Genomic DNA, 72,089 nt, shown 5'->3' with positions numbered 1-72,089 from the left:
AGGGCCCTGGCCTGGCGCCCATCACGGGCCCTCTGAACCCTGTCGTTGCAGCCCCCCGAGTCCTCAGTCCATCCCATGGCTCCTCGTCTATACCCCAGTGGGGCTGGTTTGCGCGGCTCCTTGGCTCCCTCCAGGTCCAGGCAGCAGCGCCTGTCCTCAGCGCCCAGCAAGGTCAAGTGGCGGCTGCAGGGTCCACTTGGCTGGCCTGGCTCTGGTTGCTGCTGCTCTAAGGCCAAGTGACTGCATGAGGTGCATCTGCAGAGGACAGCAAGGGCCACAGGTGGGCCCAGGAGACCCGGGGAAGGACGCAGGTGGAGACTCCTGCCATGGCTCTATATCACAGTGGCCCGTGAGGGCCCCTGGTGAAGGGGCTGCCATGTCTGTTTCAAGAGACGGCCTTGCTGGCTGCCCAGGCTCAAGCTTCTGGCCTCTAGTGTTCTCCCGCCTCAGCCTCTGAGTGCTGGGCCTACCTTGTGCCAGGCCTGGCCAAGTGACAGAGATGTTTTGTCACTGACCTTGCACAGGGCCCTTGTGGCTGTCCTCTCATGTCCCCGGGTATCTGAGGGGCAGCCCTGCCCAGTTGCTTCTGCTAGGTCCTGCCAGCGGGCTCCTGGGCTCAGGCCCTCCACCTGGCTTCTGATTCAGGAAGCTCTCATCTGCCTCATTCCTAGCAGGACGGTCTCTGTGGGCATCTCACGCTCAGCCTTGGTAGCAGGGCATGGCTGCCCCAGGCTCTTGGCCAGCGCCTCCCTTTCCACCCAGGTAGGAGAGTGTTTCCAGGCCGTCCCAAGCCTGTGGTGGCAGGGAGGGGTGGCTTTCTTATACTGCGCCCTCCACCTGCTCTAGTGTGGCTGTCCCCTCCTCCAGACTTCCCAGTGGGTGGGGACCTTCTCGGGGTCTTTGCAGGAGAGCAAACTGGGGGGTGGGAGTCTCGAGGGACCCGCAGGCTGTAGAGCAATCACCAGCTGTCAGTGGGCAGCCCTGTGGTCTCTGGGAGATTTGTGCCCTGTCTGTGCCTCCGTTTCCCACCCAGAGGGTGTGCCCAAGGTCCTTGCACATGTTTCAGGAGGCTGCTGGCCTTTGTGCCTCTCTCTGGGATTGCCCTGGACTAGAAGGGCGCACTGGCCCTGAGGACTCAGTAATTCCATTTAAAATGTTTTGTACCAGAGCTTGGCCTAGTAGCACCCAGCCTGGTTTTATGAGGGGGAATGTTCCAGGGCCCTTTATCAGTCGGGCAACCAGAGCAGGTGGGGAGGTCTGTGTTAACTCAAGGAGTTGGCTTAGGTGACAGTGGAGTCTGGCAGGGCAGGTCTGGCACCCCGGGGCAGGTCCTGGGCACAGGCTGGTCCTGGCATGATTGAGGCTGTGTCCACAGGCAGACTCCTCCTCCTTCAGGGAGACGCAACCCTGATCTCTCTCTCTCTTTTGTAAATCTTTATTATTTGTTTTAATTAGTTATACACAAAGTAGAATGCACTTTGACACATCATGTAGAATGGAGTATAACTTCTCATTCTTCTGGTGGCACATGATGTGGAATCCCACCAGTGGTATAGTTATACATGTACATAGGGTAATAATGTCTGAGTCATTCTAATATCCTTCCTATCCCCACACCCTCGCCCTTCCCTTCACTCCCCTCTATCTAATCCAAAGTAACTCTATTCATCCCTAACCCTAACCCTATTGTGAATTAATATCCACATATCAGAGAAAACATTCAGCTTTTGGTTTTTTTGGGATTGGCTTATTTTGCTTAGCATGATAGTCTCCAGCTCCATCCATTTATCAGCAAATGTCATAATTTCATTCTTCTTTAAGGCTGAGTAGTATTCCATTGTGTATATATACCACAGCTTCTTCATCTGTTGAAGAGCACTTAGGTTAATTCCATAGTTTAACTATTGTGAATTGAGCTGCTATAAACATTGATGTGGCTACATTACTGTAGTTTGCTGATTTCAAGTCCTTTGGATATAAACTGAGGAGTGGGATAGCTGGGTCAAATGGTGGTTCCTTTCCAAGTTTTCTGAGGAATCTCCATACTGCTTTCCAGAGTGGTTGCTCCAATTTGTAGTCCCACCAGCAATGTATGAGCGTGCCTTTTCCCCACATCCTTGCTAATATATATTGTTGCTTGTATTTTAGATAATTGCCATTCTGACTGGAGTAAGATGAAATCTTAGAGTAGTTTTATTTTGCATTTCTCTAATTGCTAGAGATGTTGAACATTTTTTCATATATTTGTTGATCAACTGTATTTCTTCTTCTGTGAAGTGTCTGTTTAGTTCTTTAGTCCATTTACCGACTGGCTTTTTTTTTTTTTTGTGTGTGTGTGTGTGTGTGTGTGTGTGTGTTAAGTTTTTTGAATTCTTTACATATCCTGGAGATTAGTGCTCTATCTGAGGTGTATGTGGTGAGGATTTTCTCCCATTCTGGTCAACCCTGATCTTAAGATCTTCACTTGATTGAGCCAGGCCCACCCTGATCACCCAGTCAGTCTCCTTTCCTTAAAGCTGACTGTGGACTTGAATCACAGCTACAAAATGCCTCCGTGGTGACATCTAAATTATTGTTTGGTTGACTAACTGGGACCGTAGCCTCAACAAGTTGACATTCAAACTGTCCTTCATAATCTTCCCTTGAAGATACACTCCTAGATCCTGGGAGACTGGAGATGGTGACAGAAAATGTAAATACGCTATATGTGTTTGTAGCTGTGTAGCTGGACACACATGTGAGTGATATGTGTGGGTACGTGTGTGATAAACATGTAAACATGCATGTGTTTCTGTGGGTGGTACACATGCGTATGAAATCCCCCGAGCGGGGTCTGTGTGTCAACTCTGAAATCAGCTCTACGCCGTGACTTAGAGATGATCTGTGTGCTTCCCTACGTGACAAGGGTTGCCCTGTAAGACTAGCAATAACAATAAATATAAATAAATTACGTGCGGCCAGTTATCCATGTTAAAGCTGCAGTTCATCTGGAGGGATCAGCCACCGAGCATGCGGCAGCCCTGTGGGGGTGGCTCCTGTCACCAGAGGTCCCATGGAACGATGGGACCATGTGAACTTGGACTCTGTCTCCTGTCTGAACAATGGGGTGGTGTCTGGGGCTGTGGGGAGCTGGGAACTGGGCTGGAGGAGAGAGGCTGCCCCGGTCCCGCCCCACCCCTGGGATGACCTCCTCCGGGGGGCAGCAGGGTGCACACTCGAGGAAGATGATGGTGTTGTCCAAGGTCCACCTGGGGCCTTGCTGGTGCAGAGGCTCTGCCACGCCTGCCTGTGGCCTCCCGACACATAACCCACAGGGTGGGCCCTGAGGTCAACGGGCCAGTGCTCCTGGCTCAAGGGCCCAGTAGGTAGGGTGCAGCTGGTCTGTCTGCAGCTGAAGTGCCAACCGCGGGGTCAGGGGCTGTCCTAGCCCAGAGAGCAGTGGGCATGTCACAGGGCCGTGGGAGGCTGAGCAGTGGCTTCAGAGATCCCAGATTCCAGTCCCTGAACCTGAACACGTGATCTTACTTGGGAAAAGGTCAAGTGCTTACGAGAAGGGTCTTGAGACAGTGGGTCTCCTATACCATCTGGATGGGTCCAACGCCATTGCAAGTGTCCTTCCACGAGGGAGGTAGAAGGACTTGAGACACAGGAGAGGGGAGGGTGGTGGGACTGGGGCAGACTGTGGATCCCTGAACGTGACAGACGTCCAGGGCCACCAGAAGCTGGAGAGCCTGAGAGGCAGTGAGGCTCTGCCTCCAGACTGTGGGAGAATTGGGTTCTGCTGCTTTAAGCCACCCAGCCTGTGGTGATTGTCACAGCAGCCACAGGGGACTAATGTGACCCTTACAAAAGTTGAGGCACCTGCTCCCCTGCCTGCCCGCCCCTTCCTTGCTGGAGCCAAATCAGGGGTCCTGGGGCTATGTAAGGACACTGGAGGTCACTGCGTCAGTGGCTGCTGTCATAGACTCAACGGCTCATCCTTCAGACAAGTTCTGCAGGTCAGCACTGTGACTCAGGTCCAGCTAGATCAAGGTTTCAGAAGGCTGAGTCCCACATGGAGGCTCTCAGGAAGAGTCCCTTTCCCTACCTTCTCTATATGCCAGAGGCCCGGAAGAGAGGAGGTGGAACTTCCTGGGAGCAGGAAACTGGGGGGTTCAAAGTTCGAGAGCTCCAGGGGAGCCTCTATGTGTCTTGCATACAAAATATCAGGGGATGCCAAAACCAAAACAAACACACCTGTAATTAAGATAAATGACATTTAACTGCAATTGAAAAAAAAAATTAAAATCAATGCAAAAAAATTCATGATAGCCCGGCATGGTGGTGCACACCTGCAATCCCAGTGGCTCAGGAGGCTCAGGCAGGAGGATGGCAAATTCAAAGGCAGCCTCAGTCTCAGCGAGGCCCTAAGCCACTTACTGAGACTCTGTCTCAAGATAGAACATAAAAAGGGTTGAGGATGTTGCTCAATGGTTAAGCGCTCCTGGCTTCAATCCCTGGCACAAAAAACAAACAAACAAACAAACAAACACACAAAACCCAAACCAAACCAAAATAAAAAACTCCATGATAACAAATATTAAAGTTTTAAATAAAGACAGATAAGCCACGGTGCTGTGCTGAGCCAGGTGAGGGAAATCGGTAATACTGATCCTGTCTCCATTTAAAGGTTCAATATTTAGTGCATCGTGGATAAGTCTTGCAGTGATTTCGTATTTTGAAAATACTATTTCTCTGAATACGGATAGTCTTCCGCACCTCCTTGAATTTCCCACCCACTTGGGCGGCCTGGGGCGGCTGCCGGAGGCTGCGGGCAGGATGGCTGGGCCGGAGCCAGGGCGCCCCGCGCTCTCCCTGCACGCCGCGCGTGCCCGGCAGGGGGCGGCGTGGGACCGTGCGTGCGTCCGCAGTGGGCCGCGTCCTCCCTGCCGCTCCCTCCTGGCTCACGGCCGGCCGAGAAGCAGGGTCTCTGGCTGAGGTCTTGGGACAATGGGCCCAGTCACCTGCTGTGACTCTGGATGCCTGTGGCTGGGCCCATAGATGTGGAGCTGAGATCACCACCTCTCCTGGGGGCATGGTGGACAGAGCCTGCACCTGTCCACCTGTCCTCCCCACTGGCCTCCCCAGCCACCTCCCCAGGCAACCACTCGCCCTCCTGGGCATGCCTCAGGACAGCTTCTGTTCAGTAAGGAACCCTAGCTGCACCGCATTTATTGAGCACTTCTTGTATGCCAGGCACGGTGCAAAGGCATTGTGAGTTACCTCCCTGGAACCTCACAATGGCCCCAACTGACTGAGAAGCAAACAGGAAGCAAGGTCACAGGGCTGTGGGGATCCCAGCCAGGTCTGAGGTCCCTGTCCAGGATGGTGAAGCTGTTACAGGAGGACAGGAGGACACCTGAGACTGAAAGGCTGGGTGGAGAGTCCAGGGAGGGGGAGTGCATAAACACCAGGCCAGGGTTCCTCTCAGGCAGTCACTTAGAATGGCCAAGTGGGGTCACTGATGGTGAGTGTACCCTGGGCGCCCAGCCATACAGAGGGAAAGGGAGGCCCTGCTGGAGTGGGCCAGCTCTGGCCAGGGATCTTGGTTTTCTCTTTGTGTGTTTTCTACTTTGCTCACTTTCTACTGTAGGCAGAGGGCATTAGTTTGCATAATTTAAAAAGAAAAGCATAAAATGGAGGCCTTTTGGAAAAAAGGACTTTTAAAGAAATTAACTGAGAAAACACAGCTAAGATAAACTCTCAGCAAGAAGCCAGTTGAAGGGAGTTTCTGGGATGAGGGATGGGTGTGGGCCTGATTCCCTGCTGGAAGGGCAGGGAGAGTGCCCCTCTGGAGGGGTCCACCCACAGACAAACAGTAACTCCTAACACTGATGTGGGGATGGCCATGTGCCGGGACCCTGCACACTTTTAATCTCCACAGTAACTCTGTTAGGTAGGTCTTTCTATTTTAATTATCGTTCCTATTTGTCAGATAGGAAAATTGAGACCCCAGCCAGGTAAAGTAAATGGCCTAAGGTCACACAGCACAAAAGAATTCTAGTCTCTGAATTTAACCCAGAGCCCTCCCTGGCACCCTGACACCTGGTCCTCCTCCCCACCCTGGGATGCCAGCTTGGTCTGTATAAAAAGCAGATGTTTCCAAATAGTGAAGATGCACTTTTAAAAAATAAAATTAAATTTGTTCTTAATTGTTATACATGACAATAGACTGCATTTATATACTTTGATATATCTTACATAGATGGGGTATAATTTCTTATTTTTCTGAGGATACCTATTGTAGACACATTGGTCATGCACTCACATGTATACATAAATCAATAATGTCTGTTTCATTCTGCTATCTTTCCTATCCCCACATCCCCTCCCCTCCCTTCACTTCCCTCTACCTAATCTAAGGTAACGATATTCTTCCCTAGTGCCCCCCTTCCCCTGCTGCCTTATTGTGAATTACCATCCGCATATCAGGGAAACCATTTGGCCTTAGGAGAAGTGCAAATCAAAACCACACATCGCACTCCAGTCAGAATGACAGTTATCAAGAATACAGGTGAGGATGTGGGGGAAAAGGCACACTTGTACACTGCTGGTGGGACTGCAAATTGGTGCAACTGCTCTGGAAAGCAGTATGGAGATTCCTCAGAAAACTTTTGAATGGAACCACCATTTGACCCAGCTATCCCACTCCTCAGTCTATGCCTAAAGGACTTAAAATCATCACACTACAGTGACACAGCCACATAAATGTTCCTAGCAGCTCAATTCACAATAGCTAGACTATGGAACCAACCTAGATGCCCTTCAACAGATGAATGGACGAAGAAACTGTGGTATATATACCCAATGGAATGTCACTCAACTTTAAAGAAGAGTGAAATTATGCCATTTGCCAGTAAATGGATGGAGCTGGAGACTATCATGGTAAGAGAAATAAGCCATTCCCCCCAAATCAGATTCACTCTTGACAGATCAGAACTTTTGAGGGCCACAGAGGGTGTGTTGTCCTTCAAAGGATGGTTCAGGGTCACAGACCCTCCTTCAGCTGTGATCTCTGATGGGGAGAGGCTGAGAGCTGCTAGCACAGGGGTCCTGAGTCAGCCCTGAGGGGGTCCGTCCCACAGTTCTTGGGGTGAGGTGCTGGCAGGGCCGTCCATCTGCTCACCTCTCAGCTCCCTGCTGCTGCACTGTCTCCCCCTCCCTCTGCCCCAGTCCCTCTCTCCTGGCCAAGTTCTCATCTTAGCTGTGTCCCTCTCAAGGGTGATTCCTGAGCAGGGTCTCTTCACACCTCTCCCAGCCAAGTACGCCTCTGAGCACGCAGTGCGCGCTGGTGCAGAGGACCAGGGTGTGGAAGATCCACTGTCTTGGGGAAGGGACAAGGGCCTGTGGTTTCTGCTGCAAACGGGGAAGCAGGAGGGGGTGATTCAGGCAGGAGAGGTGGTCAGGCTTCTGGTGCTTTCTCTAGGGTTCCTGTCTGTCCCCAAGGCATGGCCAAACTCGGCTTTGGGGCTTTGGTTGCAGGTGGAGAGAGAGCCTGTAGCCCTCTGCTGTGAGAAGCCTGTGCGTGACCTCAGGCAGCAGCGCACCTGGGGCCAGGAACCTTGAGGTCCTCCCTGTGGGCCAGGAGGTCAGAGGCATGAGAATAGGGCCCTTGATGAGGGGGGAAGGGGAGGATGCTGGGGGATGGGGGATGGAGGCCGATAGGCCCTCGCCTGGCGCCCTCCTCCTTGTGCGGGGCTCTGCGAGGCAGACAGAATGGGGAGGAGGCGCGGGTGGAGAAGGATGGATGGCAGGGGCCTGCGGGTGGGCGACAGTGATGGCTGGGTTTTTTGTGGGTGTCTGGCTGGTGACCTTTTGGAGGATGGATTCAGAAGTGACTGCTATTTGTTGAGGCCCAGTTCAGAGACGTTGGAGGGGGTTGCCTCCTCCACGTTAAATGTCAGGCCCCTACTGTCTCTGGAAGAGGGAAGTCCATCCCGGCAGGATGCAGGCAGATGATGCTCAACAGGCTCCTGACCAAATGTGTCCTTAGAAAATGCACCTGTCACCTGGCCTGTCGGGGTGGTGAAGGGACGTGTGTGCCCACATGCTTGCTCTTGCCTTCCCCGAAGTCGCAAGTTCCTCCTTCAGGGCTTTGTGGTGCGGAGTGGAAACTCAAATTTGCTTGCCACCCCCCCCTTTGTATTTTTGAAAGGGGGGTACTTTGGCGGGGGTCTGGCTGAGACAGTGGCAGAGACACTAAGAGGGAGGGCTTCCCAGAATTGCTGGCTCACAGCCCAGCCCTTGCAGCCTCTGGATGGACAGCAAGGCCTATGGTGCTGAGATCCCAACTTCTCCAAGGTCCACTTTGCTGATCTCCTGGCCTCTGCCCTTGGGACCCTTAGGGTTGGTGCAAATCAAGGCCCAGGGGCCAGAGCCACAGCACCAGAGTCTGAAGCAGGCTCACCCACCTTGCTGGTGGCCTGGGGCAGCCCCTTGAGCCTTTGCATCCTCCCCAGTGGGTTGGGACAGGGAAAATGCTTGCTTGAAGTCCAGGAAGGGTCAGGCAAAGCATATTGAGCCATGGCTGGTATGCAGAAAGTGCTTAATCAGTGCTCGCCCTTGCTCTTCTCTCTGTAGTGACTGAGCAGTGCCAACTGACTCTGGGCCTCCCTGGAAGGTGCGCTTGACAACAGGAACCCCTGGGCTGGGAGGGGATTCTCCTCAGCCAGTGGGGTGGGGCGGGTCCCTCTGGGGGTGGAGAAGGTGAGGAGTGAGCATCCAAGAGCTGCAGGGAGATCTGGACTTTCTGCCTGTCTTGCAGGAGGCTGGCTGGACTAGGATTGTGGTCTCAGGGTTGATGTGGGGACATCTGGCACCAGCTAAGAAAACCCACCCTGTCACCTCAGTGGGTCAGTCCAGCATCTTTTGAAGGGATCTATGGCACCTATTTTATGGGTCAGCAAACAGACTCAGAACTGTCCAAGATTCATGGCTGGTGACTGGGGACAGGGTCTAGAATCAGGTCTAACTGCCCCAGGCTTCTTACAAATTAGACTCAGCTGCCCTTCTGGGGACAATGACGTCCCAGGAGGCACCTGGCTTGATTTCAGTGACAGAATTAGCTCTGCACTGCCCCCACCCCCATCCCCATCCCAGCCTGGTCTTCTAAGGCCAGTCCAGTTCAAGTAAGTGGCCAAGCCAGCCTGCATGGACCACCTCCACCACCCTCCTCTATCCTGTTGCCTGGAACAGAGTAAGTGACCACACAGAATGCTTGTGTCTGGGACAAATGCAGAACTGGACAGTGGTGTCACCTGGGCCTGTCCTGGGCAGATGGTTGGCCCCTTCTTGATAGGCAGTGCTGGTATGAGGAGCGGGGATGGGGGTAGCTCTCCCTTGGCCTGCCAGGGTAGGATAGGGAGTGGCTCATCCCTCCTTGCCCTCAAGGAGGATGCAGAAGGACCTGTTGCCCAGAGGTAGCTCACCACCAGGGGGGCAGGGTGGTGCCGCCCAGGCTGGCTGGGACTGAACCTTGTGCTCTGTGGGACGGCTGCTCCCAGGCAGGCCCAGGCTCCCCTCTCTGGGGCTCACCCAGGAGGTCCACCGGGACCCCGCCCTGCCTCTCTCCCACTGTTGTGTATTTCTTTTCTTCTTCTCTTTCTCCCTCCCTCCTTCCTTCTCATTCCCCTCCCTCTCTCCTCCCCCACCTGGGGTGGGGATGGAGGTGCTTGTGCCCTCTGTGGGGCCTGACCTTTTCCATTCTGGAGGAAGGAACAGGGATGAGGAGCTTACCTAGACCCAGCAGCCTGCTGTTGGCTGAGCGGACGCTGCAGAACACATTCACAGGGTGGGCGTGTGGCCTGGCGGCTGGAGAAGAGGAGAGCTTGACGGGCCACCAGGGCTTGGTACTTTGTCAACCTTCCCTGGGGTCCCTCCAAGGCATCTGGGAGCCTGTGGAGGGGAGGAGGGTGGGAGGGTTAGGGACAGCAACTTCCCTAAGGAGTCAGTAACACAACAGTGACCCAGATTCCTTCCCAAACACTAGAGAAATATTTGTTTTCTGCAAGTTGTTTTTTTTCCTTTTCCCCCCCTGATTCTAACCCTGAGAACAGGGCTGGGGATGAAGTGCAGTGTTAGAGCCTCACTTGGCATGAGTGAGGGTGTGTTCCATCCCCAGCCCAGGGCGGGGAGTGGGTTATCCAACCCTGGAAATACTTTTGGTCTGGGTCAGTAGCTCTCCTGTCCTTGTGGCCTCCATATCCTCAGGTGGTTTGCACCCTCTGCCCCCTGTGCTGGGTGAGGTCAGCTGCTTCATGCCCTTTTGGGACCCAGGAGCTTGGTCCCAGATGCCATTTCCGTTTGCACAGAAAAGCAGTGTATGAAGGCTTTGAGATCCACTTCTGATTAATTCCCCATGGCATGGAGATGGGGGTCTGGATGACACCTCGCGGCATGAGGTCTGGCATGGAGATGCAGGTACTGGACAGACAGATTCACCTTCTGGGCATCTGAAAGCCAAGCTGTGGGTCATTTAAGGGTTTGCAGGAAATTAAACATATCCAGTGGATTTGTGCATTTGCTATTTACTAAAACTGAAGTAACACAGGGAAGTGCACATATACACACACAGCCAAACGTGTGTCCACAGGCAGAACACACCTGTGCCACGACACTCAGACTATCTAAGAGCAGAAGGTGATGAGCAGCCCCCACAGGCCCCTCCCAGCACCACCCACATGACTCCCATCCTGACCCCTGTCACCACCATTAATGTGTCTCTTTGCACTTCACATAAACAGAATCCCTCAGTGTGTTCTCTTTCCTGTTAGTGTTTGGCCCAACGATCTGCGGATTGATTTCTGTCTTCGATTCCACCACAGCAGGTTTCCTGAGTCTCAGAGCGATTATCATGAGCAGGTCCTTTGGGTGCTGCTGGCTGACGGCAGGAATGACCAGGTGCCCAGTTGGCCACAAGTGAGAGTGAGAGCCAGTGTGGCTGACTGGGGTGTGAGAGCCTATCTCGGCCCTCCATGGTGTTCCACTTGACTTGTGCAGTGGGTAACATATATTCTCTTATACGTGTAAGAAGTGGGGAAGACTATGTATGAGAAATAGAAAGTCCTGTGTCCCATTTTCAGAACATAGTATTTAGCATTTAAATGTAAAATGACTTGGGATGTAAGACAGGCAGCTGGAGGGAAGAGCAGGGTGGAAAGTTACAGGCAGTTAATACCCGAGTGTAAAGATTCACAGCCCCTCGACAGACAGGAGGTGAGAAGGAAGCCCCCACCCCACCCCCACCTGACCAACAGAGCTAAACTCTGCCAAAAGGCACTAAATCCAAGGGGACTTTCTTGCCACAGGAAAACAAAGGGAGGTGGGGACAGCTAAAGATCTATTTTTTAAAAAATAACCTAATAGGGGACAGTAAAACCCAGGTGACATTTGGGAAGACTGTGCACCCCAGAGTGCTCACCCAACAGGGAACTGGGGGAGGGAACTTGCACTCTAGGAAGAAAACACTGGTTGTGGCCAATCTGTGTGTCCCTGACCAACAGGCATCTGATCTTGCAAGACTGCCACTAAAGCCTTGCTTTCCCTGTGCCTCTGTCCCAGTCCATTCTTTAGATCTGGACACAGTTGCGTGTGTTTCTCACAAGCCGGGGGCTCGGCTGGGATCTCTGTGTCTGTGTGGGGTGGAACTTTGGGTGGACTGCGCTAAACTAAAACCTTGCTTTTAGTTCAGACACATTTAAACAAAGAGAACCTAAAGCTGTTTTTCCAACTTGCTTGAATGTCGTGTCCCCTTAGAGGCCATGGAAAGACCTGAGACTGCCCAAAGGGGGGCAGTTGAGGACACAGGGAGCTCTGGGTGTGCAGGAACTTCTCAGGAAGGGGGACTGGGCACATGGAGGGCTTGGGGTGTGTGAGAGACCTCCAGTAAGGGGGGTGGAGTACCTGGGGAAACTCAGTTACAGAATCTACCAAAACGGAGGTAGGCCCACGGACAGGAAAGGAAGATGGAAAGATCCCCATGGGCACAAGGCTTCTTTTCCTGAAGACCCTTTTCCTGAGAAACCTGTGGTTTCCCACATTCTTTAAATATCTGGACTGACTCTAGTCTGATGCCAAAGTCCACTCTGATGGGATACAGATGTTCCATCAGCTCCTTTACTAGACTCCTTATGGAGGGGACTTTTTTTTTTTTAAGCTTTTGTCTTTTCCTCAGCTCAACGTTATTCTGGTGAACTCATCTTTGGTCCCACACACCTAAAGTGAGATAGTTTGTTCTGATTAGTCCTGTTTTTGTCCCAACTGGAGTTTCTAGTCCTTTGTTCTTCTTTAGGCTGTTTTTATTCAGAGGCCTGTTATTCAAGGGTTAACTCTGAATACACTAGGAAAGAAACTCCTTTGTAGAGGCCTAGGCAGCAACAGTCAAGAGTGTGATGGTGGGAGTGAGTCTGTCCCCACGGAGGAGGAGAGGCCCCTGAGCCTGTGAGTCCAGTGACCACCGAGATTGACGACTCTATTCCTAACGTTCCCAACTGCACGGTGCTTTTCATGTCCGGGTCGTACTGTTAAAAAAAGCCGATATTTTGGCCCTTGCCCTCCAAGGTCTATTTTAGTTTCTAAAGCATCATTTTACATGGGTAAGAATAATGTCTTTGAAATGAATAACCTACATGTTTTCCTAGGTGGTCAGCCAAATACTAGTTTCTATAAAATATTTGAAGTGAAATGTCCATTGGCTTTGAAGGATTTTTCTTTGTCAAGAATAAGTGAGTTAAAATGTTAACTATAGATTTATCTGATACCTTAGTTTTCATGGGTAACCTAAGTTAAAAATGGGTACATTAGATTTAAACACTTATGAATGTGTTTGTTAGAGGAGACATCTAATTAATTTGCAAAATTAAAATACTGAAACATCAACTGCTAAATTTAAATTTAAGTACCCTTGGCTTCTTAAATTTTATAAGGTAATATATGCTTGGGTCTATTAAGCGTTTTTTTTAATATTTATTTTTTAGTTGTAGTTGGACACAATAACTTTATTTTATTTACTTATTTTTATGTGGTGCTGAGGATCGAACCCAGGGCCTCACACATGCTAGGTGAGCACTGTACCGCTGAGCCACAACCCCAGCCCCTTAAGTGTTTCTTTTTAAAAAAATTTTAATTATTTATTTATTCTAATTTGTTATACATGATGGTAGAATGCAATTCATTTCATATTACACATATAGAGCACAATTTTTCAAGTGGCTGATTGTCCACTGCCTCAGCCTGGCTGGGCACCGAATCACGAGCCACTCAAGCAGGAACAAAACTTTATTTTGAAAATGCTGCCAATCCCGGTAGGTCAGACAAGCCAGCTGATCCACCCACGTGGTGGCGTCTAACGGAACCGGCCCCCCCCATCTCCCCCGGAATTCCCTCCTACCGTCCTTCCCCAACCAATGGGAACTCTCCAGGAGTCCCGTAACATGAGTCCCATAGCAGGCCAAGGTGAACAGCAGGAGTCCAATTTCCATATGAATGTAAATCTTAACATAATCATATCATCTCAATGGCTAGCTGGCCACCTTACAACCGAAAGTGCCATGCATCATATTATTTGCTTGTGGCTCCTAGCACTCCACCCCTTTATTCCTCTAAACAGTTTCTCTTCCTGGTACTCATGCTGTTGCTGTTAACCATTTATTGCCTAACATAACAGTACTCATCCAGCACCTCCCAGAGACTGGCAGAGACATAAACCAGCACTCCAGCCAAGCGGGAGTCACGCCCCCCTCCCCCATATTCCCTGCTGGGCTCAGATGCAGGGAGGAGGGCATGAGTCAAAGAAGTTTGGGGTGAAAGAACTAGGAGTCTCTGAGATAAAGGTGTGTATATGTGGGAGAGAGGGACAAGGGGTTCTGCCAGGATGAACAGTCATTTTCTTCACCCCACAGGCTTCATTATGTTGAAAGGCTGGTGATTCTTACCCTTGAGCCACATATTTGGGCACTTAATTACACTCCAGTCTGTATTGCTCTTTAATTGATAGTAGTATTTAAGTAAGGGTTGCCCCAGTCATCAAAATAAAATTAGGTCCCTGAGAGCAAGGTACTGTTATGTTAGGCAATAAATGGTTAACAGCAACAGCATGAGTACCAGGAAGAGAAACTGTTTAGAGGAATAAAGGGGTGGAGTGCTAGGGAAGCCTGGTAGGGGAAAGGGAGCTTGCAGGAGCAGGGGGTCAGAGGTAGGGAGCTTCCCCCTTCTGCACCCTCATCGCAGGGCCGCCAACTTCCAGCCGCAGCGGTGACTTTCAGTTTCATTTCCACGGACCCTCCTGCCTGGGCAGCAGCCGCCACTGCCATGCCCAATATGTTCAGCTGCCGGCAGCTCCGGGAGACGGGCCAGTGCTTCCTAGTCGTTCGGGGACTGGACATGGAGACAGATCGCGAGCAGCTGCGAACCGTTTATAACCCCGACTTCAAGATCAGGTAAGGGCCTACGCACCCCCGGCCCGAAAGGTGGGCCCTGCCTACCTCTGCTGCCTCCTGCCACTCCCCTCGCACTTCTCACTTTAGTGCAACCAAACTTTATGTGATACTAATGATCACTCACTATTACTGAGGTCCCCTATGTGCCAAGTGCTGGGCTAAGTGGCTTGCTGCAATGCTACTATCTTGGGTGAGGATCACAGCAACCTTTAAAAGAGGCAAGCCTTGCCATTCCCATTTCTTTTTTTTTTTTTAAGAGAGAGTGAGAGATGTGTGTGTGTGTGTGGGAGAGAGAGAGAGAGAGAGAGAGAGAGAGAGAGAGGGAGATAATTTTTTAATATTTATTTTTTAGTTTTCGGGGGATACAACATCTTTGTATGTGGTGCTGAGGATGGAACCCGGACTGCACGCATGCCAGGCGAGCGCGCTACCGCTTGAGCCACATCCCCAGCCCTGCCATTCCCATTTCATAACGGAGGGAAGCGAGGCTCCCAGAGGTGCAGTAACGGCCCAGGTAGCGAGGTCACACCCCTCACCTTGACTCACTGTGCCCTCCCTCTTTTGCCTGGCACAACTTAAAAATAACCTTAAAATAAGCATATTTTTATCTCACAGAAAAGACAACAGTCATTTGTTAATTCAATGGTTCATTAACCTGTCTCTGTCCCACATTTCTGTTATTTCTTCTCCATGTATACACTTAACACAGAAGACTGGGCCCGTGGAATCAAGATGGTATTAACATGACTGCAGGCCCTTCCAGGAATCACATGCAGGTAGCAAAAGAGGAAAGCAACAATTTTTGTTATGTATCTTCATTCTAAAACTAAAAACTTTTCTAGAATCCCCTCACATGGCCCTTCCCTCTCATTGGCCAAAATTTCTTTATATCCCTGCCTCAAATATTTATTGCAAAAGAAATGATCAGATGCATTCCCTGCAGCTGGAGATAGACCCAGCCTACTGTGAAGGACAAGATTACTCACAGGAGGGCACAGAAATTAGAGATCTGTTGGAGAGTAAGAAGATGGGCACTAGATTTTTCTTGGGTAAGAGCCACTTTCCAGCCATGATGCACTGCCTGGGTGATGTCATTGTAGGAATCTTCATTGTTTATGGCAATATTAACTTGTCTCATTAACCTGTCTCTATATATTTCACATACATGAAAAAGAATAGGATTGTGAACACATGAGTACTGAATCACTCAGCTTTAAGTATTAACCTTGGCTTGGATATCATTAATATATTTGTGATTGCTGGGTGTGGTGGCACATGCCTGGAATCCCAGCTGCTAGGGAGGCTGAGGCAGAAGGATCACAAGTCCCAAGCTAGCGTAAGCAATTTAGCAAGGCCCTGAGCAACTTAATGAAACCCTGTTTCAAAATAAAAAATAAAACTGGCTGGGGATATGCCTCAGTGGTTAAGCACCCTTGGGTTTAATCCTTGGTACAAAAACAAGAAACAAATAACAAAAACCTCTGTATTCAGCTATCCAGAATTCATATGATTCCTACTTTTTACCCAGGTATGACTATTAACTGAATTTCTTATTCATCTTTCTCATGCTTAATTATATATTTATGTGTTATAAAGACACTTTCAAAATTCATTTGTGATTTCCCAATCATGGGTAAGGAAAACATAATAAATATTCAGGATGCAAGAATAACATTATATTCCTAGGAACTGCCAACTACAAAAAAATTTAATTCTTTATGGTCTTGATTTTGGGTTTCACCCAGTTCATTCAATCAAATGAATCAATAAAAATTGGGATCACATACCACAAGAAATTATTTTTATTTTTTTCATTTATTTATTTTTATTGGTGCATTATAATTATATATGATATGGGTTTTACCGTAATATATTTGTATATATTGTATAATTTGGTCAATTGGAAAGGTCAAGTAAATAAGCCAGTGATAAGCAATCCTTTATTTCTGATGTGGAAAAAAAAATGAAGAAATTTATGAATGGACTGCAGCTTACCTTATCAATGGACAACACCTACTATCTTCCTACGTTCCTGTATTCTTCCTGAATTCTGGACACTGTCCAGAACAGGCTCATGGTTTTGTGTCCAAGATGTGTACCACCTCCAAGCTCTGTGACATGGCCATGTACTGGATAGCTGAAGGGATTTCCGAGCATCTCAGAAAACTCAGATATCAGTGTGACCAGGAAAGTCTCAGCGGAGAAACTTTGCTTAGGGCCTTTTTCTTACCTATTGTTCTGTTGCCCTGAATGTCAGGAAGGTCTTTGCCTCAGGCCACCCCTTTGTGAAGCCTGAAGAAAACAGTTTCCAAATGGAAATGAAGGGGCATCACCTGTGGCTCTTTGGTTAACTGCTTTGTAAAGGGATGTGTCTGAATCAGCCTCTTGGCCCTGTGTGAGGCTGTGGCTTAGATTCTCAGCACCTGATGAAACTAAATAAAGATCCCATGTGTGCATCCAAAACAAAAATGGCCAAAAGAGCAGTCATTGTGGATGAAGTCTCTCGCATTCCTCTGTAAGGTTCCTGACCTCCATGAAGTGAAAATAGGGATCCTTTGTGTCAAATTAGTTCTTCAAAGCCCTGCAGAGGCTAGCCCATAGGTTTTTGGGTTTTCTCATGACTGCAATTCACATAAAGAATCAAACCCGACAGTCAGTAGGCCTCAAATTTGAGTAGCTGAGCAGTATTAAGGACCGGCCTATTTGATCTCTGCTGGTTCTCAGGAAGGTTGTGCAATCCACCCTGACTTTAGGCAAATGAGGGGCATGAGAGCATATTTTGGACATTGTCTTGGGCTACACCCCTCATGGAAAATTCTAGCCAGAGGTTATGATGAATGTGTATGTGGAAGAAGATGAGGGCCATGTGGGAGTCTTTGGTTTTAATTGTTGTCTTTTGTGTGGCAGTTGGAAGACATGACTGGGTCAATCACATCTTGAACTCTGGTGTGATCCCCCTTAGAGACTGAGTTCTGGAACTTACCTCAGAGAAGTATTGCCATGATTGTGTTGGAGTTTTAGGAGGCCATTCATGAGTCACCCTTGGAAACTGAGATCTAGGCCCAGTGTGGCTTTCCACAGAGCACTGGGAATCTCAGACAGGATATCACATAATTTTACTCTTAAGACTTGGCAGGCATAGTTGAGAGTCAAAACACACATGTACCTCACATTGTAGACCTCAATGGGACTGGCTTCATGTGACCTTTTGGCCACTGTTTGCGAAGCCTTGCCTGCGAGAGTTCTCCAAAGCTTTCATTAAAAGGAGATTCCTCACCATTTAATGGTTCCTGTATGAATTGAAACCCACAGTGCCTCCTCCTTCATCCTTTAAATATGTCTAGATAAATACCATGAAATTTTTGATATTCCCATGAGCAGGTGGCACTGGAGAACCTTTGGATGTCCTGTTGCTGATCATGAATGTATCAGACAGTGCCTTGATTGACTGGATTTCATCAAAACGGTGTAGAACAGAGATTCCAGTAAGTTGGAGCCTGCTAAGAAGTGGGCCTGGAGCATTGGAGTGGAGGTGTGTGATAAAACATCTGTGGTGGGGCCATGGGGATCTGCCATTGGCTTCCAAATGACTTGTGACTGACATGGTGCAGCCAGCAGACTTTTATATGTAATGACATCTTGTTATGTGGAGAGGTTTCAGGTCAATGTTCAGAATCAGGTTGCTATGGTCAAGGGGGAAAGCTGTATGGAAAAGCAGCCCGGTTGGTGTATTCTTTTGTAGACTCTGACCCAGCACATGTGAGAGAACTTCCTGAAGCCCTGTGTTTCTTTTGTACTCCTTGTATTTCGTGAAATAAATTCAGCACTGCAGCTTCATGTTAATTGGAAAATAAGAAACCATGTACTTCAGGTCACATAGATGCAGACCCAGCTTTGAGGGTCTCACTACAAAGGAAGCTAAAGCTCCTAACAACAACATATATTTCAAGTGCCCAACCTCAGAGGCAGTTTCTCAAGAAGTCAATAAGCCTGTAGAGCTGCATGTTTATGGAGTGTTTACCCTTTCCCTTACTTTTAAAATCTCCTCTACCACCTCCAAGGTTGTGAACTCCTGAGAATTTTCCATTCCAGATATATCTTCACAGAGTTTCTTCCTCTTTTCCTATAACTTTGTCTTACTTGGGGTGATGTTAAGGTCAAGGAAGTGTTCTGGATAATACTTGGAAGATTTTTGTGTAGCACATTTTTGCATACACATTGGGTTCATTTTCCTCTTTTACATTTGAAATACTTAATCCCTGACACCAACCCATACCGTACTAGACTCTGAATACTAATCTTAACATGATGGAGAAAAATAAACCTAACAGAAAAGAAGTACAGGCAGTTCATAGGAGGCCTGGTGTATACTTGGATTTGCATTTTGCTTTATCAAGGTTATGTGTTATAAATCTAGTCAACTTTTCATTGTAATAATTCTGCATGAGTTTTGAAAGTTAACAAATATGTAAATTCCTGTCTCCATTTTTCTGTAGCCTATTCAAAACATGTATTTTTATATGCATATATAGAATCCTACCTGGTATCCCACGTACATTCTTGTGAGGTCACTGAATTTGGCAGATACAAATTGTGAGATCACCTCCCCTAAATGCTTATTGAAGTGAAAATTCAACCTATTGGTGAACTTCCTAGTTGAATAACATTATACATAAAACCATGTTCAGAAAAATGAAGAGCAAAAGTCATCTTCCATGGCAAAAAACCCAGTCAGGATGAAGGGATGTGTCTAAATCAGCCTCTCTATTTTCAATGTAGTGAAGATGGTCCAAACCAGGCCTGTGTTGTTAGCTGTTCCCTGGAGCCTATGGTTTATATACCATTCTAACTTGTGAATGTGTCACAGGAAGATGGGGCAGCCTTTATCTCATGGGACACTTGGAAACAATTGTTAGGAAAAAGTGGTTGCCAAGGCAGTGACCTCATTCAGTTCCTTGAAGGTAGTGACCTCACATCACTTCCTTGGTGATGGAAATCTCTTAACTTGGGATCCAGGTAGCGAGGCGCCCAGAGACAGTCCCAGTCCTAGTCCCATTGGGCTCACTTGTTTGGATTTAACAAGGACAGTGTCAGTCTTTCTCGATACCTACTGATGAGAGGATGGACAAATGCCTGGAAATTTCTGAACAGTGTCCCTTCCTGAGAATGAAGGTATTGGCTCATCACTGGCTCCTGACGACTTCACAGATTTGGCCAAGGAGACCAGATCTGAGACAGCACAGGCCTCTGCTCGGAACATAGTATGGCCCATCAGTCAAAGGGCACTCCAGATAGTCACACACCTACTTGGGGGAAGGAGGTGCCTCTGTAGGTGTGTGTTTGAATTTATGGTTTTGTCTCATATTCTGAGAATATGTAGGAAAGTTGGTTTGTTTGGTTTGGATTGGACTGTTTCTAGTAAGTCATTTGCACATGGCATGTTTTTCTATGTCTATGTATCTCACTGTGTCTGTTGATGTAGACATTGGAAAACATTATGCATCAAGGGATGTGTCCTGTCTATTGGAAAGGTTCCAGGATTCTTCCTGCCCAATTTATGAATGGACTGAGGATTGCTTTATCAATGGGCAATACCTACTATCTTCCTAAGTTCCTGTATTCTTCCTGAATTCTGGCCAGTCTCCAGAATAGGCTCATGGTTTTGTGTCCAAGATATGTACCACCTCCAACTCTTTGACATGGTAATGTAATGGATAGCTGAAGGGAATACCAAGCATCTCAGAAAACTCAGATTTCAGCGTGACCAGGAAAGTCTCAGTGGAGAAATCCTACTTTGGGCCTTTTACTTACCTCTTGTTCTCTTACCCTGAATGTAGGAAGGTCTTTGCCTCAGGCCACCCCTTTGTGAAGCCAGAAGAAAAGAGTTTCCAAATGGAAATAAAGGGGCATCACTTGTGGCTCTTTGGTTAATTACTTTGTAAAGGGATGTATCTGAATCAGCCTTCTGGCTCTGTGTGAGGCTGAGGCTTAGATTCTCAGCACCTGATGAAACTAAATAAAGATCCCATGTATGCATCCAAAACAAAATTGGTCAAAAGAGCAGTCATTGTGGATGAAGTCTCTCACCATCCTCTGTAAGTTTCCTGACCTCCGTGAAGTGAGAATAGGAATCCTTTGGGTCAAATGAGTTCTTCAAATCTCTGCAGAGTCTAGCCCATAGGTGCTTGGGTTTTCTCATGACTTGAATTCACATAAAGAATCTATACCCCAGAGTCAGTAGGCCTCAAATTTGAGAAGTGGAGCAGTATTAACAGCAGGCCTATTTGATTTCTCCTGGTTCTCAGGAAGGGTGTCCAAGCCACCCTGACTTTAGGCAAATGAGGGGCATGGGAGCTTATTTTGGATACTGTCTTGGGCTGCACCCCTCATGGAAACTTCCAGCCAGAGGTTATGATGAGTGTCTATATGGAAGAAGATTAGGGCCATGTGGGAGTGTTTTTTTTTTTTTTTTTTTTTTTTAATTTTGGTCATTTTTGTGGTGGTTGGAAAAGATGACTGGGTCCCCCTCAGCTTGAACTCTGGTATGATTCTACTTAGAGATTGAGTTCTGGAACTGATCTCAGAGAAGTATTGCCATGAATTAGGTTGGGATTTTAGGAGGCGACTAATGAGTGTCACCCTTGGACACTGAGATCTAGGTTCAGGGTGGCTTTCCACACAGCACTGGGAATCTCAGCCAGGATATCACATGATTTCATTCTTAAAGATTTTGCAGCCATAGTTGAGAGTCAAAACACACATGGACTTCACATGGTAGACCTCAATGGGCCTGGCTTCATGTGACCTTTGGGCCATTCTTTGGGAAGCCTTGCCTGCGAGATTTCTCCAGAGCTTTCATTGAATGAATATTCTTCACCATTTAATGATTCCAGAATGAATTGAAACCCACAGTGCCTCCTACTTGAACCTTGAAATATGACTAGATAAATACCATGAAATTTTTGAAATTCCCATTACCAGGCGGCACTGGAGCACCCCTGGATGTCCTGTTGCTGATCATGACTATACCAGACAGTACCTTGAATTGACTAAATTTAATGAAAATGGTGTAGAACAGAGATGGCTGTAAGTTGGAGCCTGCTCAGAAGTGGAGAAGTGCAGTGCATTGGTGTGATAAAACATCTGTGGTGGGGACATGTAGATCTGCCATTGGCTTCCAAATGAATTTTGACTGAAATGGTGCAGCCTGCAGACTCTTATATGTAAAGGCATCTTGTTACGTGGAGAGGTTTCAGTACAATGTTCAGAATCAGATTGCTACAGTCAAGGGGGAAGATGTATGAATAGCAGCCTGGTCGGTGTATTCTCCAGCAGACCCTGACCCACCACACATGACAGAACTCCCTCTAGCACTGTTACCCAGTTGAACTCCTTGTATTTCATGAAACTAATACCAAACTCCCATTCCAGCTTTAGAAGCACCATGAAAAGTGGAGGATGACCAAATGGCTTCACAGTCCACAAGGGGAGACGCTAAGCCCCCAGTGGCCACTGTTTACCTACAAAGAGAGGATTCAGCACTACTGCCTCATATTCATTGGAAAATAAGAAACCATGTGCTGCAGGTAACATAGATGCAGACCCAGCTTTGATGGTCTCAGTACAAAGGTAACTAAAGCTTCTGACAACAACGTATATTTCATGTGCTCAACCTCAAAGGCATTTTCTCAAGAAGTCATTAGGCCAGCAGATGTTCATGTTTGTGGAGAGTTTACCCTGTCCCTCACTTTTGGAATCTCCTCTACCACCTCCTAGGTTGTGAACTCCTGAGCATTTTCCATTCCAGATATGTATTTACAGATTTTCTTCCTCTTCTCCTGTAATTGTGTCTTACTTGGGGCAATGTTAATGTCAAGTCAGTGTTCTGGAAGAGAGTTGGAAGATTTTTGTGTAGCACATTTTTGCATACAGATTGGATTCCTTTTCCTATTTTCCATTCAAAATACTGAGTCCCTGACACTAACCCATACCCTACTAGATTCTGACTACTAATCCTAACATGATGGAGAAAAATAAACCTAACAGAAAAGAAGTACATGCAGTTCATAGGAGGCATGGTGTATACTTGGACTTGCCTTTTGCTTTATCAAGGCTATATGTTATAAATCTAGTCAACTTTACATTGTAGTACTTCACCATGAGTTTTTTTTTTAAATATTTATTTATCTATTAGTTATTGGCGGACACAACATCTTTGTTTGTATGTGGTGCTGGAGGATCGAACCCGGGCCGCACACATGCCAGGCGAGCGTGCTACCGCTTGAGCCACATCCCCAGCCCCACCATGAGTTTTTAAAGTTAACAAATATGTAAATTCCTGTCTCCCTTTCTCTGTAACCTATTCAGCACATTTATTATATGCATATATAGAATCCAAACAGGTATCACAGGTATTCTTGTGAAGTCGCTGACTTTAGCAGATACAAATTGTGAGAAAAGATCACTCCCCCTAAATGCTGATGAAACTGAAAATTAAACCTATGGGTGAGCTTCCTAGGTGACCAACACTATATATAAAACCATGTTAAGTAAAATAAATATTTTGGGGCCTGTGGATGATATATATATATATATTCCATGATGAATTTCAATTGGCATATATACTGATGCTATTTTATATATATATATATATATATATATATATATATATTCAGCAGATTTTTCAAAATATGAAAAATATATGTCCTTTTATACACCCCTAAATTCATTCATTTCATGTATGCATGTGGATTTATAATCAACTTTTCACAAGATTATTCTCAGAAATATTCATTTTCCTGAAATACATATTTATTTCCTAGTACTGAAAACTAACTTCAGTGAATGGTGCATACAAATTCTAATATTTATACAGTAACTGACCCCAGTTTAACATCAATGCAAGTAGATTCCTATGGGTCATGATGTGTATTTTGATGTTAATTTTTATTCAACATTGGTTCATTACTATTTCTTCAGTTTATGCACATCATAGGATATATGCTTTCATCCACAAGTTCACACATTTTTAGGCATTTCATTCACATTCTATCACTTCCTGCTTCGAAACTCATGTATTTCTCCATGTTTCTTGACTGGCCTTTTCATGAGACTTCTTTTTAAACACATTATTTTCAATTTGCATAATATTTTTTGAAGCAAAACCCACACAGTCTTCATGATAACCAGTAACTCTAATATTACTAAGAGATGTATAACTGATTGGAATGAATATATGTATATCAATATGAGATTTCATGTATATTTTCAGATATCAATTCATTCCATTATTTAAAGTTTGAACCAGTTATATTATTTATTGACAGTATGGTCTATTTATGCATCATCTCTATATACATAGACACAGTATACACCTATTTGTAACCCCAATACTAATTTATAGGTCTTCAAAATATTGCTCCCATAAATGGTGGAAAAATAGTCATCTCACCTGATCTACATATTCATTTCATCACAGTAATATTCTGGACACAAAATGCAAAGGTCAAACTTAGGATTTTACCAAAGCCTCAATTAAAGGTTGCATGGATTTCTGAAAACATCCATGTCTATGTAGCCTAATGCTTTGAAATTTCATTCCTATTGGTGACTACATATTTGTTTCTTCCTAAGATTATATTTTCAACCTCCCCCCTGTTGAAAATGTCTAATCCTATCACTCACTTTACACTTTGCTTGATTTCCTAATATCTATATTGGTATCTGCTTTCCTACATATATTCCCCAGTTCATCATTGTGACTGACTCTTCACATGTGCTTACATTTACATTCACTCCATAACCGAAACTCTATTGCAACAGAACTTTTGGTCCAAATTTTATACACACTCTTCTTCCTAAACCTACCAATTATCTTCCGACTATCACTTTTTGACTGGATGTTCTCTTCTACATTCAATAATCCGAGGTACAAGATCCTATGCCATTGTATATTGATTTATCTGATACAGCTGTGCAGAATATAATTCAAACCTATGTATCCCAATCAAAGGCCCAACACCCTTCTGTGCTTCAAATCTTACCTAGATTTCTCTTTTCATACTTATATTTCACCTATATATTCTTATAAATATCACAGGTTTCCAATACCAGTATTCATCCAGCAGAATGATTCCTAACCCAAATCCAACATGTTATTAACCTAACCATACACTGTCCCTCAATCTAACTTTACAGAAGAGCAGGTACAGAGTTGATCTTACAATACAGTAATGTAGGGGATTCTTCACCTGATGAGAACCTCACAGGTAGATGCAGGAATGATCCCTGGAGAAGATCAATGTGACCAGTAAAGTCAATGTGACCAGTAAAGTCTCAGTGGAGAAACTCTACTTGGCTACATAAAGACCCAAGAGGAATGATCAAGAGGTTTCAGTGCCATAGTATTAATCTTGTGGAAAAGTCTGTCCCTGGGCCTTTTTCTTACCTATTGTTCTGTTTCCCTGAATGTCAGCAAAGTCTTTGCCTCAGGCCAAAACTTTGTAAAGCCTGAAGAAAAGAGTTTCCAAATGGAAATAAAGGGGCATCACCTGTGGCTCTTTGGTTAATTGCTTTGTAAAGGGATGTGTCTGAATCAGCCTCTTGGCCCTGTGTGAGGCTGTGGCTTAGATTCTCAGCACCTGATGAAACTACTAATCCTAACATGATGGAGAAAAATAAACCTAACAGAAAATAAGTACAAGTAGTTCATTGGAGGCATGGTGTCTACTTTGACTTGTCTTTTGCTTTATCAAGGCTATGTGTTACAAATCTAGGTAACTTTTCATTCTAATACTTCTCCATGCGTTTTTAAAGTTAACAAATATGTAAATTCCTGTCTCCCTTTTTCTGTAGTCTATTCAGAACATGGCTTTTTATATGCATATACAGAATCCTATCTGGTATCACACATAGATTCTTTTTTTTTTTTTTTTATTGGACGTTCATAACATTACATAGTTCTTAATACATCATATTACACGGTTGATTCACGTGGATTATGAACTCCCGCTTTTACCCCGTATACAAATTGCTGTATCACATCAGTTTCCCTTCCATTGATTGACATATTGCCTTTCTAGTGTCTGATGTATTCTGAATTGGACACACATAGATTCTTGTGGAGTGCAGGTGTGTGATAAAACATCTGTTGTGGGGCCATGTGTATCTGCCATTGGCTTCTAAATGACTTGTGACTGACATCTTGTTATGTGGAGAGGTTTCAGGGCAATATTCAGAATCACGTTGCTACAATCAAGGGGACAAGCTGTATGGAATTATTGGGACAAACGAGGCCAGGCACCAAAGATAGCAGGATACAGTTTTATTTGGCTGCAGCCAGGTTCAGAGGGTACAGCCTTTTCTGTAATCAATCAATCCCCTGAACCCCAAGTTCAGGGAGTTTCAGAGTTTTATACCCAGCATGTAAGGGGAGGGGCTCAGAAATTCACAGTCTGCATAAGTTCACATAAAAGCAGATTTTTCTTTCACTGTTCTGGGAAAGTTAACTCTTCAAGGACAACACCTGAGAAGGGGAGAGCTGCTTCTCCCCTTTCTTTCCTCCCCCTGCCAGCTTTTACCATGTGCACATTTGTAACTTATCTTAAAAATAGACATCTCTGTGAAGCCCAGATCAAGGCCATAGGCCTTGTATGCAAATTTCTTCAAAGTACTATACTGGATATGTTTGTGAAAAACTAGTAAGGGGAAGTCCAGCACCTGGAATGCTGGTATCTTCTTGGCCAGTGGCCAAGTAAACAGAGTGACATGAAAATAGGAAGTTTATCTACAATGTACTCTTTTGCTGACAGTCCTATAATTAGCCATGGTTAAGAGGGCTTTTCTGTGGAAAAAGGGGGTGCCACTTCAATTCCCCCCTTTAATGATGCTCCCTATAATTTAATCCTTTAAATTTAAGATCATCATTACTATTATCTTGGCTTAAAGTCTTATAAAATGTCAAAACCTTAGTTGTTTCCATCCTTTTAACAGCAGCTTCTATAGTGGACCCAATAGTTTTAATGCATAGTGGAGCCAAACATGGGAGCAATTAACAAGTTAACAGCAGAGTACCCATTACATCAGTTAAGGTTTAACCAAGAGTTGAATACCATCTCCTAAAAGCATGTTTGGGACCAAAGTTTAATGCCCTTCTTGGTATCAATGAGCACATGTGCTAGTTCATTTGTGTTTTTGGCTATATTCTTAACTGTTTGTCTATTGTCATCCATTTGGATGCAACAATCTGAGCTCTTGAACTCTCCACATATATTCTTTCATTAGCCACTCACATCTGGTCTGTTGTGTGGCTAGGAGGTCAAAGGCTGTGGCAGTCTGATTAATAATAATTTCTAGTACATCTTGTAAGTGAATAATTCAGTTTAACAAGTAAATAGGAGTTCTATAACTCCAACTGCCGTTTTGTGCCCAGATATCTGGAGCATAAGTGGCAATAATCCTCTGGGGTGGCCAGTTACTTTCACCCCAAGATTGGTGACCTCCTAAATCAAGTTTCTTTCCAATGGACCTCTTTTTTTCTTTAAACAGTCACCCAACTATAGCATTTCTCTAGTGGGACAGGTTCTAAATATATGTTTTACCACCTTTTAGTTATAGTGGATTGTCTTGGCACATGGTTCACATGATTTCCATGGTTTCAATAAGAGTAGGGCAGAATCCCTTTTGGTTATCAAAGGAAACCAAACTAAATAATAGGTGAGTGTTTTGGTTAGCATAGGTTAAACAGCATAAATTAACAAAGCCAAACTAATAACACCAAACAAATCCTAGAAAACTTATATAAGCAAGATAAAAAGAAACTATAAGTTAATTTTTTTTTACCCAGAGTCCAGTCAGTAAGAGTTACTGTTATCAAAGCAGTTGCAAAAACCAAACAGATTACTGTGTATATATATCCAGAAGCAAGGAGTAGCAATGAATTACAGTATAGGAATTATCTCAGAGGTTGAAAAGAGTTCATTAGTTCTGATGGGAAGTTTATCTTTCATTGATCAGCCAGTCCCTTCTGTGTGGATGAAACAGGGTCGTAGTCTCCTCAAGCTTCGGCCATGTGTAGAGTCAATCTCCAGGCTTAAAGGAATGTGCACCTGGATCAAACTTACTGGCAATCTTTCTCTAACCCATTGGTTGAGAACCTCTAAAGTTTTCCCGAAGACCTGATGCTGTCATCTCAGGGTTAATTTTCCTATCTCTCTTAAGTCTCCCTGTAGTCCCCTAATAAGAGGGGGGTCTCCCATATATTATCTCAAAAGAAAAGAATCCAGTCCTCCTAGTGGGAGTGGATTTAATCCTCAGCAGTGTAAAAGGGAGAAGTTCATCACAATGTGAGTCTCCTGACCAGCTTATCCAATTGAGCCTTAAAGTCCTGTTCATCCTTTGAACTTTACCAAAACTCTGCAGCCTATAGGCAGTATGTAACTTTCATCTGATATTTAAACTCTTGATCAGTAATTGTATCACTTCTGCCCAAAAGCTGGCCCATTTTCTGATCCAATAATTATTGGGACACCAAATCTGGAAATAATTTCCCAGAGAAGCATGCTAGTATCTCTTTAGCCTTTTCAGTGTGGGTGGGAAAGGTTTCCACCCATCAGAGAATGAACACATAAAAATCAAAAGGTACTTATAGCCCTGTGAGCATGGCAATTCAGTGAAATTTACTTTTAAGTCTTCAAATGTGCTCCTTCTATAGTTTGTATTCCTGGTGGGAGCTTTGGCCCCTGACAAGGATTGTTGTGAGCACAAACCTCACATTGTTTGCAGATCATCCAGGTGTTGCTTGTGAGCCAGGGGACATAGAAAAGTCTGCTCAGAACGGTTTCAAGTGCTGTATGTCGACATGTTTTCCTGTGAAACTGTCTTGATAAAGGCTTGGGCTAAAATCTCTGGGATGGCTATTCTGGCTATCAGAAAATCTCCACCATCCACCTGGGAGAAAATTTCCTTTTTCAGTCTTAAATCACTTACTTTCATGTTGGGAGTATTTTGGCTCCCTTTCTGTTAGCTTGTCAGCCAGGAAGAAGGGCAGCATTTAAACCTGGGACGGGATTTTCTTCCCATTTCTTCCAGACAGCTAACCTGGCCTCTCTTTCAGCTCTCCGGTTTCCCTGAGAAACCACAGTGTTTCCTTTTTGATGACCTCGGCAATATATAATCACAACCTTCTTGGGAGCTCACAGTGCATCCATGTTTAAGAATTTCTTGTCCATACATCATGCCCCCCCTTTTTTTTCTCCTGAGTTATTTAGCCTACATAGGCCCTATGAACACGAAGGGTAGCGAATGAATATTTTGAGTCTGTAAATATCCACACAGACTTCTGCTGTCAACTGAGGTGCTTGAGTCAAAGCAATAAATTTTACTTTTTGTGCTGAAGTTCCTTGAGGCAGAGGTTCTGCCTCAACAGTAGAGTCCATAATGACCATTGCATATCCAGCAAAACATACTTCATCTTTTATAAAACTGCTTCCATCTGTGTAGTACTCTGCATCAAGGTCCTTGAGAGGCTAGTCTGTTAGGTCTGGTCTGCTGGAGAACACTTCACCCATGACCTCAACACACTTGTGATTAGGTTTTTCATGTCCAATGGGCAGCAAATTTGCTGGGTTTAGAGTTCTGACGACCTCAATGCGGATACGTGGGTTTTCATATAATATGCCCTGATATTTGACCATTTTTTCATTAGTCAACCAATAGTGTCCTTTATATTTTAATGATGTCAAAATTGAATGAGGAGCTCTGACAATCAGTTATTGTACCATGGACAGTTTATTAGCTTCTAAAACCAGAAGAGCTGTGGCTGCAAGAGCCCATATAAAAGGTGGCCACCCCTGGGCTACAGAGTCCAGCTGTTTGGACAAATAGGCCACTGGATGGTGCCATGTCCCCAGCATCTGAGTCAAAACTCCTATAGGTATTCCAGACCAATCATGGACATACAGAAAAAAAGGCTTTGTGAGGTCAGGGAGCCGTAATTCAGGTGCACTGTTGAGTACTTATTTAATGTCCTCAAAGGCCTTTTGCTTAGTTGGCCCCCACATGAGAGGATCTCGTTTTCCCTCCTTTGTGGCTTCATAGTGGGGTTTTTGTCATAACTGAAAGTTGGGGATCCATACATGTCTGAACCCAGTAGCCTCCAAGAATTCTCTAGTCTGATGGCAGGTTGAAGGGACTGGAATTGAGCAGATCTCCTGTTTCTTTTGAGGCCCAGTTGCTATTGTCTGTTCTGTTGTCAAGTCAGATGGTAACCAAAGTATTTGACCTTTTTCTTGATAGATATGGGCTTTTAAGTCAGAGTTCACTGCTCTCCCAAGGATGGTGTACTCAAGTCCTTGGGAGGAACTGTCACTTAGGGAAGGGAGGTGTACATAGAGCATCCGGAGCTTTAAGATGCAGGAAATTTTTTTGTTGTTATTGTTATCTCCCAGTACAAGACCTTGGCTGCTGGAATTTTTCAACTCTTAAATCTGACGTAAATCTTAACAGAGACTGATGACCTGGGACATCATTTGTATAAAAGGCACCTATGTCAATCTTGCCATGGGCCGTCTGCCAAGGTTGGAGGGCAACAGTGCTGTTCCGTGCAGGTCCCAGTGTGGCAGCCACATTGTGTCCACCTAGGTGTTTCTCCTTGTCTGTGTGGCTTTTTTCCTTTTATCAGGTGAGAGCCTGCTCTAATTGTCTATAGTAGATGCCCGCTTGTGTTTTTGTTCAGTATGCCTGGGTGCATGGGGCTCTGTGGCCCTTTCTGCTGATGGCTCACAGCATGTGGCTTGGAGCCAGGATGGCATGTCCTTTTGGAGTGAGCATCCTATGTCCCACTACTGGCTGTTAACATGAACATATTCCTGGTTCATTTGGAGGCTTGCAGCAGCTGAGCCCTCCTGAGGTGCTGGGTTCCATGCATCTGATGCAGTTTTGTGTGTCTATTGGACCCCTACCATATTCGTCAATGATTGACTTACAAGCACGTGGGAAGAAACTGAAAGGAGGGGCTGGGGCCAAAAAATTAATTCCTTCTCTGTTCAAGGCTTAGCATTTGAGCATGGCAGTGGGTGCTTGCCGGCCATGGCCACTGGAGGCTTTCCATTTTATCTGGCCACACTTTATTTTTTTCTTATAAACATTTGGACCATTGGCTTTGTTCTAGTGAAAACCCCCTTTAAGTGACCTCTGGGTTTGTGGTGAGGGGTGCTATAAGAAGATCCATTCTCCACTTCATCTTTTTGGTCTCCCTATCTTTGAGTCTCTGGATCTCGATTGATGAAAACTGTGGTGGCCACCTTCATCAGCTCACTGGCACACTTCTCAGTAAAGCCCTCTAGGATTGAAATTTTGGCAAATGGCTCTTTGAGCCTGTCCCACAAAGGCTGCATTGGTCACCTGTTGCTTGAGCCTATGCATTTCTTCACTGATGAACTTGCACTGTGGCTACTACACTTATATGTGCCCTTCCTCCCCTGGGCACCTCTGGGCAGAGAGAGGGGTGGCAGCAGCAGTGGCCTGGACATTTAGCTCTGAGTCAGTTGGGCACATTTCTTTTGATCATCGCTGCCAGTTTGATAGGGCAGAGGGGCCTTAGGAAGATGTGGGGCCGAGATAAATATTCAGGGTTATTGAGAGTGTGAGAGGGAGATGCTAGAGCAGTGGGAGGCTTATCTCGGCTGTTTGTCTGCAGATGCTTGACTTAGGCTAGGGCTCAGGGCTGGCTCCAATTCCTTCTAACTCTTGGGAACAGACAGTGTGTTTTATTCTCTCTCTCTCTCTCTTTTTCTTTTCTTTTAGACTTTCTATGAGGACTTCTTGACAACTCTTTATTTTAGACCTTCTTTGTTGGGGCCCCATCCTAGGTCTGAATAATGGGCTGCATCAGATCAGTCATGGTCCAAGGTTTCTCCATGTAGGAGGAAGTATGATTTTCCCAGCTTATGAGCTCAATGGTGGAGAAAGGCTGGCACACAAAACTGGCTTGTTTCCCCTTAGGCATTTCCCTCTGGTCAATATGGGCAAGTCCTTTGGTCCCTTGCAGGAGCATCTGGAGAGTTCTCATCTGAGTTGTGGCTCTGATATTGGGACAAATCTCCCTCCTTAATCTTGGGAGGTGAAAGAGTCTTTGGTCCTAGGAAGACTTTGGCTCTGAGGACATCTCAGAGGAAAGAATAGCTAGTATTGGGGGATTGGTGGGGTCATCATTTTTTGCCTCTGAGGACAAGGGGGCTAGGGGACAATCTGTTGTCCCAGTGGTCTCGACAAAGTTGGTCTTGGGTCCTCTTCTGGCTCACAGGAAAACTTTTCCCTTTCCTGCCTTTTTTAGTCAGGTTTTCTGTTTAGCTGCTTTCCACTGGGTCTTAGAGACCACTATGCTTCTGGCTAACATCAGCTTTGACCGTCCATCTAGACAGGCTCTCAACCAAGGGGGTTGTTTCTGTACTATCTCTTGCCAGCATTCAGTATAAGAGAAGTGGTTCAGGGTTCCAACAACAAAAGGACCTCAGCAATGACTCTACCATCTAAAGATCCTTCTGGTGGCCAGCCCTCATCTTGGGTGAGCCACTCTAATTCACAGAGTATGCAACCTTTGTGGAGTGAATCTCACCCCACAGTTACCAGGAAAACCTTCCTAAAGGTTTCTAACACACATTTCAGAAGGCTCAGTTTCCTTAGGTGCCTCCTATGTTCCACCCTGCATCAGTGTCGCACACTTAGAACAAACCACAAGACTCGCTTCGTCCATCTCCAGCCATTCCCTTCCTGGGGACTTAGGGCCCTCTTAGCCTTGCGGGTCAGTGTCAACACCCGACCTGGAGCTTTCACCTAGACGTTGGTTGGTGAAATTCCACCATAGACTGTATGAGGTGCCAAGGAACAGAGGATCAGGACTCTGCACTCGCTTCGGCCCTCGGGTTGAGTCAGAACCCTTCCCTTTATCCATCTCATTCACACACTTTCACACAGACATTGCCAGGACAGAATTTCTATACCACCCAAATTCCAACAATTCTAAACCAAACAAAAAGGGAGTCACGGGTTCCCGTCTGCTCGCTGACCCAGAACAGAGACTATTCAGGTGTCTCCCTGGGTCTGTTTCAGCTCCAACCAGTTTGAAGGGTACTAGGGACCCAACAGAGGTTGATCAAGCCTCTCTTCCACTCGCTTAGGCCTCAAAGGGGAAGTCAGGTGGCTGCAAAAACCAAAAGGACCCAGGTACTACCTGTTCAGATGGGCCGTGCTCCAAAACCCTAATTCTGGTTGCTGCTGCCTGTGGGTTCTGTTGTGCTCTGGGGTGGCCGCCCCAGGGTGCAGGATGAGTGGATCATCCTTCAGGCCAAGAGTGGCCTGGGCATGGCAAGGGGACCACTGTCCCCCATCGTCCCAGGGAAGCCAGTCCCCAGAGGCAAGAGAGGCAGAATAGCCTTCCTTATCTTCCTTATCTCCTCCTCTTTAACAAATTGTTAAAGAGATCACTCCCGTTAAATGCTGATGGAACTGAAAATTCAACCTATGGGTGAGCTTCCTAGTTCAACAACATTATACATAAACCCATGTTCAGTAAAATGAATATTTTTTTTTATATGGGGATGACATATATTCCATGGATGAATTTCAATTGGCATATATATTGCTACTTTTTAATGTGTGTGTGTGTGTATACTTTCCAGATTTTTTAATATATAAACTATATATGTCTTATTATACACTCCCTAAATTCACTCATGTTAATGTATGTGGATTTATAATCAACTTTTCACAAGATTATTCTCAGAAATATTCATTATCCTAAAATACATATATGATTCCTAGTACTGAAAACTAACTTCAGTGAATGGTCCATAAAAATCCTAATATTTCTACAGTAACATCAATGCAAGTAGATTCCTATGGAACATGATGTGTAATTTGACATTAATTTTTATTCAACATTGGTACATTACTATTTCTTCAGTTTATGTACATCATAGGATATATGCTTTCATCTTCAAGTTCACAAATTTATAGGCATTTGATTCACTTTCTATCACTTCCTGCTTCAGAACGCATGTATTCCTCCATGTTTCTTGACTGGTCTTTTCATGAGATGTCTTTCCAAACACATTATTTTTGATTTCCATAATCATTTTTGAAGCAAAACTCACACACTCTTCATGATAAACAGTAACACTAATATTACCATTAAATGTATAACTGGTTGGAATGAATGTATGTATATCAATAACAGATTTCATGTATATTTTCAGATATCAATTTAACAAATTATTTAAATTTGAAATGAGTTATATTATTTATTCACAGTATGGTCTATTCGTGCATCATCTCTATAGTCATAGACGCAGGGCACACCTACTTGTATCCCCAATACTAATTTATAGGTCTTCAAAATATTGCTCACAGAAATGGTGGAAGATATACTCATGTCACCTGATCTACATATTCATTTCATCACAGTAATATTCTTCACAAAAATGCAAAGGTCACACTTAGGATTGTACCAAAGCCTAAATTGAAGGTGAGCATGGATTACCAAAAACATCCATGTCCATGTTGCCTAATGCTTTCAAATTTCAATCCTATTGGTGACTACATATTTGTTTCTTCATAAGATTATATATTCAACCTCCCCCTGTTGTAAATGTCTAATCCTATCACTCATTTTATACTTTGCCTTATTTCCTAATGTCTGTATTGATATCTGCTTTCCTACATATATTCCCCAGTTCATCATTGTGACTGACTCTTCACATGTGCTGACATTTACATTCACTCTCTGACACCCTGTTGCAAAAGTAGTTTTGATCCAAATCCTATAATCACTCTTTTTCCTAATCCTACAGACCCTCTTACTAATCCTACCCACTATACTTTTTGACTGGATATTCTCTTCTACATTCAATAATCTGAGGTAAAATATCCTATGCCATTGTATATTGATTTATCTGACACGTATGTGCAGAACATAATTCAAATCTATGTATCCCAATGAAGGGCCCAATGCCCTTCTGTGATTCAAATCTTACCTAGATTTCTGTTTTCATACTTATATTTCATCTATATATTCTTATGAACATCACAGGTTACCAATAGCAGTATTCATCCAGCAGAATGATTCCTAACCCAATTCAAACATGTTATTAACCCTAATTATACACTATTCCCTCAATCTAACTTTACAGAAGAGCAGGTACAGAGTTGATCTTACAATACAGGAATGTAGGAGATATTACATCTGCTGAGAATCTCAAAGGTAGATGCAGAAATAATCCCTGGAGAAGATGTAGGCAGCTATAGAGGACCTGAGAGAACAAAAGTCGTCTTCCATGGCAATCAACCTGGTCAGTATGAAAGGATGTGTCTGAATCAGCCTCTCTCTTCTCAATGCAGGGAAGATGGATCAAACCAGGCCTGTGTGAATAGTTGTTCCTGGGTTCCTATGGTTTATATACCATTCTAATTTGTGAAAGTGTCACAGGAAGATGGGCCAGCCTCCATCTCATGGGACCCTTGGAGGCAACTGTTAGGACAAAGTGGTTGCCAAGGCAGTGACCTCATTCAGTTCCTTGAAGGAAGTGACCTTACCTCAATTCCTTGGTGATGGAACTTTCTGAACTTGTGATCCAGGTAGTGATGCATCCAGAGCCAGTCCCAGTCCAAGTCTCATTGTGCTCACTTGTTTGGAATAACCATGGACAGAGTCAGTCTTTCTTGGTACCTACTGATGTGACAATGGCCAAATGCTAGGAAATCTCTGAAGAGGGGACTTTCCTGAGAAAGAAGGTAGTGGCTCATCACTGGCTCCTGACAACTTCACAGACTTTGTCAAGGCGACCAGATCTGCGACAGGACAGGCCACTGCTGGGGAACATAGTATGGCCCATCAGTCAGAGGACACTCCAGGTAGTTGCAACCTAATTGGGGAAAGGCGGTGCCTTTGTAGGTATGTGTTTGAATTTGTGGTTTTGTCTCATATTCTGAGAATATGTAGGAAAGGTGGTTTGTTCAGTTTGGAGTGAATAGATTCTAGTGAGTCATTTGATCAAGGCGAGTGTTTCTATGTCTATGTATCCCACTGTGTCTGTGGTTGTAGACATTAGAAAACAGAATGCATCAAAGGATTTGTCCTGTCTAGTGGAATGCTTTCCAGCATTCTTCCTACCTAATTTTTGAATGGACTGTGGCTTGCCTTATCAATGGGCAACACCTACTATCTTCCTAAGTTCCTGTATTCTTCCTGAATTCTGGCCACTCTCCAAGATATGTACCACCTTCAAGCTCTGTGACATGGTTATGTACTGGATAGCTGAAGGGAATGCCAAGCCTCTCAAAAAACACAGAAATCAGTGTAACCATTAATGTATCAGTGGAGAAACCCTGCTTTGGGCCTTTTTCTTACCTATTGTTCTGTTGCCCTGAATTTCAGGAAGATCTTTGCCTCAGGCCACCGCTTTGAGAAGCCTGAAGAAAACAGTTTCCAAATGAAAATGAAGATGCATCACCTGTGGCTCTTTGGTTAACTGCTTTGTAAAGGGATGTGTCTGAATCAGCCTCTTGGCCCTGTGTGAGGCTGTGGCTTAGATTATCAGCACCCCATGAAACTAAATAAAGCTCCCATGTGTGCATCCAAAACAAAAATGTCCAAAAGAGCAGTCATTATGGATGAACTCTCTTGCCTTCCTCTGTAAGGTTCTGACATCCATGAAGTGAGAATAGGAATCCTTTGGGTCCAATGAGTTCTTCAAAGCCCTGCAGAGGCTAGCCCATAGGTGCTTCGGTTTTCTCATGACTTCAGTTCACATAAAGAATCTATACCCGACCATCAGTAGGCCTCAAATTTGAGAAGTGGAACAGTATTAACAGCAGGCCTGTTTGATCTCTCCTGGTTCTCAGGAAGGTTGTCCAGGCCACCCTGACTTTAGGCAAATGAGGGGCATGGGAGCTTATTTTGGTCACTGTCTTGGGCTGGGCCCTCATGGAAACTTCCAGCCAGAGATTATGATTAGTGTCTATATGGAAGAAGATGAGGACCGTGTGGGAGTGTTTTGGTTTGAATTGTGGTTATTTGTGTGGTGGTTAGAAGACATTACTGTGTAAACCTCAGCTTGAACTCTGGTGTGATTCCAGTTAGAGACTGAATTCTGAACTGACCTCAGAGAAGTATTGCCATGAATTGTGTCGGAATTTTAGGAGGCCACGCATGAGAGTCACCTTGGAAACAGAGACCTAGGCCCAGGGTGGCTTTCCACACAGCACTGCAAATATCATCCAGGATATCACATGATTTTATTCTTAAAGAGTGGCAGCCATGGTTGATAGTCAAAACACACATGGACCTCACATGGCAGACCTCAATGGGCCTGGCTTCATATGACCTTTGTGCCACTCTTTGGGAAGACTTGCCTGCGAGAGTTCTCCAGAGCTTTCAATGAAAGGAGATTCCTTACCATTTAATGGTTCCTGAATGAATTGAATCCCACAGTGCCTCCTACTTCATCCTTGATATACGGCTAGATAAATACCAGGAATTTTTTTTAAATTCCCATAACTAGGTGGCACTGGAGAACTTGGTGGAATATAAATTGGTACAATCATTTTGGAAAATAGTTTTGTGTTACCTAATGAAGTTGAAAATGTGCAAGACTATAACTCTCTGATATATTCCCTAGAGATATTCTTTCACATGTGTATCAGGAGATGTGGACATGAATGTTTCTAACAATTTAAAAGAAATAACTTCAACAAGAGTAGGATATTAACTGGGCATGGTGGCACACTCGTGTAGTCCCAACACTTAGGAAGCTGAGGCAAGATTATCACCTAAGCCCAGGATTTTGAGGCCAGCCTGGGCAACAGAATAAGACCCCATCTCAAAAATGAAATAAAACAAATGAGTAAAATATATTACAACAGTATAAATGAAAGAACAACCACACATAATGGATGAATCTCAGTTTTGATGGTCAAGATAAGGACTAAAATCATAGAAAAATACTTGGAGTATTATTGTTTTTATATAGAAATTTTAAAAGGGCCCAAATATTGGTAGATGATAAAACTAAAAAGACCAAAGGAAGGATTATAAAATAACTCAGGATGTATTTCTCTTTAGAGATACATGAAGTGCATTAATAAAGGGATACCTGGTGATTTCTAGTGGTAAATTTCTACTTCTTGGCCTGTGTGGGTATATGGATGTTTTCATTATTCTTTAAATGGTTCAGATAACTTTTGTATACTCTCTTTGATGAATTATATGTTTCAAAATACAGTAATTTTTAAAAGCAATAATGTTAAAGTTCTACATATGTACACATGTGTATAAATTTTGTATTTTCCATGAAGTAAAACAATAGGAATCTTTAGTAGAAAAAATGTCAGTAGCACTTCAGTATATTTGCATTCTCTCATGTGACTGGCTGGTTGAGAGAGAAACTAATATCAAATATAAGTTTACCATGAAAGCCAGATCTTTTTACATATAGCTTCTGTTAAATATACACTTGGAAAAGTGTCATCACCTGCCTCATTTAATCTATTACTTAAAATATACTTCTCCAGGCTGTCTTACTTAAATCTTATTTTGCAAACAAGAAATTTTTAATTTTTTAAGTATAAAAATCCATTTGAAATCTGTTCATTCTTTTATTAACCTTTATTTGTTTTTTTCTTAGCCTTTCTATGTTAGCTATATCTTCCTTGAGTAGAATCAGAGAAGAAAACTGTACCAAAATTCTAAAGCCTATTTTCATGACTGATATTGTGAAGATACTAAAAATGAAAACAAAACAAAACAACCTTGTTGTTAGTTTGGTTGTATTATTTATATTAATTCAAGTAAGACTGGGTTTGTTTCCCATGCAGTAAACATATCACTGAGTTAAAGATCTGGAAAGAACCTTCAGAAATTACCTCGTAGTCATCTTCTGTAAGTATGACTCAGATTATCTCAGTCAAATAAGTTACTATCCTAATCTTAAAATTTCTCCTGAGAATATTTTTAAAATGTGTTTGTCTCAGAACACTTTTAATACAATGTCAGCCTACAGTTAGCAGCCAGTAAACAGTAAGCCAACAGTATAGATTTACCTAGGGTACAGTGGAGTCCTAGCAGTACCCAACTCTAAAGTCTCTATGCAAAATGCAAGATAAGGGGCTCAGAGCCCTGCCTGTTCAGCTCCTTTGGCTGCAAACCCAACAGCTCCCTGGTTTTCCCCAGTGATCTAGCCCCAAAGCTTGTCTCTTCACATAAATGAGTGCTGACATTCTGTTTTCACTCTGATTTGGTTTAATCCCCAAACTTTCTTTCTTGGCTCATTCCCACTTGATTATTCCAGAAAATAAAGAGCTGATTTGTACTTGTATTTGATATGAATAGACACCTAAAATATTTGTAAGTCCTAAAAATATATCACTTATTAAAATTAGAAATATATTGGGAAATATTTTTCTCCTAATCATGGGCAATAGGCAATTTCATCTAAAAACATATTTATTTCTTAAGGCCCAGACTTTTTTTTTTTGGTACTAGTGATTAAACCCAGGGGTGATTAACCACTGAGCCATATCCCCGGCATTTTTTTGTTGTTGTTTTTTATTTAGAGATAGGGTCTGTCTCATTGAATTGCTTAGGACCTTGCTAAGTTGCTGTGGCTGGCTTTGAACATGTGATTCTCCTGCCTCAGCCTCCATAGCTGCTGGGATTACAGCTGTGATTAACCTCATCTGTCCTGGCTAGGACTGTACTTTTTTAGAATAAAAAATCTTTGATGTCAAAACTTGTTTTGTTTCAGTTTTTATACCTGGCATGCTCCACTGGAATGTTGTTACTGTGACATGACCTGATTGCAAAGTGAAAAATGTCAGTTGTATTTAACTGAAGAATTGGAGACTCACTAAAACTTGGCCTCACTTGATTTTTTTTGTAAATTTATTGTAATTAAATAATTTTAATTTAAAAATTAATATTTATTTACTTTAAGAAAAGGAGACTTCAAATTATATAGGTAAAGCTCCTGACTTTTCCACAAACCAGCACTCTCCCTATCATTGAAAAGGATTGTTCCAGAGTTAATGCTTTTGTGTATACACATATACAAATACATATGAATATACATATATTTACTTTATTTAAAAATATTTTACTTAAATAGTGTGGTTGAATATTTCTTTCTTTTTTTAAAATTTTATAATATTTTTTTTATTGGTTGTTCACAACATTTGTACTCCTCTTCTTCATCATCACAGTCTAGACCCTGATGGGCAACTTCAGTAGTATTATTCTCCTGAAACAGATTTTTCTCCAAATCAGATACTCTGGCTGCCTCCATAGTGACTTTTATTTTCATGCTGTGAAAGCCTGTGGAGACCAATCTCACTTGCAGATTGACAGGTTCCCCATCAAACACCAAGAAGTGTGAGTTCACTCCTTCTTTAAAACCAGGCGGTTGGTAATCTTGTGGAGTCACTGCAAAATGAAAAGGGCAAAAAGCCATGAAACTTAGTTTCAATAGAAGCCAGAAAAATATTTTAAGTATAGCAACATGTATCTTTCAGATGTTTGTAAAATCCTTCTATTTACATAAAATATTAGTTTAGTACTTAAGAAGAATTGGAATAAAGGTCTACACCTACCTGAATTGTAGTAATGGAGTTTCATAGTAAGTATAACATCATTAGGAAGGGGTCCAAGGTTCTGCATCAGTATATATAATTTACGAATCAGTAGTACACTGGCTTTCTTAATATCTTTACTATTTGTTCCACTTTCAAAGCTTGTACTACTGCTATAATCACATAGAAAAAAGGCATATTTTTCAATCATATGCAATACTGACAATATATTCCCAAAAGAACACAACTTTTGAGTATATGATCAAATAAATATAAACATCTAGACATTTTGGAGACAATTTTTAGAGTATAAATTAAAGGAACAAGTATACAATTTCAATGAATATACAAAGGACTTATAAATAATACATTCACCTAAAGCATTTGAAATATGACTTTATTTTTTTAAAATGTGCTTATTACAAGTAACCATATGTCATAATAATGAGAACACTGGATTTGGAATTAGATATCCTGGCATCTAATATAATCTCTGCTGTTAACTAGCTGAATGTCTTCAGTCAAATCATTTAGATACACTTTTTTGGTTATGTCATTTGTAAGATAAGCTTACAGACATTTCTACAACTTCCTAACCATAAAATCAGCTACTAGCTCTGTATCTATCATCTGGTTATCTCTCAAAGGCATCCCATCCTCACACTTGCAGGGATTACCCCACTGGGAATCTTAACTATTCTTCCTCTTTCCTTCATTTACACATTGCAAACCATTTTGCATACCACAGACAAAATAATAACCCTAATAGAAAAATATGCTCATATCCCATTCATGCTTAAAATGCCTCCATTAAATTAATAAACTTTAATGTCCATTTATACTCTTTAATGTCCATTTATACTCTTCTCTACTCTCACCAGCAACTACTGTCCAATTTCCTCTCAACCATGTGCATTTGCTGTTCATTCCACCTGTATTGTACTTTTCTATTTCTCTTCTAAACCCTAATGCAATGTGTCATCTTTTCAAAGAAGTCTTCTCCTATAATCCCCACAGACTCTGCACAGACTTAGGAGAACTGTTTGTCGCTCACTAAGCAGCAAGTGACTGTATCTTTCATCAATATCTTTCATTCAGTGAATATGAATGAACAAGTTGGACTAAATTACCTTCCAATTCTAAACATTTTTCTCTCTGAAATTTTCTTCTCCAATTAGTCTCATATTTGAGTAGTTTTGGGGGAAGAGCTATGATTATTAGTATAATTGCACAGTGTTGAAAAATAATCCTAAGTAATTGAACTGTTGAGTTTTCCCCTAACTGATCTTTAGAGGCAGTGTAAATTTATAAAGCAAACCTTTATTAAGCTTTTCTATCAATTTCAAACAACTTAGCTTTGTCTGCCAGAATTTAACCAATTTAAACACGGTAACCTGAGTGAAGGGCTACAGCCAGGTGGCCCAGGGGATCCTCCAGGATTCATCAGTAAAATCATTCAAAACTCTGATGTAAACAAATACTACTTTTTGGCTTCTAGGAAATTCTAATATGTATTATTTTCTTGCCTCCCTAATATCTGCAAGATTTGGCCATTTTTTATTTTACTGCTTACCTCTTGGCATATGTGTCTTTATAACCAAAGAGATTAATCTGGTTGCCAGGGATACTTATATTTGAGTTTTAGAGAGTAAAAACAACAGCTTTATGTGAGAAAATATGTGTAAATGTGAATATAATCTGTAAAGTGCTATACAAACGTTAGCTAGTGATAATTAAAATTTTAACTCTCATTTTTGGAACTTTGTTCTCACATTTGAATATTGCCTAAAAGTTTTATAAATGATAGAATAATTAAGGAAGTGAGTATTAGAGAGAAATCATCAAGCCCCAGAGAGCTAATAATAGAGAAAAGGGAGAATTCTGCCACATTTCTCTTAAATTCATTCCTGTCAGAGATATCCACCTCTCTTACTTGGAGCACTCTACTACCTGGGGCTTTTCACTATCATTTTCATCTTCCACTTCGATTGTATCAGTAAATCTTTAGCTCTATCTACCTCCTGGATAATCTGAAGCCAAAAAACTACTGAAAGAAGAATAAATATTTCTCCTCAACAAACATCTTCATCTGCATTGGGCCCTTCTGAACTACTATTTAATCCACTAGTGTGCTATTTAATGCACTAAATGTGTTTAAAACTTGGAGTTTTAGATTTGCTAGGACAATAAGGTGTTTTCCAGTCTTTTACATACAGAGAAGCACATAGAAAATGCTATTTGTCCATCATGGTGGGGTAGGCAGATGACAAAAGTTATGCAGGTAGGCAAACAGTCCAGGGTTTTTTATCTAACCCTGGCCCCAACTGACTATATAGAATGTGTAAAAGATCAATATCTCAATATAGCAGTTGAGAAACATTGGGTTAGTAGCTAGACAGGGCCTTATGGAGTTCTTCAATCAACATTTTGCAGACAGCCTTGTTAATATAATGGTGATGCTTATCATGTCCTCTACTCTCATCAATTAAATCCATGGATTTCAGAAATTTAATTATTATAGTTCATTTTTATAATAGTGAAGTTTTATGGGAGTTATGGAAAAATGATAAAAAAAGTATAAAACTTTTTTCTGGCTTATAAAAATTTATGTTTATCTCACTTCTATATACTTTATCAGGTTCATTAAATAATTAGATTCTACTTGTCAAAATCCATAGTGGCTCCTTCTTTTGTATATTTGAATTTGAACTGGTATATCTCAGTCACTTTCTAGAAAAACCAAAGGTTATAAAGAAATTAATTTAAAAAAGAAATCCAGAATTTTACCTGATAATAAGGCACATTTTCATTGTATACCTACCATGCTTCCTATATACCTGTTTATTCCACAGTATTATATTATTTAGGAGTAATATTTCCAGATATTAAGATACTTTTTCTCCAAAAGTGAGTTAGATGATAAATGCTTTCATTATAATTGAAGTTGGAAAAACTAAGGCACAGTCAAGTATCTCACCCATTAGGTTCTGACAGGGGAATCAGTTGAGAAACTATTCTTCACATAATACGTATTTTAGTGAATGTCTGTTTTGTATCAAGCATTGGAGTCACAGTGATGAACAATATTTTGGTCCCTGTTGTTCTTGAATTTACAGTCTGCTCAGGAGATAATCAATAAATAATTTCACATAGTACAATTGCTGTGAACAATATGAAGCAGATGCTGTGATGGAAAGAAGATGAAGGGAGAAAAGTGCTGATTTGGCTTGAAAGGGCCAAGGAAAGCAACCCCAAAGAGGTGATATTTGAGTTGAACCTCAAGATTGAGGATATTACTGCTATCTGCTCTTCTGTTAAGAAAGCTAGAAATACCAAGGGACAGATTTCAGAACACACAGAAGTGCCCCTCATTCATCTGGTTGAATATTTAATCCTTGATAATGTGGGGATGAAAATGTTAGATTGATCAGAAAAAGTCTCAGTGCTTCTATTACTTTTCTCTACTCTGAAGTTTAGTCTTCTGGTTCTGCAGATCTTACTCCTTAATATACACCTTAATCACAGGTGACCATGTACTGGGAAAACTTTCTCATGTTGGTTAAACTCTAAAGTGAGAGATTTATCATGGAGTTAATTTCAATACAAGTATTTTTTTCTAACTAGACAACCTACTAGAGAAATGAAAGTTCAGAAGGCTGCTTATGGCAACATTAGGAGAGATGGGTGAGATTAGAAGCATCTACAGCTGCCTAACAGCAACAGGTTCACTCTGGACAGGCTAGATACACACAGTATCTTCTCTTAACCAATGCTGGATGTAATTGCCCTGTCAAACAATGCCTACAGCCTGCCTGCCCATGTTTCTGAGTCAACTATAGCTATTTAACGTTGTGAGCTTTTATTTTTTAAATGAAAGAAATCTTTCAGTAGCTGATAATTTTACTTGCATTTTATTATTTGATCACTGAACCAATAAGTTTTACATTTATAATTGTTTTATAGAAGATGCTAATTCTTTTAACTTGAAACTAATTTATCAAAGAAGGTATATTATAACTCACAAAATGTTCTCCCACTTTTCAGGCTGTATTGCCTGACAAAGGTGATATTTAAATTGATCATCAATTGTTTCTATCAATCATGCTGATCACATTCATATAGACCAAAGCAACAGCAACACATGAAGCCTCTTCTCCCTCCACTTTCCAATCCATTGGTAAGACTTTTCAGGACTATCTTCAAAGTGAATTGCAAGACCATCTAATATTCATTCTTTATTCTATAGCCCAAAAGATCATGCAATACCGTTGTGTAAACCCCTCTAACTAATGGCATCCCATTGCCCTGACAACATTTAATTTATGAATTATTTTGGTCAATAAGACATTACTCATCTGTCCCCTACCTATTTCTCCTGCACTTTCCCTCCCATTCACTAAGTGATAGGATCATGGCACCTTTTTTTTTTTCATAAACATCCAAGATTCCTTCCCATCTTAGGGCCTTTGTATAGTTATGCTCTGGGACATGCTATCTCCTGTTAATGATAATATTTGGCCACTGCCCAAAATGCTGTAGCCATGAAGTAGATTTCAGTAGCCCTCCCTACTCTGAAGTACATATTATTATTCTCATTACTGAAGAAGCTGGTTAAGTGGTAGAGCTGAGATTTGACTCTAGTACCTGTAATGTTAATTAGCATATTATTCTACCTGTTATATTCCATTACCTCTCATAGACCTGCAAAGGCTGACTCCTTCTGGTCATTCATTCTCAGCTAAAATAGTGGTCTGGCAGAAAGGCTTTCTATGAACTGCCAATCTAAAAAATCGATTCAATTCTTCCTTTTCCATCTCTACCTCAGCATTCTTTAGTAAACTACATTTAAAATCTTTTTTTCATACACAGTATTATGACTATCTGAAAGTTTTTGCTAAATTTTGCTTACTTATTCATTATTTATCCCCCACATAAGAATGTAAAGCTTCAAGAGGGCAGGGACCTTATTTATTCCATTTACTTTCATGTTTTTGTAGCTTGAATAATGCTAAGCACATAAAATGAGCCTAATTCATATATAATATGTATATATCCTCTCTCTCTCTCTCTCTCTCTCTCTCTCTCTCTCTCTCACACACACACACACACACACACACACACAAACAAACACACACACACATTTGGCACTTAATCATTGAGTCACATCCCCAGCCTTTTTTACATTTTTTTTTATTTTGAGACAGGGTCTTGGTAAGTTCCTGATGCTGGCTTTTAATTTGTGATCCTTCTGCCTTAACCACCCAAGCTGCTGGGATCACAGGTATGTTCCACCATGTCCAGCCCCAATTTATGTTTGCTGAGTGAATAAATATTTAGCCCAGAGTTCATGCTCAGTTAGGGTTTCATCTTATAAACATTTTATAAAAAAACAAAATTTCTGAGAGCATAATGTGGTTAGAAACAGGGACCACCTATAGTTCAGTTCCTGAAGGAGACTATTATAATTGGACATTGACTACCTCTAATAAGCACAGAGGAATAGATAATAATATCATAATATCTGTATTCTTACAATATTCATATATACTAATTCTTTATGTCATAAATTAAAACTTTATTTAACATATTTACATACAGCTTACATATCTTATTAATACCCACCATACTTTTTGTAGTATGTGTCTATGAAAAGCTATCATTCTTTACTATTTCAGCTGCCTTTGTCAATTTCTCTTTCAAAAGACAGAGCAAGCAGAACAAAACTTAATGTGCAGAAATGCCAGAACTTTGTGCAGTACCCCAAACTTTGTTGGCCTTTGAACTAGGGAAGCACAATTTGTCTTAAGTCAAAGTCTTTCACTGTTGTATCATAACATACTTGTCATAAGAGTCCTGCAAATTTAAATTGATGTGTAAAGTATATTTTTGCTGCTTTAGTTAAATATTAACATTGTTATTGTTTCTGATATTTTGTCTAGGGAAGGATATATTTCTAGGGATATGACTCAAATGTTTGGCACAATATAAGATAAATGCCAAAGACTGTGTAAGTGAGAATGTTGTTTTGTGAGTACATAAAAGAATATGATCACGGAACTAAACAGTAGTATCAGTGACATAATGCTAAACAGCAAGTAAAACAATGTAATCTTGTGGAGGAATGCTTTTAGGCACTATGAATATTGTTATGCTATAGTAGTAGTTATACTATAATTATTGCTGACTCTGTTATTCTTTTGAGTTTTTTTTAATATCCTCAAGGAACCATCAAATCTTTTAGTAATCAGAAGGGTGCCTTGAACATCTAGTAGTTAGGGATCATCACTATAGGGAATAATTTACAAATATTCAAGATATTTTCTTGGGTCATAAGTGATAGCTTAGAACTCTCCATATAATAAGTTTTTGTTTTATATCCTCATTGTTGTATGTGCTAGCATTGAAACGTATTTAACCGTTTTTTTTTCCATTCTGTAAGATTTTTCTGTATTTAAGGGTAAGTTAGTCAGCATTTCACTACTCACCAAATTACGGATTTATCACTAGGAGTTTTACATTCATAAGAAAATATGATAAATGCTGTACCAAGAAAATAACCAATTAACAATTTATCAGAAAGTTGTAGTTTAGAAAACTTCTGTTTAAACCTAAGAAAAAAGGACAACAAGAGACAAAGGCAGATAGGGTTGTAGCTCAGTGGCAGAGAACTTTCTTAGCATGTGTGAGACACTGGGTTTCATACTTAGCACCACAAAAAAATAAATAAAATAAAGGCATTCTGTTCATCTACAACTTCAAAAAAAAAAAAAGAAGGAAAGATAAAACTAGTTTGGACATTGAGAAATGGTGATCCATTTGTATTCAAAGTTTGCTTCCCCTTTGCTTACATAATTATTCATAATTTGCAGAGAGAATTTTAAGAGTTAAAAACAATTTTGTCTTGAATATGAGCAGTTAGACAAAATACATTGGCTAAGATAAGAAAAACTGAAAGCAAGGAAAAAGTAAAGAAAGCTAGGAAGTAGATGAAGAGAACAGAAAAAAAGGAGAGAACAGAGGGCTTCTCCTTCCAACTCACTACTACAGCCACAGAAGCCAAAGGGGCAAAAGTAACTATTACGTGTCTAGGACTATAATATTCACTATGGAAGATAGAAAACAAGACAATAACCTTGTTCTCAAGAATTCACTGTCTGCTTGGGAAAATAATCTGCATGAGTCAATTGAGAGTGTTAAATTGTGGGGTTCTTCTGGAAAATAAATTTACAGAAGAAGTTAGTTTAGACAATCTAGCCAAAGAGGCTTTTATGAAAGATTTGAATTTAAGTTGGCCTTGAGGGTAAGTAGCAATCACTAAGGAAAAGAAAGAAACAGATAGAGAAGTAAAGAGGTAAAAATTCTGAAACTCTGTAAAGGTCAAAATGGGAGAATTTTGTTGGCAAAAATAGTTTAGAATTATGCCATGACTGGTTTATTTTACTAAAAGACCATAAGCAATTTTAAGAATCAGTTAAAATAAATAAAATGTGTTTTTTATATATTTATATATCAAGAGAGTCTTTTAGTGTTAATATGTTATAGAAGAGGCCCAGTTCTACTCAATGCCTTTAAAAAAAATACCCCTAGGTAATATTTGAAAATCTCATACTAAAGTATTGGTCACATTTATAAGAAAAAATGTTGAAAGAGCTCACTCTTACTGTTCAAATAGTAGTGGAGCAACATAGTCTATAGTCTCAACTCAGGTAAACATACTTAAATACAATACACATATACTATCCACCTATACATTTGTCTCCTTACCTCAGGTTTCTTTGGATTTGTGTAAAGCTTTTAAAGGAAAAATAAACAGCATATAATTTCTGAAATTTACTAGATTACTCCTCACAGAATACATTTTTTACATAAAGAGGACAATTTGTACTCTATTGAGTACTGTATTGATACATATTTCAAGCTGGAGATAGGATAAGCTCTTGTTTTGTGAATATGGATCCATTACAATACTTTATGAACACTGACTATTAAGGAAATTCCATAAAAGTAATATAAGGTATTTATACCTACTGTTAATGAGCTACAATAAATTTTAAATAATTGGCATGTTTTAAATGTTTAAACAAATTATATATCTAAGAATCTTAATGGCATATTCTCATTTTTTTAAACTACATATGCCATGTGATAATCAGGAGTATATAAAACTTCAAAAGAGTCTATAAAATTTCAAAAACAAAAAACTTTGAGCCTGTAAAGTAACTTTAAAACTATAAAAATCCTGATAGCCAACAGATGAAGAAGATAGTATATCCCATATGTTTCCTCATGTCTATAATCTACAAAATATATAATAAATGTTTTAATAAAACTTCTGATGAACTATTTTTTAAAATTCCAAAATGTAATAATATGGATAAAAAAAGGAAGAGGGAGAATACAAAAGTCAAGGAAGTAGAGACAGAGGTTTAGTCTTTAAGTGTGTACTTACTCTAAGTACTGCCATATGTAGCTTCAAGAAAAAAAAAACTTTGTTAGAATATAATTATATCTATATCATTGTTATTTTCAACAAAAGCTAATTAAAATATTATTTTAGAGAAAGTAAAGGAAAGGATCCAAGGGGAGGTAAAAGGAGATGGAAAGGGGAAATATTGAGGAATGATATTGGCCAAGTTAATATTGTTGTGTTATATGTATGTATAACATACATTTATGTTCAACTATAATGCACAAATAAAAATATGGAAAAGATAGCATTTCAGTCATATTACAAATATTTAGGTAGAAAAAAATTATTCAAAATTCAGATAAAGGAGTACTAATTATTCATTCATTCAAATAGTACCTATTACATACCCACGACTGCTGGAAAGAAAAGGGATACAAAAAAAAAAATGGTAACAATCCTACTCTCAAGAAGTTACACTTGAATTTTGGAGGCAATAAATGCATAAATGCATCAAGAAATATGAAATAATTCCTTGTTTCTAAAAATTAAAGACACCCCAAGTATCTTTTTAAAAAAAAGGATCTCTTTTGAAACTTATCTCCTAGAATAAAAATCTAAGGCTGATGTCTATAAAACTCTTGCCTCTCTATATATACACACTACTATTAAGAGATTCTCTCTGATTTATAGAATAGAATATATAGACATAGATAGAAATAATCAAGCTTTTTTTTTTTTTTTTTTTTTTTTTTTTTTTTGTTAAGCCTAGAATTCAAATCGGAAAATTTTAGGAGTGCAAATAACTAAAACTTTAGTGACACCCTGTGGTTATTTTGGTTACTGCATATAATTGATTGGCATGTATTAGAATCTTTGTGTTGCTTGAAAATGGAAATTAGAGCAATGCTTTGGGAAGGCAGATAGGTATAATACAGGTCTTGCAGGTCATGTGAAGGACTCTGAGCTTTATTTTAAAAGCCCTGGATATTGTTTAGGTAAAAGAATTACATAATCAGATTCAGGTTTCTGAAAGAATGTAATGGGGACAGGGATTTGCAATGGTTGGGAACTGAGAATGGGAGTAAAGAGATAAATATATAATATTTTTTATAATAATTATATAAAAATTTACATAATTACATGAATAATTCAAGCACAGTATACATACAGCACAAGGAAAACAATGTAAAAAGCACCCAATATTTCATAATTGTAAATAATCATCTACTAGCACATATTCTAGGAATCTCTAGGTAATCCAACTTGACTTTACTTAAACTACTTTAAAAATCTTTTTTCCTACAAGCACAAAAATCACCTGAGAGAAGTTATAAAATATCAACAACTGAAAAATAATGTGAATACTATTTATCTAAGAGCTTAAGTCAATTTCTGAAACAATTTGCATCAGTTATACACATAACCATTTAGTATAACAAATGCATCAAACTAGTTAAGATATTTTTGTACATTACGTGTTATTTTAGTACATAGAATGTTAGATTTATCTTACTTAAGGAGTAACTCACTAGTACACTGTGACCCCCCCTGGAGAGGAGGAATCACATCTTCATCTCATTTGTATATCATCTCATTTGTATCCAGTGTCTAGGCACAATGTCTGGTACAGATTAAACAGTCAAGGATAAAGAGTGAAGGCATAAATGGTCAACATCTACATAGAGTATATTATGTGCCAGGCATTGTTCTAAATATTTCAGATCAGTGTTCCTCAAAGTATGTTCCTAGAGCAGCAGTGAGAGCATCACCTCAAATTTGTCTAAAATACAAATTCTCACATCAGAAATTTGGGGATGGGGCTTGGCAATCTGTGTTTTAACAAGCCCTCCAGATGATTCAGATATGAACTAAAGTTTGAGAACTATTGTTTTCAATTATTAACTCACTGAATTCTTAGTTCTTAGATAACCCTAAAAAGTAGGTTCTATTATTATTCCCATTATATATGTAGTACTAAGAGGCAGGTTACTAGACCAAAGTCACACAGGTATTAAGTGATAAAACTGGGATTCACTTAAGACTGTTTGATTCTGAAATTCTAGTTCTTAAATATATTGTATGGCCCTTTAATGATGAACACCCAGAAGATGTTGCTAAATGAATAGATGAAGGAGAATGCTCTTTAGTATGCCAGTGATGACCTCCTTTTTTAAACCTGTCCAAAAACTCAGGGTCTCAAAAGTTCAAAAGTCTTTCAAAATTTCCCCTTATGTCCTTATGGAGTACAACATTTCCTTTTCAATTCCTCATACTGCAGCTGATTAGTAGCTCTCCTTTGACATCTATCACTTTTTTTTCTTTTCAATATTGGACTGAACTTAGGGATGCTCTGCAACTGAGCTACATTACAAGCCCTTTTTTAATTTTGGGACAGGATCTTAATAAGTTGTTCAGGCTGGCCTTCCAACTTGTGATCTTCCTATCTCAGTCTCCCAAGTAGCTGGGATTACAGGCATGTACCATCACACCCAACTTGGCACTCATCATTTTCTTTTTTCTTTTCTTTTTTTAAAATTTTTAATTGTAGATTGACACAATATTTTTATTTATTTATTTTTATGTGGTGCTGAGGATTGAGCCCAGTGCCTCACATGTTAGGCAAGCACTCTACCACCAAGCCACAACCCCAGTCCCACCATGCATAATTTTCTGAGTCTTATAATTACTTATACTTGTTATACGGGTGATAGTCAAAAAATCGATATATATATATATATATATCCATATTTTTAAATAAAAATATAAAACTGATATGAAAAAAAATCAATATTTGAAGTCCAATATGACACAAGAATTGACCAATCAGAAGGGATGCTGACTTAGTCTAGAGCTGGACTTGTAGACACAACTTTTGGACTACAGATGTTAATCCTTAGTTGCTGGATTTGAGAAAAGTCTAGACAGAAAAAAAATGGTGGGGCAACAGGAAGGAAGTTGGTGAAGGTTCACATGGGGCCTAGGAAAAGCAGAGATTTATCATAAAATACAGAGTACAACCAACATTTTCTCAGCAGGTAGAGCTGGGCCAGTATGTAACCATTGATCATTAGCCCTGCATATAAGTAGTGTTCATCTTCTACTGTGGCAATTTGGACCACATGAAAAAAAAAAAGAGTCAAAAATATTGCCAAGTACAGAAGTAGTTTACCCTTTCCCTGCTTTTAAATATTTTGAATTGATAACCATTATACCTTTCCTATTTAATTATTTTTAAATCTCCCAACATCTTTTAAATGCTTTTAGAACTTTAAGCAATTCTAAGGCAGTGGAACAACTTTTTTTTTCTCTCATAATGTTTATTACACTGAGGTACAAATGATAACAAACAAATCTTGATGTTTTTCTTAATACAAGTTTATTTTCTTTTGAAAACAAATCAGTATTTTAAAATAATCTTAAAGTATTATTGAAGAATACAACAAATTTCTAGAAAAAAAAAATTTAAAGAAAGAAATGGTTTTAAGGAAATGATAATACTAAATCAAATCTAATGGGCAATTTCAGCTATTATAAAAATTTGTTCAATTTTTGAAATTTCAGTTACCATTTGATAATGTGCAGTGACCCAGGACATTTTTGTCTTCTCAAAAAATTTTTAAACTGAGATCTATAAAAATGGAAACAGTCTATTTTCATCTTCTGAGTACAGTACTGAGAATTTCCATGCTAGGATTTTTCCATTATTTTAGTTAAATAACTTATTTAATTTTATGGCCTATAAAACATTTTGAATCTCCAAATATCATTTTAAAAATAAATCCTATTTTGATAATTATATTAGTCCCAATTTGATGACAGTTTAGCAGTCTTTCATGTTTTCAACACAGAAAAACTAGATTGCAAAATTAATTTGTTACTTCTTCTTTTCAATTTTAAGTAATCATAGTATTGAGATTAACTCTATTTACTAATTTAAAACATACACCTCAATCTCATTTCTCTCCATCTCACTTAATAAAAAATGAAAAATATTTGCATGGATTATTCTCAAGATTCTTTTCTTCCCTAAATACTTGGGTTTCAGATGGAAATAATGTTTGGTAATAAAGCAAGTGTTTAGGGAAGAAAATAAATATCATATTAAAAGTGTCTTGATTAAGATCAGTCAAAAGTCAATCACTGATTTGTTATAATTTTGTATGAGTCAATTACCTTTTCATATTGTTTTCCTACCCTAAAATAGACATCATCTCTTCTTCAATTGAAGGATATGAAAATCATTCCAGGTTGGCATAACATTTAAAAATTATTAGAAAGAAAATGACATAGGAGAATTGAGCATTTTAATAATGTGGGTTACTTTAAGTACAAATGGTGAGAAGGAGACAAAATTTCTACTATAACTGTCAAAGGAATGGTTTTACCCCCATGTCTAGGATAGTGACTGACATATAGTAAGTGCTTAATTACCTAAAATATGTCCTTCACAATTCCATATTATAAATACGAGGAGAAACAGTAATGAGATGCTATATATAAACATTCACTACTACAGATTTATATACCATATTTTTTAAAAAAATATCATATAATACAAGTTATCATGATCACAATATCATGCTGATATTTTTACAGTACATCTGCATTTCACTGATGCTTCCATAGAGAATTGAATACTACTTAAAAATTCAATTGGGATGAGGCTAAGTTATGCCATAAAATATGAATGTGAGAGAGTTAAATTTAGATTTAAAAAATAACCTCTTAACAAGGAAACTTGTGGCTCTATTAATTTTCCAAATGACAGTTCCCATTTTAATAACAAACCAAAAAAGATTCAAATTCCAGCTTTTAAAAAAAAGACACTAATATTTTGAAAAACTGAAGAATCCCAGGTACATTTTTTTTAATATGAAGGAAAGAAAGGAGCCAGAAATAGCTTATGATACAAGGCAATCAGGTGATATGTTTAAGGGCACAAGAAACAAAAGGAGTGAAATTGGCAATTGAGAAAAAGACAGAACTAGTAAGAATAGTAATTTGTCTAAATATCCTTAATAATCAACAAATAGATTTGCCCTTTTCCCCCAGCATAGTTATATATGTTAATAGGGAAGAGAGTTTTTCACCTGATTCCTTTGAACTTTCTCAAAGAACAAATTCAAATAAAGTGAAGACTAAAGTGAATCTTTAGCATTCAGATTTTGTTCTGGCTATTATTTTACAGGTATAGCTTAGAAATACTACTACACTTGTCCATACAGATTTATTTTTTTCATTTGTGACTTGTCAGAAATTAATGTTTCTTTTAAGAAAAACCACTAAAATAGTGAAATTAAAATGGAAAATGGATTAGCAACTTAGTCTTGTAGACTCATGAGTTGCAATTAGTACATTGTGAGAAATGAATTTACTCCTGCTAAATTGAGAAAATGGCTATAACAACCAAAGCAACTATTTTAATTAAATTTTACCATCCAAATGGCTTTCTCCATAAGAACTCTCTGGGAACAGGCCCCTTAGGTATCTTATGCATGAGCTAGAAGTAGCAAAATGTTTCTTCACCGTTATCAGTGTCTCATGCTCATTAGTAATTTGGGATGGAAAAATTGTTTCCTAGAAAAAAAAATAACGTGAAAAAAATTAGTATTTTTAAATATATTCATCCCACCAACCATACTATTATCATAGCTAGGATAGAAAGTTATTTTATTTCAAGTTTGATACATTTAGAGGTAATAAAATGGAAAAAGGGCTTTATATTGCATTATATTATGTAGTCAGTGCTAGAGCACTTGCCTAACTTGGGAGGTTCAATCCCCAACATCTCAAAAGAGGGAAAAAGGAGCTGGGGCGTGGTCAGCAGAGGTGCACTTTTCTGGCACATGTGAGGCACTATGTTCGATTCTTGTTATTAGTAGGTTGCACATTTGTGTACTTTATTAGTCACTACAATTTATTTGTAAATCCAGAACCAACAATTTTTCATTTTTGCAATCATTTACAGATATGCATAGGGCAGCAACAAATTTGTCATCTGAAGCTCATGTTTCCATGTTTACAGTATGATAGCTGAAATAAATCCACTCTCTTTCTTCTCAGTTCAGCTATCATACTGTAAACATGTGTACTTTTCTTACTCTACTTAGTGTCGAATCATTTAACCCTTTTGGGCTTCCTTTTATGATTTTGCTATTTAAAATGGCCCCATGCATAAGGAAATGCTGATTGATTCCTACGTTCCTGTGATATCCCTTAGAGAAAAAAAATGCATTTGTTAGATAACTTTCTTTTAGGCATGAATAAGTGTGTGTGTGTGTGTGTGTGTGTGTGTATATATATATATATATATATATATATATATATATATATATATTCACAGATAATTGTACACATTTGTAACAGCAAGGAAAAAGGTGTAGAAATAAGCAGGTGAAGTTCTTAACAGCATTTCACCAATTTTCCTTTAAGGTCCTGTTTCTGTCTGGGAGCTTGGGTTGCATTTATTCATGATGACTCCTTACTCTCTTCAAATTGGTGGCAATGCCTCGGTCTCTCCTAGTCTTTTATGACCATGACCCTTTAGAAAGTTGCTGGTCATATGTTTTGCACAAAGTCTCTCCTTTTGGGTTTGGTGTTTACTTATGACTGGGCAGAGTTATGGGTTTTATAGGGAGATGTCACAGAGGTGAAAGGTCATTATGGAATTATTTGGTGGGAAGAGGGACACATCAGCATGACTGGTTAGGAGTGATATTAATTTCAATTATTTGATTAATGTGATGCTTTTTGTATTTCTTACTATGAGCTTACTATTTCTTTCTTTGTAATTAATAAATATATTTTGGGAGATACCTTGAGAATATATTATTTCTCCCTCAATTTTTACTCACTTAGAGGATGTGGCTCAGTGCTAGAAAACTGGCCTGTCATGGGTGAGGCCCTGGGTTAAATTCCCAGTACTAGAGGGAAAAAAATAACTTTGCTTTTGCTCACTTAAATTTTGGCATTTATTCACAGATCTTACCAATAACAATTATTATTATGGTCTCCTAAAAGTTATTTTGTTTTTATTTTTCTCATCATTTCTTTATTTATGAACTGTAATTTTCTTTAAGGAAACAACTTGCTCTTTCTCTATTCTTTCATTTCCTATTTTTTACTATTCATATGGGCTATGGTTATATGTTTAATTCTATAATTTATAATCAAATACTACCATTATGTATTTGCTCAAACTGTTCTAACTTGGCTGTTGGGAACTCTTTCAGATTGTTTCCTGAATCCTTTCAATAAGTCCCTGTCAAATTGACCAAGTTATGCTGCATGCATTCCAAATATGTCACAATAAATCCTCCTGGTATATGTAATTATAATGTACCATTTTAAAAAAATCAATCCCCTATTCCTTATTAAGCATCTCTCTATTTTCTGCCACCACAAGGATTTCCAGGATTATTTTACATTTTCCCTGCTCCAGTTCTGGGATCAAGCATTTCTTAAAGAGCCCTGGTCTCTATTATTGGAGAATGGTATTTAGAAGCCAGATCTGGGTGGAGATCTGTCCTGCTCATTGCTATGGAAAAAAAAAGTTCTAAGTCCTCTTAGTGTTCAGAATTTGGAACTATGTTAAACCTATAAATGCATCCATACACATACATCTCTTTTTCTTTGTTTTCTTTTTCCTTTCTTCAAAAATCTTTAGTTCATATTTTTACTACTAATTTCAATTCATCACCACAGTGTTCATCCTAACGCCATCTTTTTTCTTTTCCTTTTTCTTTTTTTGTACTGAGGATTGAACTCAGGGGTACTCTACCACTGGGCTACAACCCCAACCCTTTTTATTTCATTTTGCAACAGGGTCTCAGTAAGTTGCTGAAACTGGTCACAGACTTTCCATCCTGCTGCCTCAGCTTCCTGAGTAATTGGAATCACAGGCCTGCACTACTGCACCCACCAAATGTCCTCTTTCCTTACTTGTAACTGTGGAATTTGTTTTTCCTTTTCTTTTTTTTAATTAAAAGGCTGGTGCTTACGTATTCCTAAATTGTGAAAAAATGTTCCTCGATTGTGCATGACACAAGAACACAAGATAGGTTGGTAGATATTGTTGTAAGAAGCTACATAAAAGAGAAGCCAACTGATTTAATGGTCCTTCTTCATGCAAAAAGAACTAATCACACTCTTTATGCTTTATTGGCAGTGGAGTGCAGAAGGGTAAGCCCAGGCTGTGGAATGTAAGCTTGTTGTTCCAGCCAAATGAGACAGATGATATGGGATTGAAAATTTATTTAAGCAGTTGTTTGTGAACATAGTTCTGAAAAAAAAAGTTATTTCTTGCTCCAGCCCTCTGGGGAAAATTTCCACTCTGAGGTCCTCTCATTTTGGCCACTGGCCTGCCTGGAGACAACCTGCCTCTTGGGCCACCTCTTTATCTCTTCATTGATTTCTGGTCTCTTCTTTTTTTTTTTTTTTTTTTTTTGAGAGAGAGAGAGAGAGAGAGAGAGAGAGAGAGAGAATTTTTAATATTTATTTTTAGTTCTCGGCGGACACAACATCATGTTGGTATGTGGTGCTGAGGATCGGATCTCAGCAAACACCACTCAATCAAATTGGGTCTTCAGAATATTTTTAATCAGAAAGCCAAATTTACATTTTTCTTTATTTTGTGGCTTGAGCTTTGGTTTCCCTCATAGGTTGCCTGTTCTGATGACATTTGGGGTGTGGGAAAATTAACTCTTTTCCTGTCCTTTTATAATAGCCCAGACTTGTTCAACAGGCAACCTCAACTGGAATGCCTCACCAAAACCCCAATTTGGCCTACTGTGCTTCAGATATCTGAAAAATGAGGAAGGAAGGGAAACAAGATTAGATCACTCTGAGGGCCGATGGAGTATTATTATTCCCAACTGAAATCCCCATTCTTTGAGTTCCTTCTAGTAAGAATGAAAATAAGCTTGGTGCAAGTATTATTCCTTTTAGAGTTATCAATGATTCCAGAAGTCCACAGGACTGTTTGACTGCCACCCTGACCCTCCTGCAGGGAGAGGTAGGGGTCACCTCCACAGTGGCCTGGGCTGACCATAAATGAATTGGAAACACCCATAGTGGGGAGAAGGTCAGTGAAAGTGGGAGCCTAAGGAGAACCTATGTTTTCTTAGCCATATCCAAAGAGCCTGAATGGAACTGTTTAGCAGCCACACACTTCCTGAGAATGCACTGGGCAGCTTCCTGGAGGTACCAGGGAGATAATTCATGATTGGGACACTGAACCATCACAAGAATGTGAAGAACTCATTTTTGAGGATTCTGAGAATACTATACATTCTAGGAAGGAATGTTTAGCACAGCCACTTAGACTTGGTGGGATGTATGAGTGATAATATTAATGACAATGTCTTTAGGGGCATGCTGAGTAGGGATAATACCAGTGGTTTAATAAGAAGATGCTCATAACAACCAATGTGGTTGGAATTTAGTTCATGTCTCCCTTATGAACAGGCAAGACACTTAAGTTTTCATCTTAATAAATTCTTACAACCGTGAGGCAGGTACTCCCATTAGTCCATTTTACATCTGACAACTGAGATTCACAAAGGTGGAGAATTGTACAGTGGTTGCAAAACTACAAGAAAACAAAGGCCTTTCATAAATATTTTACTGTGTGTTCTTGTTGGAAGGATCAGTCTTGTGGGTTGCAGCGATTTGATTTAGCCAAGGTAAGCATTCATGTGGCCATCGCTGGTGCTTTAGCACAGTGTCCCCAATGCTACTTACATGACTCAGAGAAAAGAAAGTGAGACCCAACTGCAATCTAATGATAGAGGTGCTCAGTGAGCCAGTAAAGGAATGTGCTGATGGGGGCAGTCATAGCACCAGGGATTGGGCCACCCAACCCCGTATTCAATGACCTGGCTGAGGTTCAGAAACAAGGTGGTGAGAATTGAAGTAGGGCACGCCAGACAGACATGGCAGCAGGAGCCAAAGCACTGTGCAGTAAGTAGCATGGCAGAGAGAAAACTGGAAGAGAAGCAGGGGCCTTAAATGAATCAGCCAAGGCATTGGGCCCTAGATAGATAAAAGCCTGGATCTGGAGTCCAATTGAGCCATGTACTAACTATTTTGACCCTGCACCACATCTTTAGAGGTTTTCTAAGCTTTGTTTTACATAACTGGAAGCATAGTGATGGATAATAATCTACATGTTAAACTGACAGCTTGGGTACCTGCTCTGGATTCACAGAGTTGATGAATGGATTTGTCAAGAAGAATATCTAATATCTACTACATGTGATGAATGGATTTTCCAAGAAGCATATCTACTTTCTATTACATGTAAAGCTTTATTATTCATCAATTGCTTCTATATTCTTACTTACTTTTGCATATTTCCGGTAATTTACCCTCTTAGTAGTGTGATTTTTCTGGCTCTGGGCTTGTCCTCTCAGTCTAGGTAGCCCTCAAGTGTAGACACCATATTTTAATCTACCATCACAAGATGTAGCCATGCAGGAATCTCAGCCTTGCTAGACCATTAGAATCACTTGGGAGTACCAGAAAGCTGCACAGGTCTGTTCCCCATCCCAGATGTATTAAACTAGGACCTTCAGGACTTTGGCTTAAGCTTTTACTCTTGACCAGCTGGGCAGAAAAATGTTTGAATCAATGAGTAAACAATCATACTGTATGTACAGTTGTCCCTCAGTATCCTTGAGAGTCTGGTTTCAGAACCTCTCCTGGACTCCCAAATCCATGGATGTTCAACACTTTATACAAAGTGGCGTAATATTTGTATAACCTATAAATATTTTGGTACATTTTGAATCACCTCTAAATTACTTATAAACATAGTACAATGTAAATTCTATGAAAATAGTTGTTATAATGTATTGTTTGGGAAATAATGACAAGAAGAAATGTCTATACATGTTCAGTAAAAATGCAGTTTTTAAAATATTTTTAGTTACATATGGACACAATACCTTTATTTTATTTGTTTGTTTTATCTGTTTTTTTAAATGTGGGACTGAGGATCATACCCAGTGCATCACATATGCTAGGCAAGTGCTCTACCACTGAGCCACCACCCTATCCCATAAATTCAGTTTTTAAAAAATATTTTTACTTTCATTTTTGTAGTTGTCAATGAAGAGCATGCCTTTATTTTATTTGTTTATTTTTATGCAATGAAAGGATCCAATCCTGTGCCTCACACATGCTAGGCAAGCACTCTGCCACTGAGCTATAGCCCCAGCCATCAAAGCATTTTTTTAAAGAAAGTTTTTGATCCTCAACTGGTTGAACTATGGATATAGGAGGCTAGCTAAATCAGTCAGGATAGACTAGAACAAGCTATGATAGTTATTAACCCCCAAATATCAATGGCTTAAAATCAAAAAGATCTGTGTTTTGCTCACATTTTGCAACCATGATAGTTTGGTTGAGGGCTCTGCTCAATGGAGAAAACACCTTAAAGGGCATTATTGTTTGTCCTATCAGAGAGACATATTTTAGGCTTGTCTCTCACTAGCATTAAATGCTCCACCCAGACATGGCACAAACTCCTTCCATGCACACTCTTTGGTCAGGACTAGTCATGTGATCTGGAAGTGCAATCCTGCACGTTCCCAGAAGATGAAAAGCCAGAAGTCATTGGTGAGCAGTGCAAATCACTACCAGACTACAAAATTGGCACCATCAACTTTATTTCTCAGCAATACTTACAAGGTGTGTTCAAGGCCAAGTGTAAAATATGGAGTGGTATTTGAATTTTTTTTTTTTTTTTTTGGTTTGGCTCAGGGCCCTATTTTGTTGTTGTTGTTGTTTTTGTTTTGCTTTTTTTAATTTAATGAGGCTAGATGGTATATGGCATTAAACTTGGTGGTTAAAAGCCTGAATGTCCAAACCTTAAGCTCTGCCATTTACCAGATGTGTGAGCTGGGCAAGTAAAAGACAATTTATACCCATCAAAGAGATAATCAAAGGATGTGAGAAGCCAAGGAAGGAGGTTCTTTGTTAAATTGAGTGCTTAGAACCAGACAGCATTTACCTGAGTAGGACTGATGGGGAGAGGGCTACTTTAGGAGGTTTCACAGGAATTGGGGTGGCTCCAGATGGCAGGGAGGACGCATGTTTATCCCCCATAAATTGCTGCCTTCCTGCCTGATCCAGTGTGAATGTTTGGGCTGAAGAATCAGAGAAGCCAACTGGAGTTGGTTTAACCACATGAATTAGCTAAGGAAAGGGGATGTACAGGCTTCCTGCAGATTCTCTCTCTCTCTCTCTCTCTCTCTCTCTCTCTCTATATATATATATATATATATATATATATATATATATATATATATTCATTTTGCAGTATGGGGATTGAACAAGGGTCTTGCATGTGCACTCTACCACTAAGCTACATCTCCAGCCCTTTTGAAAAGCATTTATATTGAGATATGGTCTCACTAAGTTGTATAGGCTAACTTTAAACTTGCCATCATCCTAGCCTTGTCTTCCAAGTAGCTGGGAATTCAGGCATGTGCCACCTCATCTTCCCGGGGCTCTCTCTTAAAGCAGATAAAGTTTCTTGTACCACTGTCTCTAGCAAGTTTCCCCAAAATATCCTGGGCTCTAATGGGCTTTGGCTTATGAGAGGCCAGTGTTTTTGGGTAGAAATACTAGCTGCTTTAAGTAGAAAGGGTATTGCACAAGAGGATGTCAGGCACCCCATAGAACCATTGGTAGGGCTGGAGAAAACATTGACCAAAAAAACTGTTTTATATATGACAGTTTGGATTATAGGCCTGTGCCATTGCACCTGGCAACAGTTTTACTTTAAATTACAGTATTATTATGAAACTTTATATATACTTGATTTGCATCCACCTTTCTTAAGAGACACCTCATAGAAAGGGAGAAACTTTGTGGTGTATCTTTATGATCATTTTTTATGAGCTTTACCAGAGTGTTTAACATAGATAAGGTTCCTAGAGGATAAATGGTCAAGACTAAAGTATATGATACTTAGACTTTTCTGACTCACAGGTTGGGGTTTTCAAAGATTAAAATGCTTTTTACAAAACAAAATTATGTCTATGAAGTTGCTACTCAGGGTGTATTTTACAATTTTTTCTCCAGGTCTTTATCAGTACCATATGCTTCTCAGTGCTGTGCATTTTGGGGCTATGAATCTTATGCAAATTTAAACATAGAAGATAACAGGCTTCAAGACCATAGTGTGACAAAGGAGAAAGGCAAGTACATGAACCTTTAGAAACAGAACACTCCCTAAGACATTAATCAAAATGAAGGGTCAATATGAAGTCTGTGAGAAAAATGGCCTTTCCTCTGTTACTGGCATTTTTAATGTATTATCAAGCCACATTTGTATACACTGAACTTTAACATCATGCAGGGGAGAGAAAATTGTGGGAACATTTGGTTCTTTTGAACTGCCCACTTTTAATTCAACATACTTTGTTGTATATTCGGGTACCACTGATGCAGCAAATGTCACCAGCACTGCTGAAAATGAAGAGCGTAGTCAAATAATTATCCATTGTACACCCCCAACAGGTAATGCTCAACCCATTTGGCTGTAATATTTTACTTTAAGTAAACATTGGGCAAATATATCTAATCTTCCTGGCGATGGATGTTATTTCTATTTTATAAGGGTGGGACTAGATGATCCTGTAAGGCCTTCTGATTCATAGTGTGGTCAGTGTACCAGCATTTCTTGCAGAATTTCAGGCTCATACCACTGAATCAGAATCTGCATATTAACAGCTCTTGCTCTTTTATATTATTCTTTATTTATTGTAGTGCCAGGGATTGAACCCAGGGCCTCCAGAATGCAAAGCTTCTGCTTTATTAATGAGTTTTGTCCCCAGTCTTCTTCTTCTTCTTCTTCTTCTTCTTCTTCTTCTTCTTCTTCTTCTTCTTCTTCTTCTTCTTCTTCTTCTTCTTCTTTATTATTATTATTATTATTATTATTTTATTTCATTTTATTTTTTGGTATTGATTGAATCCAGGATTGCTTAACCACTGAGCCACATCACCAACCTGTTTTACTTTTTCATTTTGAGGCAGCGTCTTATTAAGTTGCTTTGGGCCTCACTAAGTTGCTGAAGCTAGTTTTGAACTTGTGATCATCCTGCCTTAGCCTCTTGTGCCCCTGGGATTATAAGCATGAACCTATAATTGTTTTTTAAATGCAATCTTGTCTACTCTTTCTGATTTACTTCATTGAAGTTGTAGTTTTAGGAAAGTTATTAAATGATGCCAATATTTACTTGATTGTAATGTCATATTCTGTCTGCCTACCAGAGAACTTGGATTTATACTTTTACTATAAAGGCAAGGTTTTAAATATTTTTTGTTAAATCAGGTGCTACCAAAGAGATTCCTATTAGTATGATGTCACAGGATGAACTGGCCATTAATTTTGGGGGTAGGGAGGGTGACGGGGTAACAGGGATTCAACTCAGGGGCACTCGGCCACTGAGCCACATCCCCAGCCCTATTTTATATTTTATTTAGAGACAGGGTCTCACTGAGTTGCTTATCTCCTCAGTGTTGCTGAGGCTGGCTTTGAATTCACGATCCTCTGGTCTCAGCTTCCTGAGCCACTGGGATTGCAGGTGTGTGCCACCATGCCTGGGTTGGCAATTAATTTTATAACTTAGAATCATCAGTGCTGTGAATTTACTAATAACTGATGCTGAATTGTGAGCTTCTTAAGGGCCTATGTATGTATGCTTTGAATATTTAACCCATTTCCTTGTGTGGAGAATGAGAACAAACTTAATTTTAACAGATGAGTAAGTGCAACTAGCAAGAATCATTTATGTAATTTATTTTATTGTGCAGATATTAATTTTTGACAGTTAGGAGTGCAGTTGACTCTCTTCCCCATGAAGGATTCAGGTGTTGGAGATTGTACACAGAACTGATGATCAGTGAGAAGTAAACATCATACTTTTTGGAGGAGACGGTGGTACTGGGGATTGAACCCACGGGTGCTTAACCATTGAGCCACAGTCTCAGCCCTTTTTATATATTATTTATAGAGGCAGGGTCCCACTGAGTTGCTTAAGGCCTTGCTAAGTTGCTGAGGCTCGCTTTAAACCCATGATCCTCCTGCCTCAGCCTCCAGAGCCTCTGGGATTATAGGTGTGTGCCACGTCACCTGGCAGGAAACAGCATTCTTTTGCAGTACTGGACACACCTATAATCGGATCCATTCTGGAGGCTGAGGCAGGAGTACTGCAAGTGCAGGGTCAGTGTCAGCAACTTAATGAGACCCTCACCAATTTAAAGAGATCCTGTCTCCAAATAAAAAATAAAGAAGGCTGGATATATACTTTAGTGGTAGAACACCCCTGGGTTTTGTCCCTGTACTACCCTCCTCGAAAATAAAATGTGAGAAAGAACTTCCATTTTAGCACTTCCTGAGGGTTCAGAGTGAAAATAAATTTGATTAAAAAAATTGTGTTCATTGAAAATCAGATAAATGGTGCAGAACTGGAGTTCCACTGTATATGTCAAATTTCATGACAGTTCAGAAAGTTAAAACATCCTTTAGGCAATCATAGTTTTCTTGTTCTTTATAGTCAAACATTTTCACTCCTTAATTATAAATGAAATATTTTTCATTTGTGAGATTACTAGCATGTCAAAGTCAGTTATTAGAACCAGCAATTCAGCTACTAAGTGCATTCTTGCGATCCTATATATATATAGGGGTTTTACTATTATAGAGGGGTTTTGTTTTGTGCCAAGCTTTGTATGAATAGTTAACATTGATTATCAACCATAACCAACTTCAGCAGGTTGCTGTGAAATGCCATAAGAAATTGGGTTTAAAATGTTACAAATCTGTGTATATACATACATATCAGTTATAAAATATATAGAGAGCTGGGGTTATGGCTCAGTGGTAAATGGTAAAGCTTTTGCCATGTTTGAGGCACTGGGTTAGATTCTCAGCACCACATATAAACAAACAAACAAACAAATAAATGTTCATAAACAACTAATACAAATATTTTTTTAAAAAATAAAATACATAGGGAAAAGGAAGGAAGAAAAAAAAAGCTAATATTTACTAAAGTTCCACTATGTGCCCAGCAGCCTGCATAAGTACTTATGTATGCAAATTTACTTAAGCCATCAACTGAATTAAGTAGGCATTATTATCTACATATCAGAAAATGCAACTTATTAGGCTTAAGTGGCTTTTTTAAGGTAAGAATAGCAAGTTATAAACCATCTGATTACAGACCCTCAATATTTTAAGTACCTTTTATATGCTAAATTCTGTGCTTTGTATATTTGGTATAAGAAAAAGTAGAGGGCTGGGGTTATAGCTCAGTGGTTGAGTGTTTGCCTGGCATGCGTGAGGCACTGGGTTCAATCCTCAGTACCACATAAAAAATAAAGATATTGTGTCCATCTACAACTAAAAAAAAATATTTAAAAAAAGAATAAAGAAAAAGAAAAAGTAGAAATTTTCTTGGAAATATCTCTATATGCCCTTACCAAATAATAAAAGAAACTAATCCTGGTTATGTTTTGTTTCAGTACTAGAGAGTGAACCCTGGGGAGCTTTACTACTGAGTACCCTCCCTTGAGGCCTTTTTATGTTTTTAGTTTGAGACAGGATCTTGCTTAGTTGATGAGGCTGGCCTTGAAATTGCCATCCCCTCCTGCTTCAACCTCTTGAGTCCCTGGGATTATAGGTGTGTGCTAGCTACACCCAGATATTAAGCTGCTTAATTTTTAAAGTAGCCTAGTCTGTGACTGAAATATCTTAAAAGCAATATTTTTTTTTCAGTTTGGTTCTATTCAATTAGGTAACTCATTTATTCTAGAATCAACCATCAATAGTCATTCTATCAAGCATATTAAATGAAATATGGTATTTTCTAAAATGTCTTTCATGTTTCTGTTTCTTTTTCATGTTAGGTGCTATTAAGCCCTGTGGGAAGCTGGATGACATGTCTCACCATGTGGCTCATTTTCTTGGTTGCATTGTTTTTCAACCTGCTAGTCATTTTAACAACATTCACATCTTGTACATCACTGCCTTCCTCCAAGTTGTTCATAGGCTTGATTTCTGTGTCTAACTTATTCATGAGAATCTATACTGGCATCTTAACTTTTCTTGATGCCGTATCCTGGGGCAGATTTGCTGAATTTGGCATTTGGTGGGACACTGGCAATGGCTGCAAAGCAGCTGAGTTCCTTGCAGGTTTTTCCTCAGAAAGTGCAATATTTTATTAATGTTTAGCAGCTGTTGAAAGAAGCTTATCTGCAAAAAATATCATGAAAAATGGGAAAGCAATCATCTCAAGCAGTTCTGGATTGTAGCCCTTTTTGCTTTTCTGGGTGCTGCAGTAGCAGGCTGTTTCCTCCTTTTCCATAGAGGGGAATATTCTGCATCACCTTTGTGCTTGCCATTTCCCACAGGAGAGAAGCCATCATTAGGATTTACCATGACTTTAGTGCTGTTAAACTCACTAGCATTTTTATTAATGGCCATCATCTACACTAAACTTTACTGCAACTTGGAAAAAGAAGACCTCTCAGAAAACTCACAATCTAGCATGATTAAGCATGTTACTTGGCTAATTTTCACCAACTGCATCTTTTTTTTGCCCTGTTGCATTTTTCTCATTTGCACCATTGATCACTGCAATCTCTATCAGTCCTGAAATAATGAAGTCTGTTACTCTGATATTTTTCCCATTGCCTGCTTGCCTAAATCTGGTCCTGTATGTTTTCTTCAATCAAAAATTTAAAGAAGACTGGAAGTTACTGAAGTGACACATTACCAAGAAAAGTGGATCAGTTTCAGTTTCCATCAGTAGCCAAGGTGGTTGTGTGGAACAGGATTTCTACTATGACTGTGGCATGTACTCACACTTGTAGGGTAACCTGACTGTATGTGACTGCTGCGAATCTTTTCTTTTGACAAAGCCAGTATCATGCAAACACTTAATAAAATCACACAGCTGTCCTGCATTGGCAGTGGCTTCTTGCCAAAGACCAGAGGGATATTGGTCTGATTGTGGCACAGTCAGCCCACTCTGATTAGGCAGATGAAGAAGACTCCTTTGTCTCAGACAGTTCTGACCAAGTGCAGGCATGGTAGAGCCTGCTTCTATCAGAGTCAAGGATTCCCTTTGGTGTGCGACGCTTACAATCTACCAAGAGTTAAAGACCGAATTACTGTGTTTGTAACTATTTCCCCCATCAACCAAATTCACAGCGTTTATAGAGTGAACCATATTCTATTCTTTCATCTGGGAAGCACTTCTGTAATCACTGCCTGGTGTCACATAGAAGGGGAAGGTGGAAGTTTATTTTTCAAACCTGATATTTTTCAAAGAACAGGTGCCTAAATTATTAATTGGTGAAAAATGCAATTTCCAAGGAATGTGTGGTCTATTTGAAACAGAACTTGAAAAGGATTTGAGGTGTGGTATAGCAATATAACTTTTAGGTTTTTTCAGATTCATAAGGAGCAAATTTATACCTATTTCTGAATTAAGCACAAGATAAAGGACAGCTGTTAATATTTTTAAAAAGGTAGTTCAAATGTGACTTTATATAACTGACAAAAGAGTCTTGCTAATTTTACCTAATATTTGATCATTAATCTCAGGACAACTTACTACAGGGCCAAAAAAGGGCTTGTCTTGATTGTCTCCCAACTAGAACTGTGAGAGTACACATAGGTATCATTGTTTTCTATTTCCACTTTTACATGAGAATCATAGATTTTGTTAAATTGCTTTATAAATCTATATAAACCTGAAGATGTTTTAAAAACCATATTAACAGCTGATAGAATAAAAATATCAGTACATTTGTTTGGGGTCATTTTACATTGCTTTGTTATGCTCACCATGATTTTCAGTGTTTTGCAATTATATTACTAGTACAAAATAAATGGCTAATTGATGTGTGAGTTGAAGTAGTTTTGGCTACACTACATACTAATGAGATTTTAATAGTACCTAAGGGATTTGATGGCTCCATGTAATGTTCCCATTAATAAATGCTTCTTAATATCATTGGTTCTACTGATATTTTCCAGTTTTGTTGGTATGTCATCTATTTACAGTATGGATTACACAAAAAGTAAACTGGGGTCATTTTTTAATTGGAGGAAGCTGAAAATAAATATGACACAAAGCACATAATTTATTTCTTAGTGAACTGGATTCTCCTAAACTTATGTTATTACTTGTATGCTTCTATAAAAATTTCCCATACCATGACTTACAAAAAAACCTATTCAATAGTTCATATGCTGAGTTCTGGTTAAACTAGACAGACATATCATTAAGGGGGTGGGGGAGAAAGGATAAGGTTTAATCCTATGTCTTTGAAAATTAAAAATTTTACCTGATTCTCATCTAGGGTCTTCTGCCATGTTTTTTTTGTAGAGTCTTAAAGTTATGATTGCCCAATAAGTTTTTTGAACAATGTACTAAATAGCAAACCTACTGCCATATTATTATACTGGATATACTAAAAAAATTAAGCTAGATTACAGTTTAATAATTAAACTGTACATACTGAGCATATAAAGAATTTTTATCTTATGTAAATTATTTTTACAACACAAGTAGGGAAACATGGCTTCTGTTCAGTTCGTTTAATTAAAGCTACCTCCTATAGTGACTGCCAGTAGCAGAATGTTAAATTGTGGTTTATAGACTTTTTTCATTGTAAATAATCTCGGTTGTACATTGTCAGTGTAAAAACAGAATCTTTGTATATCAAAATCATGTAGTTTGTATAAAATGTGGGAGGGATTTATTTACAGTGTATTGTAATTTTGTAAGGCCAACTATTTATAAGTTTTAAAATTTGCTATCACGGTTTGTATATTTACACATCTGATAAATATTAAATCATAACTTGGTAATAATCTTAATTAAACTTGTTTTCTCAAAATTCAAGTTATTGAAAACTTCATTCATTTAAAAATAGAATAGCAGATATACAAAATCTTTGGTAAACTGTGCTATATATTGGATGAAATACAATATTGTACTCTATGTTTCAAATTATTAAAGTTTCTAGAAAGCAATATATTTTGCCTTAATTTGTAACTAAGTATGTTAAAGCATTTACTATCTATTATGGAGACAAATTTAAAAAGTTTTAAATAGAAAAGACATTATTAGAAAAAATGTTGGAAGTAACCATTAGAAAATATTGTTTGATAGTTATCTGTCAATATTTAAGAACACTTAAACTTAAAACTTTTATCCTGTCTTAAATCTGAACTATATTGTGGAAAACATATTTTGAAATATAAGTGAATATCACCAATTTAATCTTTATTTAAAAGCAAATGATTAAAAATATCTACATGATATTAATTGTAGTCAGTTGCCTAGAAATGTAGTATTACAATCTCCAAGCTCTCTTTGGACAAATGAGAAAACAAAGGGTTTAATAAAATTTAAGTGAATGCCTGAACCACAGCAAATTAGATCCCAATCAAAACTTAGTTCCTCTTAATTTTGGCTATATTTTGTAGGTGTTAGTAAATGTGTATGCCTCTTCCTGTTTTAAAATTTATATGTGTTTGAAATTTTCACAATAAAAAGAATGGTTTAGGTACCCCTCTCCCTCTCCCCTTCCCATGCCCACCACCAAAACCACAACACACAATAAACCTTGTTTCATCTTTACCTTATTCACTAGCCCCTCAATCCTTCTGCCTCTTAGATTATTTGAAGCAATCCAAGACATATTGTTTCATCTGTAAATTTCTAGGAATAATTATTTTTAAAACTAACTAAAATTGGCATGATTTTTGTTACAATGTCATACAGGAATTTGTAAGGAAAAGTCATTCTTCACTTACAGGTTACAGAACCAGTAAAAAAAATCTCAAATATATCATGAAAGTGAAAATAAATGAGTAGTAAGAAAAGACATTAGTAAGTAAAACATATGGGAAAAAATCTTTTAATGCTTTTTATACCCTTCTTTATGACTTCTTGGCCCCAATAATGTAAAGGCAGTATAAGAGACCCCAAGACTTGACTACATTCAAATATGTGTACACACAGCATGGAATTGCCCCATAGTCTTTGGGTCTCCAGTATTGTTAACATATAATGTAATTGTCATAATGATGACCCTGAAGCATGAAGGAAAGGGCTTTCTTTTATAAAGCATTTTTTAAAAAATAAAACATCTAAAGGAGGAAGGGAAGTATATGACATCTTAGATTCCCATACCAAAAAGTTACAGTGCAAAAGCTTTGGCATTCAAGTGATACAATTTACTCTTAAATCTGTCAGATCCTGAACTAGAAATTTTGAGGATTAATTAGATAATATGACTGTGATGTAGATTATTTCCTTAATATTATAGAGGAATAAATTAGGATCAGAAAGGTCAACAGCTTATTTATGGAAATTTATTAAGAGAAAAACCATTGATTAAAATTCTTTTTCTTTCATAGATAAAACCTGTGAGTTTTCCACTATGCTTGCATTAGGTTATGTCTGTTGGGAAATTTCTCCTAAAGCTTTCTTCCTTATGAAGTCCTAAAACAGTTTAGGGTCTTTTGATATTACTGATTCTCAAAATGTTCTAATGAAAGGTTTTAGCCAGACATGCCAATATTGAATTATTGGGGTAGAGAATGAAAAAAACTCTACTAAATAAATTTTATTCTTTGATCAATTTATTACTCACTTGGATTGCTCTGATTTTCTTCATTTCACTGTTGTTACTAAAATTTAAAAATATTCCATTTAAGAAGTTTTAAGCATACATATTTATTTTTTTGTGGTAGGGGAATCAAACTCAGGGTCTCCCATGCTCTGTGCCTCTAGCTGGCATATCATATTTTATTATAGCTTCTGCTTCCAGAATTGTCTTTGATTGTTAATATTTTTATCATATATCAATGTCCTGTGTCAAATTTTGTAGATCTAAACTTCATCAAGGATGGTGTATTACTCTTTGATCAGTAACAACTTTATGTGCTATTTTTAGTCATTGTCTGTTTTCACATGATACTTCTACCAGTTATACAAATTATGAACTAGACAGAGCTAAATTTACACCAGTATAAATAAAGCATCCAGCTTTATAATGTCTGTCATCTTTCTTGCTACCTTTATCCCCATCTCCAATCTCCGAGTTCCCACAAAATATTCTTTCCTCATAAAATACACATAACAGCATATTTTAATTACATTTGTCACCACAAAAAGATGAGGAATTTAGAGTAACAGCAGTTTTTATCCCAGTGCTTAGCAAAGGTTAGAGGCTTAGCACATAATAGAGGCTTAAAAAAGTAAAAACAATTCGCAGGTGTAGACAGACTAGATGCCTTAAGACGCCAGGCAAACAAGATGTATCAAAACACTAAAAGATTGTCCTAAACCTGCATTATTTTTTGGTAGCAGGGATGGAACCCAGGACCCCATGCATGCTAGGCAAGCACTTTACCACTGAGCTACTTCCCCAGGCCACCTAAACCTGCTTTCGTGGATACACTTGTAAAGTTAAATTAAATCAGCCTCAAAAAAAGCATGACCTGTTCAAGGAAATCAAGACTGGTGCATATAATCCTGACCTTATGTGTGTGTTGGGGTGGGGGGGGTGTGGTGGAGGGGTGGATGTTAGTCCTTAATTCTGCCTCTTTCCCTTTAAGAGGAGTTGCTTTATTTAGTAATAACGTTATTTCAAATACCAAATGGTCTGCAACAACACCTCAAAAAAAGCCCAGGCCCCCGGAAGGTGTCAGCTGGAAGAGACACAGAATTGAATAAGTTCACAAGCAACAGGCACCTTCCAGACACAGGAAGAAGGGCAGACAGAGAGAAAGCCAAGTTCTACAGGCCCAGACACAGCCCTCGCGTCCTCTTTGCGTCACCATGGCAACGCGGCACCCGGGTGGCCCGGATTGGCCGGGCCCAGCACGCGCGGGGCCTGCTGGGAGATCATGTCCCAGCTGCAGCTTGGCGGGTTTGAACTTGGCGGGCCAGATGTGGGCCAGATGCGGGCTGTGTGGCGGTGGAGTGTTGCTTCTTCCCCTCCCGGCATCCTGTTCTCTGCGGACTGCAGTTCTGAGTCTGAGGCCTCCGTGGCCTCCTTCTCCGTCCTCATGACGGGTGCGCGGGGACAGAGGCTGGGGGCGACGTCTATCTGTTGGTCGCCGCTGCCTCAGGGCTGCAGTAATTCCACCATGTCACTGTTGTCTCCCCTCGGCCACCAGAGCTTCTCGTTTGACGATGAACATGGTGACAGAGAGGATGAGGAAGATGTGGACGAAGATGCCCATGACGTAGAGGCCGAGGTGTTGAGCCTGAGAGGAACGGAGTTACTGGGTCGCGCCAGGTAAACCTGAGGCTGCCCGACCGATAAACCGGTCCCAAGGTTCCTTGGACCCTTCCAAGTACCTTCAGCAAACCAAAACAATCTCCTGTCTTCCACCTTAGAGGCTGAGCAGGCGCCTGCATCCTTAAATGCAGCCCTTTCTGCAGAGAGTCCTGGGCCATTTCTTAAAGATGATATGTTTTCTGATTCTTAGCCCTTAAATTGCTGCTATCTCAGTTTCCTTAAAAAGGACCCGTATATAGTCTCGA

The 72,089-nt window shown here is 40.1% G+C and overlaps 1 protein-coding gene and 1 pseudogene across 1 annotated transcript; one reads left to right on the top strand and one right to left on the bottom strand.

Annotated features, from left to right (window-relative positions):
- Positions 1-30,727: 30,727 nt before the first annotated feature.
- Positions 30,728-48,555, bottom strand: LOC144251558 (HORMA domain-containing protein 2-like). The gene is made up of 7 exons (XM_077794407.1): positions 48,541-48,555; positions 47,856-47,882; positions 42,754-42,821; positions 40,113-40,264; positions 39,705-39,945; positions 32,704-32,931; positions 30,728-30,848 (listed from the first exon to the last, which is right to left on the bottom strand). The coding sequence occupies exons 1-7, from the start codon at positions 48,553-48,555 to the stop codon at positions 30,728-30,730; spliced, it is 852 nt and encodes a 283-aa protein (XP_077650533.1).
- An 11,775-nt stretch (positions 48,556-60,330) lies between these two features.
- On the top strand, positions 60,331-71,475 carry LOC144251557 (leucine-rich repeat-containing G-protein coupled receptor 4-like; annotated as a pseudogene).
- The last annotated feature ends 614 nt before the right edge of the window (positions 71,476-72,089 follow it).

This window comes from Urocitellus parryii, unplaced genomic scaffold (assembly GCF_045843805.1).
Source record: "Urocitellus parryii isolate mUroPar1 unplaced genomic scaffold, mUroPar1.hap1 Scaffold_107, whole genome shotgun sequence".
NCBI lineage: Eukaryota > Metazoa > Chordata > Mammalia > Rodentia > Sciuridae > Urocitellus > Urocitellus parryii.
This window is presented reverse-complemented; position numbering and strand designations above follow the sequence as displayed.

Excerpts from the sequence above, each read along its gene's own strand:
- LOC144251558 (XM_077794407.1), bottom strand. Across the intron at positions 39,946-40,112 it reads ACTCCATTACTACAATTCAG|TGACTCCACAAGATTACCAA; the intron begins GTAGGTGTAGAC and ends TTCATTTTGCAG. Across the intron at positions 30,849-32,703 it reads AGCACGGCCCATCTGAACAG|GCTCAAAGAGCCATTTGCCA; the intron begins GTAGTACCTGGG and ends TTTGTGGGACAG.